This window comes from Phyllostomus hastatus, unplaced genomic scaffold (assembly GCF_019186645.2).
Source record: "Phyllostomus hastatus isolate PE091 unplaced genomic scaffold, TTU_PhHast_1.1 phas_contig_524, whole genome shotgun sequence".
NCBI lineage: Eukaryota > Metazoa > Chordata > Mammalia > Chiroptera > Phyllostomidae > Phyllostomus > Phyllostomus hastatus.
Genome location: NW_025333900.1, coordinates 7,873,135 through 7,945,223, shown reverse-complemented (window position 1 = coordinate 7,945,223; position 72,089 = coordinate 7,873,135). Strand labels below are relative to the sequence as shown.

Below are 72,089 nucleotides of genomic sequence, written 5' to 3'. Positions count from 1 at the left end.
TATATGTAGAAGAACTTTGCAAATCAACATTAAGTTGCTTCTGCCACATCCAAAATTTTGGGGCTATCACTGCTTTTCACCAGTCAAAAGGAAGCTCTTAAACACAGAAAATCCTCCTCAAACCATAATAACAACAAGGCAGGGAGAGAGAGCGTTAAGACTTGGCGTATCACCTTGGGAAGAGAGCCAGTTCTGGACTAGATCATCTTTGGAACCAGTGGGAACTGCTGTTTTATAGTTTGCTAAATTTAGAAATGCGAGACACATTGAATTAAAGGTTGAGTGTTCTTCAGACTTAGTGTTTGGAAACTATTTTAAAATCAGTTTTTCAAGATTTGAAGCAATTCTGAATGTTTAAACCTGACAATATATTTGTTACAAGATATAATGAGTACAAAAATTACAAACTCTAGGCTGTCTCACACATTAATGTTGTCTTAAATAACCTTTAGAAACAAGTTAAAAATAGACATGGATGGGAACCTAAGGAAAAGTCAGACACACCCGTGCCTGTCTTCAATAAAGTCTTCATATTAAAATTTCAGATGAACAGGCCTAAAAACCTTAAAGAATTCTGTCAAATGGAATATGAAAATATTTTCTAAATTTATTTATTTTATACTCAAAATAATCCAATCTTATTTCTGTTTTGTAAAATAGAGAGCTGACATCATTATATTCTCTATAAAAGAAGAATATTACTTTAAAGAATATTATTCTTTGTTACTTTGTGGGAGGACATCAGATGTGGTCAAGGGAATTGCTTATAGAAAATGTTAAGTAAATGAAAATGTCTGACCTTACCAAGCATAATTGGAGATCTCAAAATGCTGTATTTATACTAATTTAAAGAGTTTGCATTTATCTCGAATTTTTATGTTTCAAAGTTCTTTTGAATGTTGATTTTTAAAATATGCATTTGAAATGCATTCTAAACTAAAGTGGTGGTCTCAAGGTTTTGAAATTTGGGGGTGACAGTGGTTGTATTATAAATGCTTCATGAGGTACAGATGTGAATAATACCTTTTGCTCTGCTGCACTACTTCATAAATCAAAACCCTTCCTCATTATCACAGTGTATTGCTTCAGGCTGGCTAAGTCACAGATGAAAACTTTTGAAGAGCTTGTGTAATGTTTGGAACATGCTCCACTGGAGATATCTGGGTTTCTGGAAACCCTGTGCTCCATTCAAAATGGTCAAAGGGAGCTAGAGACTCATCAAGCTGACTGTGGTGCCTACAATTTTGAGGATATTTCAAATACTTATTTTTAACCTGTGCTTCAGCTAGTTCCCATGCTATTCATATCCTTTTAGCCATAAACCAGTTAAGCATGATTGATGAAAAAGAACTATACAAATGAGGAAGTCTATACTGGAAGATGTAATGTGCTGTCAGGAGCTAGCAAACTTTTTCTATAAAGGGCTAGATAAGAAATAAATTTGACTGTAAAGACCACATGACCTCTGCTGCAAGTGCTCCATTTGGCTGTTGTGCCGTGAGAGCAGGCTCAGGCAGCGCGTAAACAAATAAGCACATCTGCGTTCCAATAAAACTTTATGAAAAGAGGTAATAGGGTGGATTTGGACTATGGATTATAGTTTTCTCACACCTGTTCTAAGCAGTAGCTTTGTTATTACATAAAATGCTTTAACCTATTGTCTCTGTGGAGAGGAATGATTCAGATCAACACAGAAAAATTATTGAGACATTAATAACCATTAAAACTCAAGATAAGAAGGGCTCAGACATATTGCTGTAGCAGACATATATCTCTCTCTACTTTGGGAGAGAGAAATGATTTTCTTTCAAATCCTATAGGCTTTATTCAGAGCAAGTAAACAGCTGAGGTGAGAAATTGAACTCTCTCTTTCTTGGGTGAGTCTCAGACCTTGTCCTCTGAATGTAGTTACTGAAGAGTTGACTATATGTGGGTAGATTATGTATGATCCAAACAGAGACTAGAGTCTAAGTCCAGGAAAAAGCAGCCAGATTCTAGAACTGAGGCATCACAGTGCCAAGTAGCTGCTGACTCACACTGTTCGTCTCACCTCCTTTTCCTGTGGCTTAAATTGAACAATTTTCCTATTTGTTTCCACATCCAGAAAAGAAAAATAGGGGTTGGGTGGAGCTAAAACAAGCAGAGGCCTTGGAAGAATAGAGTGAAGTGGCAGGAAGGATACAAAGAAGTAAATAGACAATTTGAGAGAAATCTGGCTCTAAAATATTTTAAATGTTGATAAGTGGAGCTATCTTTGGCCCTGTCACTCTTGCCTCCTCTCACTTTACCCCACCGCTTCCAGGACCCGGGCATCAGTGCCACTTAATGGGCCGCAAACCTTCACCCTGCCTTCGATGGGGTTTACATCTCCAGGCTTCTCTTTCCCCTCTTTTCTTGCATCAAACTTTTCAGATAATTTTAGATAGCTTCTAAGAGGAAGGACAATTTTTATACTGATGGGGGAATAATCCATAGCCCCAAATTAATCTGTAATTTACAACATTCTGGAAGTATAGGGTGTTACTTTTAAGCAGAGAGAAATTCCATGATATCCCTTAAATGACACCAAGGAAGCCATAGTCTACTCAACTTTCTAATCAGGAACAAAACAGAAATTGTGAAACTAATGTATTCTGAGAGTATTCTCAAGATTTTAAAGGTCACCCTTCATTTTAGTACTCAGATACGGTGATGAGACTCTACCCCATATCAGTATGAAAAGAGCCCTATTTTTCTTATGGATTACAAGGGGATAGAGATCTCTTGGCTGGAAATTGCACAATCATTTCCTTCTTAGGCATCACTTGCAGTACATGGAGATTTCTCCCCTCTTGCTGGCCCACTCTTCCCCACGTGGACATCACCCCAGTTTTCTTATTCCCTCATGAATAACAATAGTGATGGTCTTGTGTATAGCAGCTATGTTCCAAAGGTTTGAAGTAATGTTGGGAAATTATATATATAGCACAATGTAGACATCGGTTTAAATTTAATATTAGTTATTACAGCCTCAAAAATTTGTGAGTCGTGTCTGAAAATAGGATGTTAGCTCCCTTTCTGCTTAGGGCCCCTACCTTGGTGCTAGGGCTTTCTCTTCCTACGTTCTTTCTCAGCTCATTCTCACATGTCCCATTATTTATTTGAACCCTGTGTCCTTTATCCTGTATTTATATAATATTTTTCACTATTCTCTATAGAAAAAAATGTTTCTAAAGCCTCTTCTAAAAGTGGAGAGGGGCTTTAACATTCACACTTACACACAAAAAGATCACCAAAGTAATTTCTTAGGCATAGAATCTTCTCTCAAATATGAATAATACTATAACCCTAGACTGAAGAACCAGATGCAGTTGGTTCTTGTATTATAATTATAACAATTTTCTTCTGCTGTATTTAATTATTGATTATCCAGTAGTCTCCTAATTACAAATGCAATCAATTTTTTCAGTTGTACTTCTTTAAATCTTTAGCACATTGTACATTGAACCGTTTCTACTTTCTCCTTCTTGAAGTTCTTTCATACTTTGGCCTCCATAACATTGTGCTTGCTTGGTTATTTTAACTCATTGACCATTTCTTTTTTATTTCATTCCTTGGTTCTTTTTTATAGTAACAAAGCCCAAGAATTGTAGGTTAAAACACCAGCTATGATCTGGAGGTGTCAGAGAAGTTCACAGTAACCATCAGAGGGGGTTCCAGAAGCCAACAGGCAAAATGATGACATTTATCCATTCATTTCTGACCATTCCCACACTTATTGAAAATACGCAACTAAGTGTATAGGCATACCTCGGAGATATTGTGGGCTCCATTCCACTACTGCAATAAAGTGAATATTGCAATAAAATGAGTCAAAATTTTTTTGTTTTCCTGATGCATATAAAAGTTATGTTTACACTGTGCTGTAGAACTTAAGTGTGCAAGAGCATTATGATTTTTAAAAGAAACACTGTACATACCTTAATTAAAAATACTTTATTGCTAAACACTGCTAACTATTATCTGAGCCATCAACAAATCATAATCTTTTGGCCAGTGGAAGGTCTTGCCTCAATGTTGATGAAAATCCAATATCTGTAAAGCATTAAAGTGAAGCACAATAAAACAAGTATGCCTGTATATTTGGCTATTTGCTTTACTTTAAAATAATAGGCTCTAGTAACCCCTTTCATGATTTATCTCCTCTTTGCTTGCTTCTTTGCCAGTGGTATACAACATTCAGTCTCTCAAGCTGGAAATATTGCATCATCATTTTAACATTTGTCTCTATTGAACCTGAGATTTAGATGACAACTAGGTCTTTATGACATTTTCATTCCGGGCACCTCTTGCTTCTGTCTTTTCTCTTGCATATTCTTTGTCAACACACTAGTCTGGTCCTAAATTACTTTCAAATTCTCCAGTTACGCATGGAGACACAAAATTTTTTTTTATTCCTCCACTAGTGAATAAATTCTTAAAACTCAGTGAGCATAGTATTTTTTTACTGCAAAATTATAATATTACATAAGTATTCTATTAAATTCAATACAATTAAATCTAATAAGTGTTTTTAATAGGATAAAGCAGAATTTACCTGAACTCCTCTCTCAGCTAATTGGCTAGCCTAGTTGTGTGCTGGCTGGACTTCTCACAACCCTAATGTAAAAGTGGACAGGGATGACTTGGCTGCCAGATATAGAACAATCAAAAAAACAATGCAGGGCTTTGGGTGAACACAAGCTATGAAACCTGTCTGGTGTGGGAGAAGGTCCAGCAGGAGCATGTGGCAGCAGGTGGCCTGCTGCTTAAAGTCACACACAGGCCCATGTGCATGATATGCTTTGGTAGCAAGGAACAGAGATGCAAGTCCCTTTATTTGTGTTTGTTTTTTGTTTGTTACACAGGTCACTTTGAAAATGTTTTTTGTTTTTTTGTTTTAGCAAGTCACTTAAAAAATGTTTTTACACATCTGATCTGGACCTGAAATCAGAAATTCCCCAGATATATGGCAGTTTTAAGGTCTCCTCTTGTTATTTCACTCACTGTTTATTATATTAATAATTTATAAGCACTTAAGCCATTCACTGTTCAGTCAATGAAAATTAAACAATAAATAAGATAGTCAAGGCCTTTTCTCTCATGGAATTGATATTCTGGTAGGAGAAAGTAGATTATAAAATAGGAAATAACCTGATGTCAGAGAAGGGGAGCACAATAAAGGAATAAAGCTGGCCAATGGGCCAGCGAATGACTAAAAGGATTTTAATATAGAGTGGATGGTTAGGGAAAAAGTACCATTTAAACTGAGTCCTGAATAATGAGAAGAATGAGCCAACCATGCAAGAAGTTTATTCCAGGTGGAAGTAATAGGAAGCACAACAGTCCAGGACAAGAGGAAGGACAACAATAACAAAAATGAGGTCAGAAAATGTCAATAGGCAGAGATGAGATATGAGAGATGTCCTGGAGCTTTTTGGCAGCACAGTGATGTGTGCATTGAACTTTCAGTGGGAAACCATCAGTGGGAAACCATCAGTGGGTTATAAGGAGAAAAGTGACATTCTAATTCTCTTACCTCCCTTTATGGTTCATACAGGTACTCTGATAGCAATTCTGCTCCTTGCTGCTTTCTTCTTTGTTTCTCTCTTCTTTGAGAATACCCATATTCTCCTCTCAAAATTCCAAAGAAAACCAATTGACGAGGTGATTAATTACTTTTAATCAGGCCACCTCATGAGTTGCTTGGTGAACCATGGATGGGCCATTCTTGGTTCAGCAATGAAATTTTGGTACAATCAATGTTCACACCTGCACAAAGGGATAGTTGCTTCTATGAGCTGGGAGCTCAGGACAGGCACATTTTATTTAAAGTAGGAGGAGGGTCAGGAACGGAAGACTGATTTGTCCAATTTGTGCCTTCTTCTGCATGCTTAAAAAACAGCAAACTAGTTAAAAGTATTTGAAGTAAAATGCATTCATAGTATTATGTATTATATAATTATATATTTATAGTATATAATTAATATAACATGGCATAATTATATATGAATTGTATATAATTATTATATACAATATAATTAGATAATATTAACTATGAAGGATTGAAAAATATGTTCACTTGGAAAATTGGGATGATGGGTTATGTTAAATCAGACCCAGTTTTCTTGGCCCTAGAGGCATGTCTGGCAATATGGCTAGAAGAGATTAGCACATGGTTTGTGATCCTAGATGGAGATGTCTTTGTGCATCTTCTTGGCAGCTTTGCAGATAATCTGCCCATATACATCTGGTGTATTGCTGTGAAATGTTGCACTCAGAGCATCTAAAACACCTGTTACTTGTTACTTTCCTTGCTGAGAAACAAATAGTTTAAATTTTATCTTTCCCACCTTTTTTTTTTTTTGAGTAGTCTTAGAGATCCTTAATCAATCTACTCTGTTACAAGTTACTCTGTAAGGAATAAGATCATGGCAAAGCCTAGGAATAGAACCTGGGTCTTCCACTTTCTAAATCAATGGTTTTTATAATTGTGTCTGGAGATGTGGGTGTGAGTGAGAAACATAAAATAATGAAACATATGGGAGAACTGAAATGTAGGGATTGATTTTGGTTGGGGAGAGACAGTGGTGGGAATAATTAAGGGAAAAACATCACATTGAGGAAAAGGGACAATGGGATGGGAAACAGAAGTGAGTATGACAATAGGGAAGTATCCAATATAGGAAAACAGACAGTGGAATTTCTGGATCACATGGCACTTGTAATTTAAATTTTTTGAAGAAAGTTTATACTGTTTTTCATCATGGCTGCACCAGTCTGCATTCCCACAAAAAGTGTACAAGGGTTCCCCTTTGACCACATCCTCTCCAACACTTGTCTGTTGATTTATTAATGATAGCCATTCTGACGGGTGTGAGGTGATATTTCATTTTGGTTTTAATTTGCCCTTTTCTGATGACTAAAGACATTGAGCATATTTTCATATGTCTATTGCCCATCTGTATGTCCTCTTTTAAATATCTATTCAGGCTCTCTGCTTTTTTTTTTTTAACCAGATAGTTTATTTTTTTAACCAGATAAGTTGTATGCATTCCTTATATATTTTGGATATTAACCCATTATCAGATGTATCATTGGAGAATACTATATGATTTTACTTATATATGGAATATAAGAAACAAAGTAAAGGAACAAACCAAACGGAAACAAACTTACAGATACACAGAAAAGAATTGTTGGTCTATTGAAGGAAGGAGAGTTGCAGGGATGGGTAAAAAAGGTGAAGGGATTAAGACATACAAATTGCAAGTTATAAAAACAGTCATGGAAATGTAAAGTTCAACATAGGGAATATAGTTAATAATATTGTAATAACTATATACTGTATCAGACAGGTACTAGACTTATTGGGCTGACCATACTGTAAGCTACATAAGTGTCTAATCACTATATTGTTCACCTGAAATGAATATAATATTGTAAATCAACTGTAACTGAAAAATTAAAAAATAAATTAAATTAAGAAAGAAAAGTAGACAATATGATTCATACACCATTTGAAGTCAATGAATTCCCTTCAGGTCTTAAGATCATTTTTCGTATGGGAAGTTTTAACTGGTTTGATTTCTTTGAAGAGCTTTTGTCATGGAACTAGAAAGTAATCAAGGATTTTCTGGACTGTGGCTCCATATCTGATTTAAGTGGCATGGCTTGACTCATCTGAAATTGCCTGATGGTTTCCCAGAGATGGCAGATGTAGGGTAAAATAGGCCTGTTGACCAGGAGAGCTGTGTACTCCTTGAGTCAGCAACTGTGTCAGCCCTGTGGGATGATCAGAGGTTAGCACAGGCCAGCAGGCTTCTTTTCCTTCTTTTCTGCTGTGATTTATGCATTTCTTCCTACAGGGCTTCTCTGTGGAAACAAAAGAATCAAAATCCTTAGTGTGCTTGTTCTCTGTAAAAAGTGATCTATTATTTTTAAGACAACATATGCAAGGCAAGGGCTGAAAAACTTTTTATGAAAGCATCCAGATAGTAAATATTTTCAACTTTGCAGACCATACCTGCAGAGGAAAAATAGTTATTGCTTTGGTAATACTGAACCCTAGTTTTCACTCATTTTCCCCAAATGCAGTGCTTGATACAGCCTGGTCCAGGGACAGGGTTCCGCCATCTGTCAGATTCTTCCTTTCCATAGAAAGGCACAGGCTTCATTCTCTAGGATGAAAGAGGCACAGGCTTTTGTTGTTGTCGTTGCGTGTACTGCCAGCTTCCCCAGAAAAGTTGTATCAATGTATGGGAGTGGCTACTTCCCAGAAAATATTCCCTCCATTCCTATCACACAATTAATCCAGACTAATTAATTTGAAACAATGAAGTCACACAATTGCTGCTCTATGATGCCCGTAAGCAGATGCACTGAAGCTTCCATGGCAGAAGCAGAGGGGCAATTTATGAAATGATGCTCCAGTGGCTTCAGTGTTCTTCTGCTCTAACAAATTGTCCTACTGAACCACAGGGGAAATTTATGATATATGCCCTTTTATGAAGAAAGCATCATGAGGAGGCTGAGTGGATAGAAAGCACAGCTTTAACAAAAAATCAATGAACACTGTTGCTTTCAAAAAATACCACAGAATTTATTTTATGATTAATTTAGACATCAGGCAATATCCACTGAACACCGCATTGCCAGGAACTATACTAGGAGCTTGGATTATAGGAAAGAGTTAAAAACTTACATCTGATTTAGGAGCTCAAAGTCTAAAGGGAGAACAGACATGGGAAGGGCAGTCAGTTGATGAGACTCAGGAACCTGGAAGCAAAATCCTCCCTCCATACATGAGGCGCTTTCCTCCACATAGATCCTGGTGGTGCTCTGTTCACTTGTGAGCACAGAAAGAAAGGGAATATCAAGTCCCTTATTGCTGCTTATCTCTGCCCTATGACCACCTATTGGGGTGACTAGATACAGTCAATTATTTAGCATTTTTTCCATTTAAAAATTGTATGTATCAACACATAATTCAATTTAAACTAAAATGCCAAATATTTTGACAAATCCATGAAACGTCACCAAATAGCAGAATGAGTGTAATCGCAATATCCCTAATAAGAGCAAAGGATGAGGACAATTTTGTCTTTACCCAAAAGGCCCATTTGCCTCTTGTTACTCACATCTTCAGTTTGAAAATCGGTGCCATAGTTTATAGGGGTTTTAATCCATGATTACTTGTTTTGGGCTGTCAATAAAAGCTAGATTTAAAGCCAAAGTAACAATTCTCCAATCCCATACTGATTGAGAATATATGGGCTTAAGCAGAAGATTTTCGTGTCACTGTCAGCTCTTTCAGGGGGTTCACTTCTATAGTGCCTTTCCCCTGAGCCCTGCTTGTAGGAATGGCACCCTAATTAGAATTTTTGCAATATGGTGCTAAAGTTATAAAAACGGAACTCAAAATTACAGTTATGCCATGATTACCTCTGTGTTAAAATATGTATGCATGTGAGCAAAGACTAGAAGGGAATATCCCAAAGGTGAAATTGTTTATTATGTCAGAAGCAGGAAATTGACACGATATATTTTTCACTTCTAAACCTTATATATTGCTATCAAGATCTATTTGATCACTTTGAAAAAAGGTTCACAATAATAATTGCATACAATAAGAGCAGAGCAAACTCTTGGGACAGTTTTGACAATCCAACATAGAGTCACTGTCAGCCATGACAGATATGCCAAGTGCTATGTCAAGGCTGAAATAATGAGGAGTAATGGGAACACCCTTAGAGGAGGACAGGAATGCCCAAAACTACAAGGCTGGACACTTGGATAAGGACTCCATCTGGACACCAATATGAGTGGTAACTCTACCCCTTCTTGGACTATAAGATCTCAGAGCTCCGACTGCCCAGCACTTGAGCTCATCTGTACCGTGGATCACACACACTGTGTCCTGCGGGACTTCCACTCACCAAATGCATGCTGTCATTGTAGCTGCCTGGCTTGAGACTGATGCCCGCCTCTCCACCTGTGGATCCTACCAATGACTGGGCCTTCATACCAGATGCTCTCTCTGCTCTCATGTATTGAGTAAGCTCCTCCTCTCTGTGTGTAACCTCTGTGTGACCCTATTGGCTTACTGGGGAGGTCTCAGCTAATATACCTGGCATTGTGAAAATACACAAATGCATGTGAGTGACTCCTTTTGGAGACACTCCCTTGCTCACAACAAGAATGTTGATAAGAAATATCTTGCTTTAGAGAAGATCAAAATATATACCACCACACCCTAAATGGTTGTGCCCTGACTGATATCAGTAGTCAGTAGAAATTATAAACAAAAATAGGGGCAGCTGACACTGGATGACTAACTTTGGTGTTTGCAAGTAAGAAAAGAAATGCATCCACCATCTACTATCATGATAATTGCCAAAGATATAGGCCATTTTAATCCCAAGCAATTATAATAATGAAGTATCAGAGGCAACCAGGGTGTTCGTGGGCACCTGGCTAATGGTGCTGTGGCTGCTAAACACCAGCACTCTGTCTATACTTGGAGGGCTGGTAGGTTCTACTAAGGTCCCCTGCTATAGCGCTGTCAGTTGAATAGCCAACACCTATATATCTTATTTTTTTCTTACTAATAGGAATCTTTTCTGGCTTTTAATATTTATTCATCCACCCTGTTTCCAGTTGTAGAATGGGATTCAAATTTAGTCTAAGTCAATTATCCTGTGGTATTCCTCTGCTAGCCTTTTTTCTTATAAGAGATAGGCATGTGACCTATTTGATGGAAGGGAAAAACTTACAGATCTAATACACAGGGTGACCAGTGACCACATGTTTAATTTTGTCTGAGACAGTCAAAGTTTGTACCTTTTGTTTTGGTGATTATTAATAGTATCCCCTTTCATTCTTAAAAGCTTCATGGTTTGGAAAATAACTTACATGTTTATCCTTATTATAAACCATTCTTGGGGGAGATATTTTTCTTTCTCCTTCCTGCTGAATGTAAATAAAAATTCCTATAGCTTTGTTTATAGTCATCTTGAAAATATGAGGAACACCCATCGTAGGATAACCCTGACTCTTAGGTCTGGGAAGTGAAGAGATTAAAAGAACCTCAATTCTTCTTCTTCTTTTTAAACCTTACCTGAGGATATGTTCATTGATTTCAGAGAGAGAGAGAGGAAGAGGGTGGGGGCGGGGAGAGAGAGAGAATATTAATGTGAGAAACATCAATTGGTTGCCTCCCATATGCACCTGGTCCTGCAACCTAGGTATGTGTTGGAACTGGGAATCAAACCTGCATACTTTTGGTGTACAGGACAATCCTCCAACCAACTTAGCCACCCAGCCAGGGCAAAGAATCTCAAGTCTTGATGACATAATTGAGTTGTTGATTGCATAATGCCTAAATCCTACCCTACCTCACCCTACTTCTACTTCTGTAACCAACAGATTTTATTCTTGTGTGTAAAGGATTGATCTGTTACTGTTACTTACCAACCAGATGATCCTAACTAATATATATCCCAATGAGTAATTCCACTCTCCTTCTGTAATGTCTCCCAAATCTGTGTATAATACATGCTTGTGAGACATGCTGATGCTTTTTCTTCTGAGAAATTAATGTCCTTGTGAAAACTTTGCCAACTCTATTGAAAGCATCATATTCCCCCTCAAAGGAACAACAATTTCTTATCATTAAAGATAAATGGGAACCTCTTGGAGCAATGTTTCTCACATTCCAATGTGCATAAGAATCATATAGAGATCTTGTCAAAAGTGCGGATGCCAGTACGGTAGATCTGGGGGGGACCTGAGAGAGAACATTTCTAACAGGCTCCCAGGTGATGTCCATGCTGCCTGTCATTGACCACACTAGGAATAACAAGATCCTAGAGGACTCACAAATTTAAAATATTAATATCATTTAATAATCTCCATATATTTTAGCCTCTTAAACCATGAATTATTTGGCCTCCCAGTTTCCTTCCAACTCACAAAATTTGTTTAGCTATTTTTCTAGTAGATAATTTCCCAAGGCTATTCAAAATAGACAGATGTTTGATAGCAAGGTTGGAAGATATATTGGGGATATTATTAAATGAAATAAAGGTTCCTGTTTGTTTATTTTGAATAGAAAAGAACTCCAGAATAAATTTAAAAGACTCCTCTTATGATTGTTTGCTTTGTGGACAGTAGAATATGGTGTAAAACTTGTGGGTTGATCCTCAATTTCAGTCCAGATTCTAGCTGATAATGAAGCTCCATTAAATCACTTCACCTGCCTTAGTCTTTTTCTCATCTTAAAAAATGTGAAGATCAGACCATTTGCAAATTTCCCTTCAGAACCAAAACTCTACCAACACAATAAGCACCATTCTGCTTGTGGTTTACAATCATCTGAGACTATGATGTTTGTGGCACACCAGCAGTTTGCCATTGACTGATCCCAGACTCTCCATCAAGTCCTCTGGCTTCCATGCCTGCGGCCCAAGCAGTGGAGAACTCCCAGCGACTGATACCTGAGGCCAGGAGATTTCTTGCATCAGCAAGCAAGATCTGTTCTAAACTTCATTATGCATCAGAATTTCTGTAAAGCTTTTGTTAAAACACAGATTACTGGGCCCCATGCTCAAAATATATGGTTCAATAAATCTAGGGTAGGACCTGAGCATTTGCATTTTGAAGTTCTTATGGGTAATGCTGATGCTCCTGGTTCAGGAACCACACTTCAAGAGCAACAGAGCAAAGCTGTGAACTTAATGGTTTAGGCTATTCTTACTTGTTGACTAATTCTGCTCTTCACAACTCTGCTACAAATCTGTGAGGTGCTCTATGAGGGGCCAGTGTATGTTGTGGAAGCCCCCCAGCTGTCCGTCTTTTGGGCTTGCATTGTGTGATAAATATTGAATTTGTCTATGCCCCTTATTCCATATATTTTCAAGTAATTTTCAAATATATAATTTTTAAAAACTGAAAACAATATAAAGAGAAGCAAGCAAATTACTTGCAATTTTCTCACAGTTAAAAAATATTACATATTTACATATTTTCTCTAGGGTTTTTCTTCTTTGGAATTAGGCCATGTATATAATTCAGCATCCTGATTCTTTTTTCTTTCCACCTCACACTATAGCATGAGAACTTTCTAGTTCATTAAAATAATATTATTAAATGGCCTCATAATACTGTAGACATGATTATTAATGTGGTTTAATTATTTCTCCATGATTAAATACTTTGATTTTTCATAATTTTAAATGGACAAATGACAGACATCCTTACCTACAACTCTGACATATTTCTTGAAATATATTCTTAGAACCAGTTACCAGACCAAATTATGAGCCTTTTTAAGGTCCTTAACTATTGCTGAATTGCCTTCCAAAAGGTCACACCAACATATACTTCATGAACAATAAAGGAGCCATCTCTTACCTCTTGGCCCCAGGGACTCTTCTCCTAAAATCTTCTCTAGTTTAAGAGTGAAAATGTGCATGCCATTAATGTTTTAAATTTATATATCTTTGATTATCCTAGTGAGTCTAAACCTTTTTACTTGTTTATTGGATTACAGTGATTGTCAGTTTCTATACATAGGTTTTATTTTTTTCTTTCAATTTTATTTTGTATTGGTTTCAGGTGTACAGCTAAGTGGTTAGACAGTTATATGCTTTGCATAGTATTCTGCACCTCAATCTTTTCAGTACCCCAACTGACACCATACATAGTTATTGCAGTATTATAGACTGTATTCCCATTGCTTTACTTACCTCACCATGGCTATTTTGTAATTGCTAATTTGTGCTTCTGAATCTCTTCATCTTTTTTACCCAGTTGCCCAAACATCTGCCCCTCTGACAACCAGTAGTTAACTCTCTGCATCTATGAGTCTGGTACAATTTTGTTTGTTTATTTATTTTCTTCTTTAGATTCCACATATAAGTGAAATCATATGGCAATGGTCTTCCTCTGAGTTACTTATTTCACTGAGCATAATACCCTCTAAGTCTATGTAGGCTATTGTGAATAATAACATTTCATTCTTTTTTATGGTCAAGTAATATTCTATGGTATAAATGTAACAAAGCTCTTTTATCCACTTGAACATTAATGGGAACTTGGGTTGCTTCTATATCTTGGCTATTGTAAATAACACTGCAATGAATATAGGGGTGCATTCATTCTTTTTAATTCGTGTTTTGGGTTTCCTTGGATAAATCTCCAGAAGTAGAATCACTGGGTCATAAGGCAGATCCAGTTTTAATTTTTGTGTATGTTTCTATACATAGTTTAAAATATATGTATTTTATCTTTTCAAGCTGCATATGCCTTCTGAGGAAAAATAGAATTATCATTAAAAAAAGAAAGAAAATACTTATAATTCAATAATATTGAATGACCACTGTTAACATTGTCAGGCAGGATCCAAGATGGCAGAGGAATAAGTGGAAGCTACACTAACCTCTTCTCAGGACCAATCTGGAATTACAAATAAATTGTAGAGAAATCATCCTGAATAACCAACTGAACACTAACTGGCGAGAAATCTTATAACCACAGACAGACAGAAGAAACCACATCACCACAGTGTGACTGGTATGGAGTGTGGAGGAGACATGAGAGGCCTGGCTGGGCTCCCATGGGTCACAGCTGAGGTGCCCAAGGGAAATTTCAGTGATGAGGAGGTTCCCCCTGAGAAGTGTGGGGTCTAAACCCCAAGCTGGGCTCCCCAGCCTACAGCACCTGAGGCAGAAAGGAAACCAGATAACATCCAGCTGTGAAAAGTGGTGGGGTCTCTGTCTGGTAGGGAGAAATGGCTGGAGACACCAAGAACCTTTTAAAGGGCCAATGCATAAAATTTCTTTTTTTTTTAAAGATTTTATTTATTCATTTTAGAAAGGGAAGGGAGGGAGGGAGAAAGAGAGAGAGAGAGAGAGAAACATCAATGTGTGGTTGCTGGGGGTTATGGCCTGCAACCCAGGAATGTACCCTGGCTGGGAATCGAACCTGGGACACTTTGGTTCCCAGCCCGTGCTCAATCCACTGAGCTACGCCAGCCAGGGCTATAAAATTTCATTCACACCCACTTTCTCTGGTCTCAGGCAAAGTGGGGGCAGAATGGTCTAGAGGCACTTGAAGAGAATCTGGGGATGGTGACTTTGAGGAGAGAACTGAGGAAATAGTCACCAGGATCTTTTCGCTGAGTCCCCATACTGTAGGAGCCATCTTCTTAGGCAGAACAGTCCTCTCTAAGTGGCATCAGCCTAAGGGGAAGCAATAAACTCACCTGCAGGAATTACTCTGCCCCAGTCTGTGATGCTTAAACCTGACTGCGGATTATAGATGGACTAGATTAACAATGGAAAGAGGCAGCCACATACTGTAGATTGATGTTTGTCTCCAACAGAATGCCTTGGTCCAGACTAAGATACCATCTGACATCACCAGGGGTAGATCCAGAAAGAGAAGACAGTGGTAAACACTAGATTCTACTGAGATGAATTCCACCATGGTCTTCTTCATAATTTGTGTTATTTTCTCTCCTTTGTAGCTTTTTAACATTTATTTCTTATCCTTCAAGTTTGTGCCTATTAGGTCACTAGTTTATATATTATAGTTTATTCCAAATCTCATGTTTTGCTCCCCCCTTCTCTTACTCCATTTTACCTTCTTCTTTCCCCGTCATATTTTCATTTTAAATTTTATTTTCTCTCTTGCTACAACTTATTTCCATTCCACACTCTTACTATTTCTACCCCTTCCAGCCTCTCAAAACCATTTTTCTTGTCAATAGTCATCTCACATTCTTTTTCCCATTCTTAAAATACCCTTATTCGCTCTCTACTTTCATTTATCTTTGCTTGCTCGTTGTGGATATGGTGGTTGTTGCATTTGTTCAATTTTGTTTCTAGATCTTCACCATTTTTGTATTTCAAATCTCAAATTTCATCATTCCCCTCTTATACTCCATTTTGCCTTCCTCCTGCCCTTTCCTTTTTCCATTTTAAATATTAATTTTTCCCTGTCTTAGCCTGGTTTTCACTCCTCACTCTTAGTATTCCTGCCCTTCTATCCTTTCAAAATCACTTCTCTTCCCTCCAGACATCTCTTAAGCTTTCTTTCTTTTCCCCCTTTATTCCAATCTCAACTATATTAATCTTTGCTAATTTGTTGTTGATAATGCCATGGGGGATGTTTTTCTCCAATTTGGTTCTTATTTTTCTCTCTCTCTTACTATATATTTTTAATCTCTGTTTAAACCTAATGCTATATGCTTACCATCTCTTACTCCAGTCTGCCTTCTTCCCTCCCTTTTTTATTTATGATGTAAATATTACTTACTTTCTCTCTTCTCCTTGTCTCTATTCCCTACTCTTATTATTGCTCCACTCTGTACCCTCTCAAAACCATTTTTCTTTTAGTTAGCCATTTCATATTTGTTTGTCCTTTCTTATAATATTCTTAATCTCTTTACACCTTCATTAATATTGTCTGATTTGCTTTTAATACTGTGGTTGTGGCTGGAGATTATTTTTGTGGATGTGGGTTTGTTTCCTGAGCTGTTTGGTTTCGTTCTGGCAGCACACAAAACGTGGTGGGTGAAGTGACTCTCAGTCAATGAGCCAGAGGGAAGGACCTACCAAAGAATGACCCAACAAGAACCAAAACCCAATGACAACCAGAAAGCCCACATAAATGGCATAAAGGGCATCCAAGAGCATCTAGCTCAGGAAGTCAAGGAAACTCACCACTGAGTCCCAAAGGTCTCCTACCACAGAAGTTCATACCACGAAGACAGGGAGTCAAAGCAGATCACATTTTTTTGCTGATATATCCTCTAGGGCAAGGGAATAAATAAAAAATTAAAAGATGGGACTACATCAAATTAAAAAGCTTCTGAATGGCTAAAGAAGAGATCATCAAAATGAAAAGGGTACCAACCTATATGGAAAAACATATTTGCTAATGATTACTTGGATATGGGTTTGATCTCCAAAATATATAAAAAGCTCTTATGACTCAAAACCAGGAAGACAAACAATCCAATTAAAAAATGGGCAAAGGACTTGAACAGACACTTCTCCAAGGAGGACATACAGAGGGCCCATAGACATATTGAAGGATGCTCAACATCACTAGCCATCAGAAAGATACAAATGTAAACCACGATGAGATAATATCTTACACTGGTCAGAATGGCCACCATTAACAAATGAATAAAAAATAAGTGCTGGTGAGGATGTGGAGAAAAGGGAACCTTAGTGTATTATTAATAGGAATGCAGACAGGTGGAGTCACTGTACAAAACATTATGGAATTTCCTCAAAAAACTGAAAATGGAACTGCCTTTTGACCTGACAATTCCACTGCTGGGATTATATCCTAAGAACCCTTAAACACCAATCCAAAATAACCTATGCACCCCTGTGTTCAAAGCAGCATTATTTACAATAGCCAAGTGCTGAAAGCAACCTATGTGCCCATCAATAGATGAATGGATCAAAAAACTATGGTACATTTAAAACAATGGAATACTACACAACAGAAAGAAAGAAGGAACTCCTTCCTATTACAACAAATAGATGGAACTGGAGAGATTATGCTAAGTGAAATAGTCAGTTGGTAAAAGACAAATACCATATGATCTCACTTATAAGAGAAACCTAATGAACAAAACAAACAAATGAGCAAATAGAATCGGATACATGGAAACAGGAAACAGACTGATAGTGACTAGAAGGGCACTGGAAGGGGATAAGGGTGGAAAGAAGGGGAAGGGTCTATTCAAGGAACAGATGTATGTGGCCCATGGACATGGACAACAGTGTGGGGACTGACTGTGAGAATGTAGGGTGTGGGGCAGGCGAGAGCAATGAGGGAAAATTGGGACAACTGTAACAGAACAACAATAAAAAAATATTACCAGAAATTTTTATTTGCATATGTGCATACATTAGTCTGTGTTCATTTCTATATTTTGCTTGCAAACATAAGGAACGTTTTTAGAAGTTGTTTGCCAAAGTGAGGTTGCACTGCATATAAAGTTTATAATTCACCTAAAGACATGACAATTTTTAATTCAAAAATATACCTTTAAAAGAACTCACACATCTCCACTCCAGGAAGACAAACAACCCAATTAAAAAATGAGCAAAAGACTTGGACAGACACTTCTCCAAGGAGAACATACAGAGGGTCCAGAGACATATGAAAAGATGCTCAGCAGCACTAGCCATCAGAAGGATGCAAATTAAAACCAGAATGAGATACCACTTCACATCGGTCAGAATGACCATCATAAACAAAGCAACAAACAACAAGTGTTGGAGAGGATGTGGAGAAAAGGGAACACTAGTGCACTGTTGGTAGGAATGCACACTGGTACAGCCGCTGTGGAAAACAGTATGGAATTTCCTCAGAAAACTGAAAATGGAACTGCCTTTTAACCCAGCAATTCCACTGCTGGTATTATATCCTAAGAGACCTGAAACACCAATTCAAAAGAAGCTATGCACCCTGATGTTCATAGTGGCACAATTTATAATAGCCAAGTGCTAGAAACAACCTAAGTGCCCATCAGTAAATGAATTTGATCACAAAACTGTGGTACATTTACACAACAGAATAAATACTACACAGCAGAAAGAAAGGAGCTCTAACCCTTTGAGACAGAATGGATGCAACTGGAGAGCATTATGCTAAGTGAAGTGAGCCAGGCAGTAAAAGACAAATACCATGTGATCTCACCTTAAAGTGGGACCTAATCAAAAAAACAAATAAGCAAGCAAAATATAACCAGAGACACTGAAATCAAGAACAAACTGACAGTAACCAGAGGAGAAGTGGAAGGGGATAATAGGGGGGAGGGGGAAAGGGGAAGGGTTTTCAGGAACAAGTATAAAAAACACATGGATGAAACCAAGGGTGGGTGGAAGCAGGGGAGGGTGGTGGGGATGGCTGGAGTGGAGTGGGATTGGTTAGGGATAAATGCAGACAACTGTGCATGAACAGTGATAAAATAATTAAAAAATAAATAAAATATATACCTTTAAACATTTTAACATACTGAATAAAATTTAATTGTGTATATGCATGCAATATTGAGCTCATTTCCTACTTAAATAATTGTTTTGAATGGGGCATATCATTTATTATCAGAAAACATTTATAGAAATGTAATTTCTGAGTGAAAAATGTACATATATACATGTATATGTATTTTCTCTTGATTATAAATAAAATATAATTTGCTAAAAGTTTGAAGACATGCTATTACATATTATTAGTATTAAATTTAAGAAATGGATTATATTTAGCATACTGTTATATAAATTTTCCACTTATATATTGGTTGATTTTCCCATCAATATCCTTATATGTATTTCATTTTTGTAATGAGATATTGCTATTCCATTCCATAGATCAACTATAGTTTAATACTTCCTTTAATAATGAATGTTGAGATTATTGTTATATTTCCCCATATGTATTTATGCACATTTGTGAGACTACTTCTTTTAGATAATCTTCTATAAGTGGAAATACTTAGTCAATAGCCATAAACATTTAAATACTAAAATTTATTTCTAAATTGTCCTTTTACAAGTTGTACTCCACTAATAGTATATTAGAACACTTATTTTCACATGAATTATAGACATTTGAAAGCTTTGGGTATATGTTGTTAAATAATTATTCAGAAAATTGCAACCAACTTAGGTTCCCTGTAGCAATTAAAAAAATAAAGGAATGAAGGAGAAACAAGAAAATAAAAAATTTTGCTTTCTGATTCAATAATTATGTCATGATTCTATTTGTAATCTTGATTAATGATAAAAATGACCTTAATTTTCTATATAACTTCCACATAGAAAAATAATATGGAAACTATATTGTAGTTTTTACACCTGAGAAACTGATCCATTAACAAATAACCTTTCCAATTTCCTACCAAAGTGCTAGTGTCATCCTTAGAGATTTATAGGAGCTTTCTGAAGCTCAAGGTCTTTAAATCACTAGCATTGATGCCCTTGGTAGACTCCTAACAAATAAAAAAAATTTATCACACATACATTAGAGTATACATTTACTCATAAATTATTTCTAAAATAGCTTCTAGTCAAGCATTTTGCTACATCTTTAATGTAAGCAATGTGTGCACAGTATATAGCAGCTTCTAAGGTCATCTGAAGCTTAGGGAAAGAGGGTGTTTAGAAATAGAATAATGCAGTTATCAAAGAACATGCTACAAATCCTTTTAAAAACTTAAAACACTGAGATGGTTCAGGGCAATGTGGGGTGTTAGTCAAATTAGTTTATTTTTGTTGCTTCATCTCTCTGATCCATTCTGTAAGCCACCATGTGTACATATGACTGCCTGTGATGTGGTGAGAACCATGGTAATCACTTATACACTGTGGAAGTGTGACGGCCCCAAACTCCTAGCCCTGGAGTAGCACTAGCCTAAATGATATAATGATCCCTAGTAAATAAAATGCTTCTTAGGCTTCTGATGAGCTGTGATAAGGCATATCTAACAAAGAGATGGTCCAGCTATTCAATACAAAGTCATCCTGTTTTGTTTTCAAGGAAGAGAAAAACACTTTATACATTCATGGCCTTTAGAGTTCTTCAGGACCATAGCAGTGTCATACAATTAAGCATAAATACTGAAAAGAATACTAAAACACATCTAGTTTTGGCATGATGGCTCTGGCCCTCCAAAGTTTGTGAACAGTGTGTGATCCCTGTGGTATGAGAGAATTTCATGTTTTAAAAATTCAGATGAAAATGATCCCATGTACTCTTTGGGACTCCCTGTGTTAACATTTTAGAGGTGAGAATTGGGTCTCACGTTCATTTGAAAATGAAATAAAAGACATATAGAAAAATGGCTAAATAAGATCAAACCTTCTGAATCATGAACTCTAATGTTTCCCTTTTGCTTTTAGTTTGAGTTTTGAGTTTATTTTTTATTTGCAGTTCTTTATTTTGCAAAATATATGTATTATTTGTCATCCTTTGAAATTTCAAAAAGCCAATCACACATTATAATCTGTCAGATGAAGTAACAAGGGGTTATTTGACAAAAATCAGCAGTTCTGATGACCTTTGATGAAGCCTGGAACTATGAGATAATATAGAAAAAATCTCTGGAAATAAGCCCAGTAGACTAGAGTTCAGACTAGAGCTCAACATTTAAGCAGAGATACTTTTTTTTTTAAAGGATGTCAACAGCATTGAGAGGTATTGTTTGCAAAAATAGATTCTTTTCAGGGTGAAATGATAAATTAAAGACTTTAGAAATTCATCATCGTACATTTTCTTTGGAACCAACAAACAGAAGTAGTCTATTTTCTTTCATTAAAAATGATTTGATTTTAATTTTGACAGTCATTGGAAGTTATCTATCATCTATACTTTTGACAGTGAAGCAAGAAAAGTGTTCTATGAATAGGATTTTTTTTATGATTTGGATAGTTGTCATTACTAGCAGGTTTTGTGTGAATAATAGATGCCAAACTTGGCTTGACTCCTCATTTCCAGTGCTTTTCACTTCTTTTGTATCAAATTGCTAATAACTAGCTTCATCTTTTGTTACCAAAAAAGAGTGGCTTTTTTGTTTGCCCACAGAACTGTATTACTCACAGCGCTGAGCAACGAGTTATCACAAGATGATAATCCACTCCTCTGGAAGCAGGTCTGTGAATCCACAGGCACTTCCACAAAAAACAGACTGCAGGCTTTTCAGCAGACACTTTTATACCCCTTTTGAAAGCTGTTTATTAAATCTGGAGAGAAACTGGCTAACTGAAAGAGAAAGCTATACCTAATATGCCTATTTCCCTGACTGTGGAAATGTTTTCTTTTGCCTCCTAGGGAATGGTCCATGAGAAACTTGAGTAACTTTAATGCATTTTAGACAAGCCGTCCATACCTGTATGTTTCACTCCTAAGGCTTATTTAGTATTAAGAAAAAGATTTAAAGAGCAACAGTTTAGGATGTTTTAAAAACAGAATTGATTAACTGTTCTAGTTCAGTGTCTCCATAGGAAAATCATTTACTAGAAAAATTGTATTTACTGGAGAATTATTTTTCATGTTTTCTTTGTCACTTGGCATGTCTATAGTATGCTTGTATTAGTTAGGAAAGCTGAAGTACTGTGAGTTGTGGGATAAGGGATTTAGTACAGGAGTTAGAGCTTCCACAGTGTGGGGGCTGGTGCCATTCCAGGGGAGTTGGAGGAGCAGGGGGAAGAGCCAGGTGTCACAAGACACCCAGGTGGATGGTGAAGGGGAAGGCCATGGAATGCTGGGGAGCTGTGCCTGTGTGTAGCTGAGGCCTCTATGGGTTTGCTGCCCAGCATTTATTGGTAGGCCTCAGGCTCCTATTGGTCAACAGGGTCAGTTTGGACAGACTCACCAGACTCGGAATGGAGGAGAATGAGGATAAACTGGAATCTGCTGGTATCTGCAACTTCCCTCATCAATCTGATCATGATGATTTTCATTCAGAGAGCAGTGGCTGCTGCTTCACTTCTGCTTCCAAATCTCATGTGAATTCCTCCTTTGCTAGCTTTATGCAGAACTACACAGGGAAGGGCGGTCTAGAAAATGAAGTTTGTGCTTATCCAACTTGACTCATTGCAAACCCCCATGGTTTTTAACAGAGAGGACAGAGACATCCTATAGGAAAATTATATTTCCACCCTATATTATCACCCCCTACAATAAAAAAATGTCTTGGTAAGATTTAATTTAGAAATAATGGTAATATTTTAGGATATTTTCAACAGCCTCACTGACACCCTCTATCTTTCAACTTTTATACAGTATTTTCATTATTGCCAGGTGGTACACCAAGTATCAAAAACTGTAGTGGAGTAATATTTCGAGGTCAAGTTTTCATGTGGGTGATTCTGAATATTTTGTATTGTATGCTTGAAGACATCTCTTTCTACCATGGCCTACTATACAAAGGAACACAATTTCTCATGGGTATAAATGTTTCTTTCATACCACCATTGTATAGAATCACCAGTTTTTTGGCAGATGAGTAAAGATAGTATTTAGGCAGTCTTTAAACTCTGAACTTTTTCTGCATTCTAACTCACTGAATAAGAAAAAAAGAAGAAGCACTCATGGAAGGTATTTCCTATCCACACTGAACTAGAAAGTAAATATTTTTTCAATGCATATATGCAACTCAGTAAATAAAAGTGTTCCATATTAAGGAAAATCAGCTTTTTCTAAAAGCATTACCTTATTTTGAAACCATTCTAAAGACTAGAGCTTGCTGTTTTTGTCTTTCTTCCACATGAGTACTAGCCATCATCAACTGGCCAGACCAGAGGTTTCCAAACTTACTCTGTTCACAGCACCTTAGTTTTGTAGTAGTTTTTTAAAAGTGCTCCTATGTCAAAAGAAATATCTAATAGTCCTATTTAGTTTATGTCTAAATTAATTCCTTTACTAAATTGACTAAGGTGCAAGTAGCTTTATAGTAATAGCTCATGTGGTGTTTGGTAAATGACACCATGTTTCCCTCAAAATGGAAAATATCCTACAGTGTCTATGTGAGTTCATTGCAGCACTGGGGTGCCTCAGCACATAGTTTGGGAACTGTAGGGCTAGACAGAGAACAAAGCCTAAGTCAAATTGTATCTTTCATCTCATTTCTCTACCTGGACTCTTTCCAGATTTTTCTGTGTGGTAGATATTCTTTAAAAAAATTTATTAGTGTAAATATTGAGTACTATTTCTGAATTCCAGTCTACTGAGTTTATTCCTGGGAATGAATACACACACACACACACACACACACACACACACACACACACACCATACTGCTGTACCTAGTATCATACAGTTATTTCCCCTATCCCCAGTTAGAGGAGAGTGGTGATATTAGGTACAGAGGTATGATTAAAATATACAATTTTTCTGAATCAGCTCTTCTAAGAACATTTTTCACCCTAGGGTCAAATTCATCGTGTGACTAGCTTTCTGTCATGTTCTGGGGCTTGAACAGCTTTTTCTGGGTCTCTTACTAACTGTAACAGAGAAAATGTACTCTTTTATCTTTTCCCACAGAAGCAATGGTACAAATCTCTATCATTAAGATTGCTAGCATCAAGTTGCAGTGATGTTCTGACTCACAATGGCCTTGAAGCATTTGAAGTCAGGTTCATCAGCTAGAGCCATGATAACTATCTAGCTTCTCCTCACCTACTCAAAAGTGATGACAGCCTCTTAGGCAGTGAGGAAAGAATCCCAAGTGCAGCCCAGCCCCCTTGGCAAAGACTTGAATCTTGAGGCAGCAGAGCCCTGACGTGGCCAACCACAGCTATACACAAAAGATGGGACTGACACATGATTCACGGGCTTCTGGGTGGTGCCTAGGAACAAATTAGGAAATATCTGTTAAAGTAATAAACTTCCTTAAGGAAAGGAAAGCTCAAGAGCACTGAGATTTGTGTATAAATTTACTCATGGGATGGTGAAGATTGAGATATGCAGGTACATATCCAGTCCTTTCACTCTTGTTGCAGAAGTCACTGAATACATCTTGCCTCTCTGCAGGGTTGTCCCTTCCCTTTGCTGTCCCAGTGGAGAAGGAATTCTCTCCCACTAGTAATTATAAGAGCATAGAAGTGAGCATATGCTGCCAGGGTGGGAAGACAGACACTTGCTTGAAGATGCCTCTTGTCAAGCTCAGAAGAAGTACCTTTTCAGGCTATGCATTGTTCATGATGCAAGTTTTCTATGTGAACAGAAGCTGTGGAATCTTTAGTTTCTCTTTATTCCTGCCAATTCCAGGACTCTGAGATAAAATGTTTAGCTCCAAAATCTTCGTTACTACTCCCAGGAGACTTTGGAGAGTTTCATGTGAAATGAATCTTGGCTGCTCAAACTGGTATTTGAGAATCCTCCTTAATTTAACTGCAACCTCTTTCTTCCCCCTAACATCAAAAGCTATATATCCAAATGACCCATAAGTCTCATTTTCTCCTTGAAATCTTCTGCTATGAAAAATGCTCAATTCCAGTGACTCCAATAATTTAATGAACCCTCTTATACTTTTGCTGTTCTGCCTTCTGAATTACTTATGAAGTGAGCCAACTTAAAGTGCCCATTGAGGCATTTTTTTAATGGAAACAGATGCAGGCTCAATTTTGCATGCGAACCCAGAAGAGCAGCATCCACACTTCTTAGGATTCAATTTGAAATTTTGGTTAATTAATTATAGCCTAAATAACTTTGACAATGTGGAAAACTCATTCAGGATATAATAGGAAGTCATACATGTGCTACTCCTTAGGAAAGTTTCTTAAATTTTTTTTTTGCTTTTAAGTATTTTAATTCTCAGAGTAAGCTTTTCACATCTTACACTAGGGCAGATTAGAGTCAAAATACTTATTTGAAACGGACATTTGAGAATTTTTATAAAAATATGTGTCATTTCCACTGGAGTTAACTTTTTCATAGTTTTCTATAAAATTAGAAAGAAATATGATTTAAAAGTGAAGGTGCTCCAAAAAGGTGGAAAGCCATGCCTGGATTTATGAACTATTTTCATTACAGTTGTTTTTAAATGAAATGTTATTTTATTTTACTTTATTTTGGGTGGGTGTGGATGTAAATTATGACATAGAGAGTATAGTCAATACTATTCTAAAAACCATGTATGGTGCCAGATGGATGCGAGATTTGTAAGGACAACTATTTAGCAGGTTACAGAATGTCTAATATGGGGGTATACACCTGAAACTAATATAATATTGTGTGTCAACTGTAATAAAGAAAAACAAAAAATGAAAAAATAAGTAAAAATAAAGTATAACCTTATTTTTTAAAAATTAAAGCTATTTTAAACAATTTCATAATATTTGTCTCTAGAGGAAATTTTGTAACAGACCCTTCTAAAACATGAAGAATTCTTGGGTACAGTCATCAGATACTCCCAAATATATGCACTTTGTAGTTGTATTTTTATATAATAGACTTTTTTTTAAAGCAGGAAATTCTTGAATCTGAAAGTTTCCTCATGCCCAATTGTCCTTCATTTTACAAGAAGTGGGCCAAATGCAGGAGGTGCACTCTGTTATTCGGAGGTATTAACTGTGTCTGTGTGTATGGAGGCCAGGTAAGGGTGGGCAGGAGAAAGAAAAACATAGTGAAAAGGTTAAGCCAGTGTCTCTATAATTGTGCAGAGAGTATTTCACTGACCAACAATGTCTCTTGGGCTTCCTCTTTTTGGACTCCAGACCTCAGAGCACACTGTGTTAACTAGCACATTTTTTAGTGTGACCTGAGTTTTAGTCAGGTCCTCTGGATTTAATGTTCATGCGTATGCTATATTCTCTTTCTCCACTTTTCTCATTCTCTTTCTCTTTCTCTTTCTATGTGTCTTTCTCCCTTTCTCATGTGTGTCTTTCTGTCTCTCTGTGTCTGTCACATACATACACACAAACACACACTTCATCAATGTCAGGGGCTTGATACAAAAGAAGGGGCCTATGGTGAGAAAGCAACAAAGGATAATTTAGGGTAGATATATAGATTTTTAAAGGAGAAACTCATGTCCTTCTATCAATTACAAATAATCATGCTAAGGAAAAAATCTTAAGAATGATGGTATATACACATTATTTCCCATATAACCTGCTGAAGAGAGAGGCTCTGGAAACATCAAAATAGTTCATTTATCTAACAGTTACTAGAATTTGTTTTTAAATAATTAAATCATGATAATAACACTCAGCTTTTTTAATGAAAAAGTGTCTTCAAAAGTATTCGAAAGTGATTTCCTAAGTGTGTGTTAGTTGTTTCTTTTCGATTAAAACCAGGATTTTTTGAAAGTAAAAATTGTGCTAATGATATTAGTACACATCCACACACATTCTAACTACCAAATTATATTCTTTGTTGCCACTGAATAAAGATTGCCACAGATATTGGTTTCAAATAGAAAAATTTACACAGTAAAGCTGAAAAATGGGCTTTTTAAACCTATAGTTCATGAGTATCCAGAATAAGTAAATTTGACCTCTATGGAGAAGAATTTGCCTTCTGATAACATTACAATCAATAATATTCTATGAGCTATGTTGTTTAAATATAATGGTCACACAGGGTGGTTTATAGCAATGCAATAGTCTAAGTGACCAATTCTTGTTCTATTCTGTATTTGTCTCTTCCTGTACCTACCTTCTTCCTCAACAGTTGTCTCTTTGGCCAGACACACACAGTCACTCTCAGGACTGGCCCTTGACTTGCAATGACAGAGGACAGATGGATGGCTGGGATATAAGACCAACAAATGAAAGGTTAGGAGCAATGGTGAATAAAGAACAAAGCAGATAAGCAACAGTGACAACAGGTGACAGTGACAAACACTTAGCTCTGCCTTGTATTGGGTGCAGAATGTGTCTGGCAGAATTCATTAAACTATCTCCCTACTGTAATCTCCTTAATGGAATTCCCACTTGCCTACTGTGCAGCTTCCTCCTTAAATTAATGCTGTTGGAATATGCAAGTGTGAATTCACTTCCCCTCCCATCTGCCTACTGCCACATTATGATTTTCATTATCTGCTCCTATCTGCCCTAAACTCACCTCTGAGATCAGAGTTTGTGTCCATGACCAAATATTCATAACCACAAATCTTATTCTCCATCCAAGCACCTCTGGTTCTGATCTTGATGCATCCCTGTTGTGCACACTTTTCTAATGTTCTTATGCCGTGCTGGCAGAAAAACCTGTAGTTACAAAAATATTATGATCAGGCTAAGAGGTGAATCAGCCCGCGCTCAGGGAGACAATGAGATGAATATCTGGGAGACAGAACAGGGGCATGTCAAGGCAATTAGATAGAGAGCTCCCTGCAGAAGTCAGGAGTCAGGGAATCTACAGGTTCTGAAGGTTAAGAACATGACAGGAGAACATAACCATTCTCTAGAAAACATTTATTAAACATTTACCATGTTCCAGGCACCTTGATTATGAAGTCTAATCAGTTAATGGATGTTTATACAGTTTTCACAAGGTCGGGAATTAATTCAGGGCATTAACAACCCAAAGTCCCAATATGTGGACAGGTAGACTCAGCATGCCTGGCTGAAGGAGAGATGCTTTGATTAATCTAGGAGTAGCCTGAGGACTGAAATTGACCGCTTCTGACCCAAAGCGTGACTGGCGGCCTTGACACAGTATGGATGAACCTGGCACTCTCTGTACCCTTAAAAAGCACCTTCCAAGTAATTCTGATTTGTCACTAAATATAGAATTATTCAATAGGCCAAAAATATTGATTTGTACAAAGACATTTGCTAAATATTTGCTACAAACATGTATGCAAAACTAAATTAGAAAGGAACTCCTATTCTCATGTAGTTTATATTCTAATAATATACAAATGTCTGTAACTCAAGCTGAAATTTAAACAACATAAAATTGACAGATAGAATTGAGAAGAAGAACTTGATGAAGTTTCGAGAAACACTTTGTGTGGTAAAGAGCATTTGCACTGCAGTTTGAAGTATGCTTTACACTAAAATCATTTTTTTGAACTTTTTTAAAAATATTTTATTTATTTATTTTTAGAGAGGGAAGGGAGGGAGAAAGAGAGAGAGAGAGAAACATCAATGTGTGGTTGCTGGGGATCATGGCCTGTAACTCAGGCATGTACCCTGACTGGGAATCGAACCTGCGACGCTTTGGTTCACAGCCCGTGCTCAATCCACTGAGCTATGCCAGCCAGGACACTAAAATCATTTTTAATACCAAAGCAATCTGTTCACTTTTGAAAGAGACACACAGAGGCACACAAAATAATTCTCTAACTCATAGATAACCCATGTGTATATGTATGTGTGTGTTCCTAGACTTTCAATATGAATATAAGTATAAATATACTTGTAAATTAATATATGCATTAGCTGCTTTTTTTTTTTTTGCAAAAACAGAACCATCTTGTATAGGTTGATTTTGTGACTTCATTTTCTCCACCAAACACTGCTATGAATATCATTCATGGAAATCAGTGTTAATCAATAGCATAGTTCTTTATTGCCCAAATACCATATACATTGCATATAGGTGTATTATGATTTACTAATCTGATAATGTTGGGAATTTGGGTTGTTGGTTTTTTTTCTATTACAAACATGCTGACAAGAAAATCCTTGGAACAAATTCCTTTTCTTAATGATGGATTCTGGAAGTGAGATTTCTAGGTCAACACCTATATGTATCTAAGAAATAGCCTAGACAGAGGAAGAGCTGGTCACTGGGGATAGTAATGGCTGTTACGCTTTGCCTGAAGGATAAGGTAAGAGAGATGTTTGCCTGGGCTGCTACAACAAAAATGCCACAAGCTGGGTGGCTTGTAAACAACAGAGCTTTATTTCCCACAGTTCTGGGGCCTGAGAAGTTTAAGATCAAGATGCCAGCAGATTCTGTGCTGTCTTCCTGGTTCATGGCTGGCCCCTTCTCACTGTGTCCTCACGTAGTGGAAGGGGCTAAGGAGCTCTGTGGGGTCTTTTTAATAAGGGCACTAATTTCATTCATGGGGCTCCAACCTCATCAGCTAATCATAGCCCAAAGGTCCCACTTGCTAATATCATCACAGTGTCGGCTAGGATTTCAACATATGAATCTTAAGGGAACACTAACATTCAGGCCATAGTGGCAAAGTAATAAAAGTCTTAAAGATATGGCTGAAAAGTTAAGGTAGGACCAGAATTTTCAGACTCTTTAATGGTGGATCAAAGAATTTAGAATATTAGCATTCAGTGTTTAATAGTTTTTAATTTGATGCAGTGGATAGACTCTGTAAGATTTCTTCCCTCAGAATCACTGGGAGTTGTTGGTGCTGTTGCTTTGGTGCTTGATACTATTGAATAGTTACATAAGTGCTTTTGATAAACAACAAAACTACCTAGTTTTCAGAAATCATCACTTGGCTAAATGGCCTCAAGTGATGCTCTCAGCGTGCGGGTCAGGGTGTTCTACATCCAGGAGACCACAACAGAAGGTAGCCGTCATTGTGGTAGTCATGCTGTATCCACTTCAACTACTACAAACACACTGGGGAACCACATGGTGGCTGACAGTGAGTTTTTCAGTGGAACAGAGGAACATTCCACTATGTTTTCTCCCTCGCGTGCCATGAACAAGGTCTTCGAAAGTGGCAGCACCAAAAAGCTTCTTAGGTGGAAGTAGGGGGGAGATGCAAAATCCACGGGGAGAGTCAGAGCCAGCTGTTGGGAAGAGGTTTCATTATCCTTCTTTGAATTTCTTCCCCTACTGGGAAATCATTATTATGTGACATTCCTTCTGATATTTGTATAACTTTGTTTATTTTAGTACCTAGTTCATTATTTGTTTAGGAACAGTGCTCAAAAAAATTCTTCCAAGTGCCACGTTAACTCAGCCAGTGAGATGTTTCATTGTCTCCCCTGGTGTCACTCCTTGCAACTTGGCTAAACTTGGATTTTGGGTGAGGGCATAAGCTCTGAGAGCTCTTCAGAACCATGACATTGATTGGCTCCTTCTGTAGATGGCTAAGCAAATTCAATAATTATTGATTTTCTTTAGAATGAAGAGATTTGTGTTGTGCCCCTTATTCTCAATATGGGGAAATATGGCTTTTGCCCCTGATCTTGAAAACAACAAACACTATTACATTTAATTAAATAATAATTCCAATTAAGCCGAAGCAGGCCACGAAAAGGCATTTGTTTCTTTCTGAATGCTTTCCTTCTCTGGCAGCATGAGGGCTTCTGTGCAGTTGGAGTCACATGTTTGATTGACTGGGCTCCCAGGCTGATGTTTACACGGCTGTATTCATCTTGCTCTGATGACTGTGACATGCCACCCGGATGCGGTGAGGCTGACAGGGAATGTGAGGGGAACAGACAGATGACAATGTCTCCATTCTTCAGAGCCAATACAGGATGATCTGTCACCTGATGATAGGCCACAGCCTGTCATTTATTTACTTACAGCTTTAATGTGGGTAAAATGAGCAGGAGAAAGGGAGGGGGAGTGACAAGAGGCAAAGAGAAAGTGAGTGGTTACAGGGAAGAAAAACCTGACAGACCCTTTTCGACATCAAAATATCACCAACAGCCATTTCATACATCTCAATGGGCATGCCAGCCCAGGAGCCGATTATTAGCAGCATTCTGGGCAAGAAATCAGATTTGCAAAACAGGGATTTTAGCCATTTAGTCTGTGGGAGTGGGGTCGGCAAACTATACTCCTACTTGAATATATTAAGTGCCTTGAATTTCTTGTACATTTAAATTTTGCAATATTCAGTGATCGTTTTGGCAAGCACATCTTCCTCTTAGTTTTTTAATTGCATTTCACAAAGTAAATTGTATATACCATGGAAATCATCATCCAAGTGTTGTTTTTTCTTTAAAAGTGCCATGAGAAATCATTTGTAGTCTTGAAGACAAAACCTTTGAAAACCATTGACCTGCTTGTTTTATGTGATGACATTTTGTTGCGGGAAAGAGCTGCCTGAAAATCCATAAAAACCAACAATAGACATTGTAACTAAGTTAATTCTGTAAAAATAAAACTGTGGCTATTTATATTTTAAGGGGATTTTGCAAGCCAAGAAATGATCTAAATAAATGAAATATTGCCGAGTTAAACAAATGTAAAGAACAAAATGCATTAAATATTTCATATACAAACACAGATTTGAACTATTAAAAAAGCTTTAAAAGGCATCTAAAATTTGGACACACTACTCTTGTTTTACACCACCAGGTCTGACTATGTCACACAGCATTCGCATTCGCTGACAGTCCTCAGAAACGCCCCACATACAGACCACCTGGCCCTGAGAGTGCGGTCTGTACAACGAGTGTGCTTGAAGGGGCACCTTATGTGGACAAAGACGGTAAAGCACACACTAACCCTCACCACAATGGGGTTGATGAGGCCCAGGTGTTAGGTCCAGCATTATGTCAATAATCTAGCATGCAAAAATATCAATGAAATGACATATTTCATAAGAAGCATTGCTCCTGGGAAATTATAACTCTAACTCGTAGTAGCCAGAATCCAACAACACCAAGACAGAGTGTTCTCGATGAAGCTCTGGTTCTTTGTGTGATTTCCAAATGCCTTTTTTTGGCATGTCTAGTTGTGTCATGCACGCTCTATAGACTAAAATAATTATCCCCTTTTTAAGCTTTTAGATTTGCAGCACCCAAGCAACCACTCAGCAGGCAGTCTGAGATACAATAGGTCTCGCTTTCACTCGGTGAAGGCAAAATCTCTAAGAAAGTTAGGTACATAAATGTAACTTTCTAGAACACTGTGAGGAATATTGTCTTTTAATAGAGGGTGTCTGCTTTGGGAGAAAAAAATAGTTCCAGTCAATGCTGCGAAAGATGTTGGAGCAGATCAGACACACTCCACCCTGTAGCTCCATTAACAAGTTTTTCCTGTATATCCACCAACCCCTTACTCTAAGATATTTATGTACATTCCTGCTTCAGGCTGCAAAGCCGTGTTCAGGAAAGAGGAGGTTTTGCCATGTCACCATATGGGGTCCTCTTACTGAAGCTAGAAATACAAGCTACACTTGACCTTCCACTTTTCCTATAGGTTTGTTGCCAAGGAAAGGAAGATGTTGCCATGAACCCTGATGATTAAGGGGTCCTGTGAGATAGAAACTACCAACCAGCAACTTACTATGCCCATTCCTGGAGCTGCGTCTCGGTTTCCGGTGTGTATAATTTATCATATTCTTAAATGAACTAAGTGATGAAGTAGAGTCACTGGAATTCTGAGAACAGTTTGATATTTTTAATGCACCTTCTAAAGTTTAATTTTGTATTAGCCAGGAGGCCCACTTCTTGCCTGAAGAATTTCAGGAGGGAAGCGAATTTCGTCCCCTTCTGTGTATTTGCCAGTGTGTCTTTTGTGCTTAAAAGGGCCACCTTACATGTCCTTGTTTCCTGCAGGGCAACGTGATGAATCCTATAACCTTGCTCACAACTTGGCTAGATATTGTTTGCCTTGGATTTATGTGGACACAGGTGGTGCCCTAAGGATCCAGGTCTTTATGGGGAACACCTGTTTCCATTTCTCTTGCTTGCATTATTGCAGGGAATGACATATGTGAGGTGGGGCCTTAGATTATATTTGCAAGATCAGCGAGGTGAAGAGTGTTAAATATTAGGGTTTTATAATAGTTAAACTTTATTGTTCTTCTCAACAGCCCCTCAAGGTTCTTTATCCCTTTTATATCTCTGGTTAGATGCTGTTTATACTGGTGACATGGGAGGAATTAGGAAGAAAAAGGAAGAAGGGAAGGATATGCCTAGACCCTGCAACACATTGGCACCTTCAACTCCCCTATATGTAATCAATGTTTTATAACTTACCGACTATTTCAGTTTCTAGGATAACCCACTCCAGTATAGCCTATAATAATTTTAATAAGATAATAGGTATTTAAAAATTATTTATTGTTTGTTCTTCCTTCAAATATTAATTAATTCCTCTCATGTATAGAGTCCTAGGCAGACCCTTTGAACCATGATCCTGATCCTGATCTATTTAACACGTAAACAGAAATTTTAATAAAAGCCCTCGCATCCTCTCTCCTTCCATAAACTGGAATATCTCACTTCCTGTTCTCACTTCCTGTTCTTCCCATTTGTTTTGTAGAAAAAATGAAAAGTAAAAGTAATCATCATGTACTGGGACCTTTGTTTCTGAGACCACAAACTTCATCCAAGTCTTTAATATGTAATTTTTATCATCTAACATTTTTATTTTTGACCCAGATGGGATGCTGGTTCCATCCAGCACCAGTCTATTCATATCAAACAGATTCATAGATAAGTAGCTAAAATGCGTAATAGATTTGCAACTGAATATTGCGTCCCCGTTATACCTGGGAGCAGGGGTGATATTTACGATACCTGTCCTACTTAGCAGCTGAGCCCTGATCGGTGGCAGTGGGGGTTTGGGTATAAACAACCGGTACAGCCTGACCAGTGGCACCTGCTGATACCCATCCATGCAGGTGAGGATCTGATGGTGAGAGTGGAAGATAGGTCATCTCCCTGGTGACATAAGACCATAAATGATGAAGTCATTTCCTTCTGTATTAGCTTCCTGGGGCTGCCATAACAAATAACCACAAACCGGGTGGCTTAAAACAATAGAAATTTGTTTTCTCACAGTGCTGGGGTTGAGAAGTCCAAACAAGATGTCAGCAGGGCCACGGTCACTATGAAGCCTATAGAGAAGAATTGTTCTTGCCTCTTCCAGATTCTGATGGCTTCCGTCATTCCCTGGCTGTGGCAGCAACACTCCATTCTGTCTCCATAATCCTGTGGCCTTCTTCTTTTATATCCCGGTGACTTCTTCTCTCTAAGGCAACCTCGCTCACTTTCACTGTTTCTTAGAATGGTGTAATTGGCAGGAGATCCTCGAATGGCAGGTGAAAATCTTTTTAGTGATTTCCTCTCTGAGTGGTGTGGTGGGGAAGTGTTCATTTTTTATTTTTGTATTGATTCATCCATCTATTTATTTATTTTTCCACTTAATGAAGAAGAATGCTGAGTTTTGAAACATTTCCCACTGGGGCTTAGAATTTAAGTGATAAATCTCTGAAAAATGTTTGGAAGTAGTTTCCTATTTATGTTTTCTTTTTTTTTAGCAAACATTTATTTTTTTTAATTTCTTAAAAAATCTGGGTGGAGGTGGGGATAAGGGGGAAAAGCAGGAACAACTATAACAGCATAAACAATAAGAAAAAAATTGTAAATATGATGGCTTAGAAGAGGGGTTTTATTAAACTTCCTTGGGCATAGATGTTCACCTGTGGATCTTGCCCCATTATAATATGAATTCTGGTTCCAAAGGTCTGGGATGAAGGCTTCAGAGTGAGCATTTTCTAATAAGCTGCCAGTTGATGTTGATGTGGTTGGTCCTTATAGTAACAATAGTAACACTTTCTGTACAAAGGGATTCAAAAGAGAGACGTGGGTGCCGCTAGTTCATCTCAGCAGCCCAGGGAAGGAGGTGCAGCAGAAGTGCCAGTCCTGGCCTTAGCAAGCTGGACAGGAGGCTTAGTGGGCCTGGGTTTTGCCAATGTTTCCTCTGTTAGTTACTGATGGAGTAGGGCTGGCGCTTTCATGTCTTAGAGTTCTGCTCATTATGTCAGGAAACAGCCTGATTGTCACAATTTTTTTCTTGTCACAGTCCTCAGGGAGACCAGTTCTTTATTTCCATTTCCACATTCAGATTTTCATTCATTTTGAGATATATGGATATGTTAACTTAGCCATCATGGCTTTGGGATCAGTCTGAGCTGTGTTCTTATCCAAATTTTGCCAGCTCTGTAGTGTTGGATGAATAGCGTGACCTTTTTGGGCCTTAGTATTCTTATCTAAATGGGCAAAATAATATCTGTGTTATAGGAAGACAACAAGGAAAATTAATTTAATACACTTAAAGTATCTGGCAAAGTGCCTTCAAAATAGCAGCCTGCTTCTATGGTCTTTATTTTATTATAGTCCAGATGAAAAGGGGGATGGTATAAAGAACAAGTGTTTTTTGAATCCGGTGGGTGGTTTTGGGTCTTGGACAAATCTGACATTCGAAGTTTCAGTTTCACCATTTGTAAAATGATGGGGATCTCTAAGTACATTTATATCCATGATTTACAGGCACAAGACTGAGAGAGAAGGCAAAAAAAAGAAGTATCCCATTTACCTAGTTAACTCAGAGTGATTTAAACTTCATGTGAGGAAAACTTAGGAAACTTCTAGATAAACAGGAGGAACAGAGAATCTCTGTCAGAGGTCTAGAAAATTCTTAGTGTTGTTTCAATGTGTCAGATAAAGAAGACGAATGAGGTATTTCTTGTATATTTAAGGTTGAGTAGAGGTTATTCTTTACAAAAAAATAACCTTTACTTTCCATTCTTTCAAAAGATAATTGCACAATATTCACATTCCTCAGAGCACTTTGAAGACCACATGGGAATTGAAAATTTTTGTGTTTCCAAAGGAATTTAGAAGCACAGAATAATGTCAGGCTCAGATCAAATAAAAATAACTTTTCAAGTCTCCATTTATTAAAAATGTATGTCTTGTTTTCAAGCATTTTCTTCCACAGCAGTAACACACCGGCAGAGCTCGGCTTGAAGCTTTTTAACTAGTGGTTTTTGACAACTCCAAAGCCTTTCCCTCCTGCCCAGATGTTGCTCCTTTATCAGGCCCCCCTAAGGAAGCAAACAAGCCAAAGGCAGATGGAGACAATAGGCCCTCCTTGTTCAAATGAACATGTTACGTTCATTTGTCAGAAAATATAGAGACGTTTGTGAGAAAGCTGACTTGGAAACAAAATCTACATGGGGTAGCCCTGTCTGACACCACAATCTTTTATGTGCATGGTGGATGAGGATCTGTTATGCCATTTGCACAAAAATTAATACCTAAAGCAACGTTTACAAGAAGTGGTTCCAAGTCCTAGTCCCATTGCAATCTCTTCTGAGTCTCTCATTGTTCTGGGATGTTTTGTATACTCTTTCGTTTTCTAACTTACTGTGTCTTTTCTTTCCTTTCTTTCTTTCTTTTTGTTGTTGTTGTTGTTGTTGTTGTTGTCATTGTCTTTCCCTTTAGAAATTAAAACCAGAGTGAGCTCAGCCATTTCCTTGAATTTGTTCTTTCTATCAAAAATGTGAACACGGTATCATCATTTTACTATAAAAGAAAACCCTTGTTTTCTTATGTAACCCAGAATAGAGAGGAAACAAAACATGAGCGTACTTGAATAGCTTGCTTTCACCTAAGAATTTGTACTATCTTAATATTTCCCTTTAGCTAAACAAGCATCTGTTGATTATGTGCCATGTGCCAGCTCTGTGCTAGCAACAGAACAATGAAAAGATATGATTTCTACTTTCAGCTAGGTTACAGTCTATCTGGGAGAAATGAAATTAAACATAAGCTATCTGAGCAGTGGCTTAGACAAAGCATCTTTGAGGATGTGGGAAGCTTAGTTCCAATTCACACTTTCACCCCAAAATTGATAAAACACAGTATGATAAAACTGATCTCTTTGTTTCCCTTGTTCATAAAATAAGTCCATGAAATTAGTCTGGAAGACAATTTTCTGCTTGGTTGTTCTATATTTGTTGAGTGATAAAGCCTAATTTTGGCTTCCTCACCATCTGCATGGATTTCCTGTGGCAGTGGCATTCAGTGGCCGTTAGAGCAATAGGGGAGGCGAGGGGCAGGGGGAAATGAAGCCTAAAGAAACATGTGAGCACAGTTGTCAGCGTTCCTGTATTTTCCCACTCTAGGGAGTGGAAAGAATGAACCAAATCTACATGTATGCACAGTTTCTCCAAGTAGGCTTTTTCCAAGCTTTGACTTTGAAAATTGAATGAAGAAAATCTCTTCTCACCCTCCCCATCTTCATTACGGTTAGATTCTGTAGCTGCATGATGGGCGAAAGGATGCTTTCTAATTCCAATCATGTGCCATGGAGCCGAGGCCTGACTCAACCCGGGAGAGCAGATGCTCTTTTCCAAATTCTTCCACCATTAATTTATACATTCATAAAGTAGAAATTACATCTCAAAGGCAGTGATACTCTTTTGATATTATACCTGCTCATTGTGAGGAAAGAAGCACACACACAGAGATGGCATTTCAGTTGCTCCATTCCCACATGATGTGGCCTAACTCGGCAGCCATTCTGCTGGGTGTCTCGAAAGCCCTAGTTACTTTACAAGTATAAATGTACTATTTTGTAATAATCTTTTGAAATATTAAGTTCTTTTTATATGTATGTAATTTTGTGAATCTTGAAAAATCTTTAATATTTCTTTGATCAATGTGTACTGTCTTCAGTAAGAAGAACTGGAAAAAATTAAAATAAAAAATTTGAAAATCTGCAAAACTGTTATCATAAAAGAAATGTAGCTATGAACAATGGCATTCTTTGTAAGTGTGTAGCTCTGTTGCTTTTGAATTTGTTCAAGCTTTAAACTGCACTAAGATTTTTGGGATTCCCTGAAGAAGGTGGTTATTTATTTTGGAACTTACATGCTCACCATTTTTTTTAAAAGATCAAAAATAAATAAATAAATGAACATGTAATATCAACATAAAAACTGAATAAACTTGGTATCAAAGACTACTGTGCCAGTTTGTAGAAACCAGTTGACTAATTCACATAGATGGCACAGCTGAGAAGTCGTTTCAACCAGTAATATATTTCCAAATTCACAGTGAGACTGCAGAAACTTTCCCGTTATGGAGGTCAGCTGGAGCCCCTCTTGGAGATGGGGGCAGGGAATCAGCAGTGCCCTGCTACTCCGTGAAACACACCTACCAAGGCAAATATGTAAGTCTTTTGTTGTAGCTTGTACTTAGAATGCTAAGTTTTCATCTGAGACAAAATGCATGTAAAATATTAGGTGATATGAAAGAAGTCTTAACACTTTCCTCTAGAAATGAAGGAGTTACATTCTCCTGTCCTGTCTAACATTTGGTTTCCAGAGTGCAGTGAACTGTTCAAGAGTCAGGCATTTGGCTAAGAGGCGGCACTGTGTATCTATAGAGCAGATTAAAGTGTATTCCTGTTCTGTTTGCTCTGAGAACAAATATTGTCCCTGAAGTTAAGTCTGTTTGGCTGGATGTGAGGGGTGGGCATGTGAAGTCAGGTGCCATGCCTGGTTTTGTGCATCGAAGCCCTACCCTCTAAGGACACCTGGAAGTGTGGAGAGCCACTCCTCGGCCCGTCCTGTGTCTTACCCCACATCTGACTCATCGCTCCAGTCCTCCCGTGCTCCTCACTGAGAGGGTTTTTAGTGGTAATTATGTACTTTACAGACCCACTGCATGCATTCTGCTGCCTTGCCCGATTCTGAATCTTGGTTCCATCAAGTATTAGGTATATATTTACCAACACAACTGATTAAGCTGTGCAATAAAGTGCAGTGACTTTGTGGCATGTAATGCCCTTGACTTACTGGTAAATTTTATTTAGGGTTATACACTATAATCCAGGTTTGCCATTGGATTTTACTATCCTTAACACAGTTGATAGAAACAGATTCAAACCTTGACACACCACTCATGAAACTAATTGCTCTGCCATTTGAATTACAAGTCACCTCCTATGTTTTACAGTGAAATAGTAGTTCCCTTCAATGATCGAGTGATACAGAATTTAGTACAACTCATTGTTGTAAAAGTAGTTACTTGAAATGACAACAACCTTGATTTTTGACTCCATATAAGGATGCCATTTCTAAAAAGTCAAGTGATTCAAAACTGGGATGGGCTGTTTGGTTAGGAGGTGAGAACCCCATTACTGGAAGTATTTAAGCCTATAATACACGGCCATTTGCCAGGAACGCATTGGACAGGATCCCTAAGTTGGATCAAATAGGATACTCTCTAAAGTCTCTTCTCTGTGAGCTTCTATGGCTGTAGCAAGTCTTAATGGTTTTTGTAAGATTGTAGTTTGTATCACGGATGCTCACTAGTTACTTCTCTTATACTAAGCTTTCTCACTTTCCACTATTTTAAAATGTGCATTTGCCCTAATAACAACATTCTTGGTGCTGCTTTCCCCTTTCCGTTTATAGCAAGAGTAACCAAGGAACATGTGAGGACTAGACCTGGGGCAAGCAGCAGTGCAGTGCTGAGGCTCGAATCCAGAGCCGCACTGCACAGCTCGGCAGCTGGCTGGCAGCGAGACATGAGCAGGGCTCATAAATGCACAACTTCAGGATTCTCATCTGCCACACTCAAAACATAACAGGTACCTACCTCATAGGGCTGTTGAAAGAACTAAATAAGAAAATAACTATCAAATATTTAGTGCAAGACATCGCATTTGTAGTGAACATAATGACAAATATACAGTACTTGTTCATTGAAGTGATTTTTGTTATTTACCTGGCTTGTCTCTTCTCAGTTCATCAGCAAGTCTGTTACTTGCCTGCCACAGATGGATGATGGGTTTAATCTTGAGAGCTTTGCTAATTGTTGGCATTTTTAAAAGGATGAGTAAGCATGATCATTATTGCTATTTACATCCTTGCACCTCTGTATCTTTAATTCTATAATCCTGTTGATGAAGTTATTTTTAAGAATGGCTTTCAATAAAGTTTGAATTATATTGTTTAAGAGTGTAGTCAATTATAGTTCTTTAAAAAGGCCATAATTAGACTCCTTCCCCTCAATTCCAACCCCAGTTTTAAAAGCCTGTAATACTGGTTGTCTTCTACTGCTACCATTGTCATCACGGAATCCTGTTATACTTATCTGACAGAGAATATTTGGACTTAAAAATTTTTCAGATTTTTGTTTTGTTTATAGAGCGCTGATTCATACAAAAGTGGTAGCTCCTGTTTAACGTATGAATTATGCTTGCATGTGCGGGCTTCCTTTCCTATTGAAGCAGAAATGATCCCAGTGAGTGAAAAGCAAAGATAAGCTGAGAATAGAGTTGCAATCTTAGTTTGTGCAGGTGCTGTTTTGTTAATGTCCTGGTGCATGTGCATTGTACTTTTTGCACACACAGTAATAGTCAATTTTTTTTAGAACATGCATTACAATGTTCAGCTCATTACAAGTCATGACAAAGTCCCATTGGAACCAAAGAGAGGACTTATGCTCTTTATTTACAGAGAAGTTGTTCTCATTGTAACTTAAAGAATTTTAGTTCAGGAAGTATCAACTAGCAGTCTGCTTTGTGGGTTGTTTAGAGACCAGGTACTTTTTGCTTTACATTTCTTGCATGCTGTATGGAGACAGTCTTGGGCTCTGTGGCCAGTCTTCTCAAATATGCGTTAGGATGATTAAAATCACACCAGGCCCAACTGGATCTTTATGCCAAAAAATGGTGCTTCCTTTTCCTCTCTCCCTTTCTTCTTTCATTCAGAGCTAACACAAACCAGTTCATAAGAACCTCATAAATTTTTCCCTCTGTGCACTTTAGTTAAAAGACCTCCTGTGCTGTACATTCACTCTGTGGGGACACTGTATCACAAACTCCTTGTTGGCGGATCAAAGTGGAGCATCCTTGGCTCACAGAATAGCTGATGTGTCCCTGTAATGCATCTCGTGGGCCATCTGAGTGCACTCACTCTCAAAAGGCTAAGGGAAAAGGGCGTTTTATCACAATACATAATACATTCAAATTTTGATACAGTTTATAGAATCAAAAGAAATTATACCTTCAACAGATAAATGGCTTAGTAGCTTTCTCTAGGGCTATTTTTTGTATTAGAAACTGTCGGGATTTTTTTTTTGTCATGGAATAATTCATTCTCTTCCAGTCAGAAAATTCCTAACTTGGTTTATATTGTGATCGAACGTTTGGGTCCTTTGGAACACAAGAGATGGGGAGGGGTGGTGTTTGCCACCCTGTGCTCCAGAGGAGCAGGTGAGAAAGTGTTTGCATTTGAAGAAATATGAAAACATGTCAGATATTGTATATGCAGTTTTATTCTGGACTTACCAGTTTTCTCCCTTTTTTGAAGCCTAATCTTGTCCTCACCTAGTCTGTTTCCTACCTATTAACTTTGACCAATAGCTTAGTTTCCTTGCAAGATCATTCATCAATGATATCTTGTACCCTTACCAAAAATCTTTGCTGAGTCTCCAGTATATGGTATAAGGGGTTTTGATGGTGGAAGAAACTTAAATAAATCATTTTAGTTAGGGGGTGGCTTCCACACTTTACAAAGAATCTAAAATTTGTCTAGTATCACACATTAGATTTTATCTGATTTCTGCACTGAGTAACAGAAAAAGAAACATTACCAATTCAAGTTATGAAATCACTTCATCAGTAAGACACATCCCAATTTCGGAGATTGTAAGATTACCCCCTTAATAAAAACATGATCATTCACGAAATATCTACCCTTGTGTTTCATAAATGTAGCAAATATTGTAAAAAAACAGGCACGTAACTTCTCGGAGGAAATCAGGATAGCTGCTTGGAGGCAGGCGTCCAGGGAGGGCACGCGGAAGATGAGAGCGCACCACGCCCGAAGATGTTCTTTGGCTGGAGGCCATCTTAGGGTTACAAACAGGCACACATTTCCAGCGTCCTATTCTTTCTGTTCCTTCCTTCTCTGCAGCTTGTGGTTCTTTTTTGCAGGGCACCATCTGAATGACAGTGATTGTCCAAAGTTCCTAACATTCAATAGGACCTCAGCTCTGCTCCTGGCCCCTCCCCAGCCTCCTCCTGCCCTCATGCACCTGGGATAGGTGTATCTGGAGGCTGCCTCTCCTGCCTGCTTGGGGATTTACTTCATTGTCTCTCTTGAACCAGAGCCATTTCTGGGCCTTGGGGGAGTGGTAGTACCTTCACAGGGAAAGGCTGAGTCCTTGGTCTAAGAACAACAGCTAGTTATTAGACATAAAGGAGGATGAGAACTTCAAAACCAATTATATGGCTTTTGTTTTGAAATGTCTACTAATGTGTGGTGAAGTCTATCACTGTGAAACAAGAACATTGTAATAATTTGCACTTGATACTTTCTTAATAGAATATGAGTTGTCTGTAGGGTCCAGCCTTTGGGGAGATCTCGTATTTGCCACCTGGATTTTCTTTGACTGCTAACTTACTTTGAGAGTTATTTTCCCTATATACAGGATTATTCTCTCTAAAGATGGAATGTAACACTTTAGTCTCCAATGAAAAAGAAAGACTCAGTATGTATATCAAAAAAGTCCCAGAAATCACCATCATTTAGTTAGTTACTATTTTGCTTTTGCTACTAAATATTTTTTATTTTATTCAAAATACTAAAAATTAAGGTAATAGCTTTACAAAACTGATTCAGAGATATTAATTACACCTTAGCTTGTTTCCAGGCTTATTACAATTCATTACTTTCTCCTGATGGGGTAAATATTCTTTCTCTGGAGCTGGTATACTATGCCATTATCAATTTTTATGTCTCCACTTATATGATTATATCACTTTGATTTTTAAAATATCTTCATTTATTTCCTGGATGTTACTGAGCTGACATAAAAAGATGTTCTCTAATGGGAGTAAATTTTCATAAGTTATTTCCATCAAACTCATCCTCAGACATTCCATTTGGCCCTGTGTCAGGCATTAGATTTCCTTTGTTGCACTGCCTTCCTTTTTCTAAGTATTTACAGGTAATTTGTGTGCCCACTAAGAGTCTAATAAAATGTGCAATATTTATATTGACTGTATATTAGTTTACAATATACTGTGCATATGATTGTTTTCATAAATATTTTGCAACCAAAATTTTAGTAAATAGAAGCAAGTATTCAAAGCTAAGTCTGTGAATCATGAAACAAAAAGAAGAAATAGATGATTTTCTTGTTATACTGTGTGGCAGACAATCACTATATAATTTCTGTAAAAAAAATTCCCTTTGATCTATTGAAACTACCACAGTATTCTCAGCTTCTTCTAACCTTTGAGTGAGGTTAGTCAGTTATGTTGCTTACTTGTCTTTTGGCTCTCAGGACTGTTCCATTCATCTGTGTTCTTCTCTTTTAAGCACGTTGGAAACTTGCAAACTTTAACAGCTCCCTTGATAAGTGGCTTCCTTGTATATTTCTAGAAGGAGGCCCTCCCAGGGAATTTCCAGGGGAGAATAAGAGAAAGTATGTTTTCTTTCCTTTGGCTTCGGGTAGCACTGCTGGCAGCAGTAGCAGAAGAATCAGGTTATTTCTACGGTCTTGCAAAGTAGTGTGGCTTCTCCAGCAAACAGGAGGGATTATTCAACCAGTACAGTTAACAGCAGAGATCATGGGTTCCTGGATAGCATTTTCCATTTTAGACCTTCTGCTAATGAGGTGGAAGTGACATCCTGTAGTTATTAATCAAACCCTGCCCTTTCACTCTTTTATTCCTCTCAATATTTAGTGATCAGTTTTCTCTGAGTTACTTCCATGAGAAATTCTTACAGCTGTTTTTGTTTTCGTGACTGATGCCCAACTGATTCATTTTGTAACATCAAATAGATTCTTCAAACACAGAAGGGAAAACCTAAATGAGGAATCATGTAACCTTGATGGTTCACACAAGTCTCATTTAATGAGCAAATATTAAACTTCCATAGGCAGCACATTGCACCAAGTTCTAATGCCAAACAAAGTACATAAAGATCACATATTATGGCTATGTAGGCTCCAGTTTATAATTCAAGAAGAATTTTGTTTGGACTTTAATCATTTATCTTTACTTAGTTCACACTAATTTGATGGTAAAAAACAAGCACCTCTAGCATTCTCATATTTCTCTCCCATTAGTATGGTACTCTGAGTTACTGCCTGATGCTGACCATTCCCGCTGTCTTATTCCATCAAATACATCAATACTCATGAACAGGATTGCAGTGAGGACATGAAGCCTCCTCTAGCTTCCAATATCTGCCAAATCTGGAACTCCTTCTCACCTATTCATTTTTGCTTTGTTAGAACCCCCAAAAGGTAAAGTATCCATCACCCCAATCTATTGAAGGAATTTTAGTATTGTCTATTTCAAGTTTCACTCTTCTTAAAATATGTTTTGTTGATTATGCTGTTACAGTTGTCACAATTTTCCCCCTTTCCCCCCTCCATCCAGTACCCCCCATTCCCTCTGGCAACCCCCCCTTAGTTCATGTCCATAGGTCATGCACATAAGTTCTTTGATTTCTACATTTCCTATACTATTCTTAACATCCCCCTGTCTATTTTGTACCTACCACTCTGTACTTCTTAATCCTTGCACCTTTGTCCTCCTTCTCCTCCTTCCACCTCTCAACTAATAACCCTCTAAATGTGATTCTGTATCTGTTCTGCTTTTTGCTTAGCTTGTTTTTTAGATTCAATTGATAGTTGTGAATTTATTGCCACTTTAATGTTCATAATTCTGATCTTCTTTTTCTTAAATAAGCATCTTTAACATTTCATATAATAATGGCTTGGTGATGATAAACTCCTTTAGCTTTCCTTTGTCTGGGAAGCACTTTATCTTCCCTTCCGCTCTAAATGATACTTTTGCTGGACAGAGTAATCTAGGGTGTACGCCCTTGCTTTTTATTACTTTGACTACTTCTTGCTAGTCCCTTCTTGCCTGTAAAGTTTCCTTTGAGAAATCAACTGACAGTCTTATGGGAACACCTTTGTAACTGTCTCCTTTTCTCTTGCTGCTTTTAAGATTATTTATCTTTAACCTTTGGCATTTTAATCGGTGTGGTTCTCTATGGGTCCATCTTGTTTGGGATTCTCTGTGCTTCCTGGGTTTGTGTGTCTATTTTCTTCACCAAATTAGGGAAGTGTTCTTTCATTATTTTTTCAAATAAGTTTCCAATTTCTTGCTCTTTTTCTTCTCCTTTTGGCACCCCTACGATTCGAATGTTGGTAAGTTATCCCAGAGACTCCTTAGCCTATCCTTTTTTTAAAATTCTTTTTTCCTCTTGCTGTTCTTATTGATTTTTTTCCTTATGTTCCAAATCATTGATTTGATTCTCAGCTTCATCCATTCCACTGTTGATTACCTGTAAATTTTTCTTTATTTCACTTAATTGTAAACTTCATTTCTGCCTGGGTCTTTTTTATATTGTTGAAGTACCCAGTGAGTTCCCTTAGTATCCTAATAACGAATATATTTTTTAAAGATTTTATTTATATATTTTTAGAGAGAGGGGAAGAGAGGGAGAAAGAGACAGAGAGAGCAATATTAATGTGTGGTTGCCTCTTACATGTCCCAACTGGGGACCTGGCCTATAACCCAGTCATGTGCCCTGACTGGGAATGGAACCAGCAACCCTTTGGTTCATAGCCCATGCTCAATCCACTGAGCTACATCCAGGCTACAGCCAGGGCATAACCAATATTTTTAACTGTGCATATAATAGATTGCTTATCTCCATTGTGTTTAGTTCTTTTTCTGGAGTTTTGTTCTGTTTTTTCATTTGGGCCATATTTCTTTGTCTCTCTATTTTGGCAGCCTCCCTATGTTTGTTTCTCTGTATTAGGTAGGGCTGCTTTGACTCCCTGTCTTAGTAGCATGGCCTATTGTAGAAAAGTGCACCCATAAGTTGTATGGGGTGGAGTCTCAGTTTCTAGGGTGGGGCAACCCATGTGAATCAGGTTGATGGAGTCTCAAATATGGTATCGCCACTCTGTGGCTCTGTGTGGGGAAGGGCTTAGAAATGGGACAATACTACTGCCTGGTCTCTGGAGTTTTTTCTGGGAGGAAGCTGTCCCTCCAAACTTGTCCTGATGCCAGGCACTTCAGTTTCTCCCTGCATGCCATTGGTGTCCTTTCAGCTGCTGCCCCTGTGCTGGAGCCCAGAGGGAGTGAGTCTGTGTTAATGCTAAGTCAGTTGTGGGCCCTTTAAGAGGAGACTCCTGAGAATCCCACGGTCTCTTCAGCTGCTTCAACCCCCACTGGTTTTTACAGCCAGAAGTTATGGTGGCTTACCTTCCTGGCACTGGAACCCTGGGCTGGATGGTCTGGTGTGAGCCTGGGATACCTCACTCCTGAGATACCCCTCCTGGTTTTTACCTACCACATATGGGTGTGGGGGTGCCCATTCTACCTCTCTGTGTCTCTGCACATCTCTGTGTCTCCACCCCTCCTATCTGTCTGGATGATTGTGGCTTCTCTAATTCCTTGGTTGTCAGACTTCCATACAGCTTGATTTTCTGGTGATTCTGGGTAATAGTTGTTTAGTTTAGTTGTAATTTTCTCTGTGGTTGTGCCAGGAGGCAGGCTGTGTTTACCTACATCTACATTTTGACTGGAAGTCCAATTTCTGGACAGTCAAGTTTCACTCTTTATTGCAACAGTTCCCTGAGGCGGAGAATGAGGATTATATGAGTAACAGGCACACAGTGTGTACTCAAAATGCTCTCTCCTCTTAGAACAGCTATTTGCTTGTTCTCCCTGAAGATGAATTCTTACCAAAAAGGCATCTTAAGTCTCCACCTCTCCCTCCCACATCGCCAATTACCAAATTGCCAGTATCCTATAGGCTCAAACTTAGGCTTAAACTGGAGGCCTGGCTACATACTAATATCTCCAATTCACGGAATAGTTCAAGTTTCCATAGTATTATCTGTGTATGTGTTGGACCCCATGGTCTGAGATTCAGACAAGTTGACTTCTCTGTACCTTAGTTTCCTCACATGTTTAAGCAGAACAAAAATAGGAGTGAGGAATATTGGAATGGTGTCAGTCCATCCTGACAGCAGTCGATATCAAAGTACTTTTTGTAAATATTTGCTGTGTAAATGTTCATTAATGATAATAAATTTTCTTTCACTATTTTGTTTAAAATGGGTCCAAAATCCCCTGAACCCATTTTCTAGTTTGTTTCTCCTCCATCACCTAATGACCCAGTTGCAGGGAATACAAGCTCCTCAGTGTTAATTTAGGGATACAAGTACTTGTGGTAAGCTTGTAAGCCACTAACTCTTTTAATTTGAAAACCAAGGTTACAGAGAATCTTACTGAAAGTCACATCGGTAATGTTTAAAACTAAAACACCCTAAGCTTTTTTAAAGTCACTATGAAGTTAACTATGAAAAGATTAATTATTAAGTAATTAACATGTACTGTCCACAGGCTGATACTTATTCTCTCCTGTGCTAATTGTTAGAAAATTATTGCTTTTAACTAAAGTGCACACACACGAGTAGTGCATTAAAGTCCCATTTCTCATGCCACTCACTTGGTGTGTGCCCGTAGGGACTTTTGAGGGATCACATCACAGGGAGCTGAGGAAGTGGAAGAGAAGCTCGTTTTTCAACCGCTTTATCGTTGCTTTTGTGCCTGCGACTGAAGCCTATATAGGAGCATAGGGCTTTAGGGCAAGCCTCCCTCAGTACCTTTCTCTTCTATTATAAGTCCATCTCAGAGTTAATAATTTTCTCCAAGGAGATGGTGCTGTAATAAAGATAATTAAATTGAGATTTAATATAGTGAGGCATTGTACTATAGCTTTATATCAGATGCGGGTTCTGAGAGAAACCATTACTGTGAGGGTGGAGTGTACGGTATGTAATTAACAATTATGTTTGTCAGATTTATGAAACAGAAAATTAATAACATGGAGACTGTAAAATAGTGAACAAAGCTGCCGATTCTGAATTAAGGTAACTGGGCTATCACTTACTCCTACAGCAATGGGTGTCTTTCACTTTTGGAAATAGAGTATTGGGTCACTGTGTTTTACTCACAGTTTTTTTTAACACCTCCCACTCCCTGCCTAGGGGTATTTTCTCCAAAAAGCAGTGATTCTCAATCTTGGCTGCATATAAGATCTGGGGAGAGCTTTTACAAATCGTGGAGCCCAGACCCATTCTGGACCAATTAGAACAAAACCTTTAGGCAAGGGGCCCAGGGAAGGATATTTCGAACAGCTCTCTAGGTAAAGTGATTCCAATGTACTTGAAGATCATGTTAGTAAGTGTTTAGTCCGGCTGATTTTTCTAGAGAAAGGTGTTAGATTAAAAGAAAAAGGGAAGGGGAGAATAACAGGAAAGAATAACTGTGTTATAATTAAGTATCCACAGACTGTTTTTATCTTGACATAAAAATGTGCAGAATCTGTTCACCATCAGGAGGTATTCTTAAGACCAAATGACCATTTCTAACATTTAGACATCTGTGTGTCCAGGAAAAGCAGCTCTGAGAACTCTTGGCCCCTCCATGGCCTCTCAGAGGCCATGAATGCTTTACGGTTTCTGCATGAAGCCACAGAATTCCCTGAATTATTGTGGGCAAATGCTGGCTCTGCCCTTGTCAATCAGGGCCTTGGCAAGCTCCGTGGCAGAAAGAGGAAAGCATGGTCAGAGTGATAATCCTCAGGCGGGAAACTGAAGCTTGGATGCTTGGTGAGTCCTTGTTCTCACTGTGCCTCACAGCATGCAGGCAGGGACAGGATCTCTGTGGGCACTGTGGGCACTGAGTGCTTCTGAAGGCAAATGCAGCAGTTTTTGCACTGAGGTGTAGGGTGAGAAGCTGATTTCATTGTATACAGATGTGTGTGCACATGCACACAATCTAAGAAGATGCCTGGATAAATAGTTTTCTTTACTGGTCTCTGAGTTTAAGAGGTCACCAAACTAGGGTAGATTCAGGGGTGAGTTTATTATTCATTTATTTGCTTAATTTATCTGCAGTAAAATGTGTATTTGAAGCTACTCCTCTGGTAAGTGCTTTCACTGAGAAACTCTGAATTTGACAACAGTAAACCATATGCTTTCAAAGCTACTCACTAAGTGATTGAATTTTGCCTGTTCTCTGGAGTTTGAGCATATGCTGTACCTAAGAAAATGGGGGGCGGGAATAGAGTTGTGTAGGAGTCAGCTTGCATCCTGGAGTTATATGCTGAAGAGCTCTGTTTTATTTTTTCTGTTTCAATTTTGACACAAACCTTCAACAACTAGATAAACATTCTCTTTCTCCATCATAACCGTACTTGGAGAAAACAGTGTATCTATTTATTCTAATGTGATCATTATGATTGTTAAGGTTTCTTTTCACATTTGGTCACATACAATGTAACCACAGGACTTGGATAGCATTTATACTCTCTCAGGTCAGTTTTTCCCACTGTGTATTTTTTCTACAAAGGTTATTCAGTTTTTCTGTTATTAAATCAAAAGAATGAGGAAAAGTAATTACGAATGTGATGAAGAACAAAAGAGAAAACCTACTAAAATATTAAAGCCTTGAAATTTAAAGTGGGTTAATTACATTTATCAATGCAACTCATTTTTAATTAGCTTTGTCTGTTATTAAATCCTACTGCTTAAATTACTGGACTATGGCTGCATCTGTGCAACCAAACCATGAGAGTGGAGCCTTGCAGTTCTGTGGCTCCTATAACCACTACTGAGACGTGGCAAGCAGCTGTCAGAAGATACCAGCTTCGAAATGCCTGATATGGTTTATCCTGCTCTTGTAGAAAATACACCTAAAGTTTTAGGTCTAATTTTAGACCTCTCACATTTTCAAACTCACCCTAAATTTCCTGTTCTTAGAATACTTAGATTTTTGGAGCACATAAAGAATGGAGACTATTTTTAACAAGTGGTTTCTGTGTATTAATGATTATTTGGAAAATTGTAAAAAATAAATTTCTGAAATTCTAATTCTAAGTGATCTAATTTTTACCTCACACAAAACATACATTTTTAAATGCTAAACTTAACATGTTGACTAAAGTCAAAGTAAAATTTCTACAAACAATATCTGGGTAAGATAAAATTTAGGCAAGAAATATGATTTATTGAGATATATTTTTCAGTTCTTCATAATTCAACAAATTAATCAAGATTGCAGCTTTTTTGTCAGCAAATATTTATATACAGAAAAGCATTTTTAACCATTAGAAACATATAAACCAAAAACTAATTTTCAGGCCTCTCGGTTACGCATCTGATGTTGATCAGGCTCTGTCTTTCTGTTTTCACAGCTGCCTTGTGCTCAGGGGAGGCAGGTGTAGATAAAAGCTCAGAAATGAGCAACTATGGCTTCCTTGGTTAGAGTGTAGGGATCGGGGTAAATTTGGGATGTAGCAACCTATAAGGAGCTGACTCCCTCTTCCACAGAAGAGTTCCTGGTTCCAGGGCTGCACAGAGAGCCCCTCCTTCACCGTCAGTGTTGGTTGCTCAGAGATTTTAGTAGCATGTCTGTTTTACAGGAACTTTCAGGTGGCTTCTAGACCCACTTTCTCTGAAGGTGAGAGGAAGTATTCCAAGACTGGTGTTTGCTTCTTGTGTTTGGGAGGCTGGGAAGTTTAGGGACTTCGATGAAGCCCTGTCCAGGTCTGGATATGCACTTGCACTCTCTTTCTTGTCTCCTTGGGCAATCCATGGAGCTGTTTAAAGGAGCACCTGAAGAGCCCTCAGCAAACAAGACTATGATCGACATGGTACCCTCACCCACTGCAATAGCTGAGTGTAGCCAAGGAGATGTTTAAGTACCAGCCATGTACACATCTGTAGCAGCTGCAGATGGTTCCCCATTACTAACCAGGGAACCACACATGGTCTCTTAGAATTAATGCATCAAGTGCCAAAGCACGTGGTACTTACCCCAAACTGATTCCTGTAGGTGGGGAATGGGGAATGGGCAGCAAGAGAAGAGCCACTGTTGGGTACATTCCTGAAGAGGCCCTGAATCCTCATCTTTATGTATTTTGTATACTTATGTTCATTTACTAAATGTGCCTTTTATTGGCGTAAAAGCTGACTGCAGAGTACTGCCCTAACAAATGTATGCGAGTTTTGCAAATTGGAACCTTATTATTACTGAAATGATTGCTATAGAGAAAGTTCACTTGGAATTGAAATCAAAACACATTTTTCAAGAAATTTCAATATATAGGGTCTGGCAGAAGTAAGTCCTGCTTGAGTGTGGTTGGTAAGGTAATAATATGGGAGTAATAATTTATAGTTTTAATTTGAACATTTCATCTAAAATGTCAGATGGTGTGCTTGAGTGTGATATTGTTGTTACAGAATTACATGCTTATGATTTCATAATAAAAAGGGGTGTTATTTGTTCCACACTCTGTAGTAGATAATTTAAGAAAAAAATCTATTAGATCCTACTAAAATCAACTATTATAAATGACTAAAATGTTTTAAAGATGTTTTTAAAAATATATTATTTACTCATATGAAAGTATTTTATAGATCATAAACACCATGAATCTGAAGAAATCATTATTGCAAAGCCTTGGCTAGGAATTACGCATAGCCCTTTCAAGCTCAAAACCTGGTATGAAAATAATATATTCATAGAAACTAGTTCAAGTTTCTATTTAAATATTTTGACACTTTATTAAAAGTTGTATTAAAATAATTGATATCTTTCCTAATACTTTCCATTCTATTTCTTTTACCACAATTTTACAATATGAATAAAATAAAAAGAGTATTTTTAACAAAACCCCAAATAGATTTTATTGAACTCCTTTCCATTTACCATAGGGTATTTTTTAAATGTTATCATTTTCTTTGTACTTCATGAAAAAAAGAGACTGTGACAGCTTATTTAGAAAACTCCAAATATCTGGTTCTTTGCTTAAAGCACATAATTAAATCTATCTTTCTATCATCCATCTTTCTATCAGCTATCTATCTATCTATCCATCTATCTATCTATCCATCCATCTACCTATTTACCTATCTAGATGGTAGGAATAAAATTACCTCTCTTCAGCGTAGTCTTTCTTCTTGCTCTTTTCCCTTATTCACTCACAATAGTGCATGAATATGCATTTTTCTCTTCAAAGGGTAGTACAGAATAGAATATTCATTATGATACAAGATATATTAATGCCAGTCTAATAAAAGAATGTCCCCTAAGCCCCCATGTGTGCATATGCAAACTCCCAGAGCTGTGGACGTTCTTCAAATAGAGGTTGTAGGCAAACATAAAACTAAAGGCAATTTAAAGACAAGTCCAGCATTTTAGGTTAATTTCTGTTTTTAGGTTAATTCCATGATGTCATAAAATCAACCAGAGCAAAAGGAAAATGGGGAGTACAAAAGATGATCAACCCCCTGTATCCAAAACCTCCTAAATCTATAATAAAAAATACATGTGTATACATGCATGTGGTTAGTCACCCATTTCCTTCTTTTCTTCACTAATTTACTTATTCAAGTACATTTCTCTGAAGTCATCTATCACTGGACAATTCACTGCTGTTATTTTAGATCTGAGACCCTTGAATACCTGTTAGTGCTGCTGGCACTCCATGTGACTGTGAGGTTGTAAGTGCCTCACAGTTAACAGCCTTTTTATTATTTTGAACTCTCTATGTCACTGCCTTTGTTTTCCACAAAAGACAAAATGACAAAGTCTTAAAAATGTATTTTTCTATTTTCTGCATATGTATTTTTAAATCACCCTGACAGTTTTATTCCACAGCACACCAGCAATTGCTCAGCTCTCTTGAACTATTCTACCCCAACAAAATCACTCAGGGAAGAAGAGGTTTAGAGAAAAGGATTTCAGCCTCATGCTTCAGAGGGATTGTAGTAAATCATGGTATGGGAGGAGGAAAACAATTATAAAAATGATGAAATGTACCTTGATAGGAGTGTGTTTTTAATTACTATTTTCATAAGCAGGTGGAATTTTCAAAACTTTTTCTTGGTGGGGCTTTCCTTTATTAAGTTCACATGCCAGCATTTGTATGGGATGAATGCCTACTCTCTTTCCCACTGGCGGTCATGCCTAGTGCACTTCTCAAGGGGCAGAATACCTGGGCTGGACTTTGCCAGGGGTTGCCTAACCTTCCCAGAATGTGGCTTCTCCCAGCCTTCCTGCTTTGTGAAGGATTTGTTTGTGAGTAGATGTCAACCTTGAAGCAATGGGACTGCTTCCTGAATTGCTTAGAGCTAACTACAATTTACCAGTCTCTGAAGTGGCATTAAAGCAATGTTCATTTTTTAATGAGTATTAAATTTACTTTTAGCCAAACCCTCTAGCTGACAATGAAGTGTTCATTGGGCTTGCTATTGGCTCTTTCTTTGCTAATTGCTCTGCTGCTGGTGATTACTCTATCTCTCTCTCTGGATGCAGAGCTTAATATGTTTGAGGCTTATACTTAATTTCAAAAGTAGGAACAGCAGTAAAACCCTCCAGATTTCAAGTCTCTGAGCAGGGTCTCTCCTCAATTATAATACAATCCCACATGGTGAGTGGGAAGAACCCACCGTCATAGAAGATCCAGGTCTGTCCCGAGCCTATCACTTCTCTAAGGAATTGGTAAACTACCACCTGTGGGCCACATCCAGCCCACCACATTTTGGGTCTTAACTGCATGTGGAGAATGGAGTTTATGTTTTTAAATAGTTGAGGGGAAAGTTAAAAGAAGAACCATATTTCATGACATAAAAATTATATAAAATTCAAATTCCAGGTCCATAAATAAAATGATCTGAAATATGGCCACACTCATTCCTTTGCGTGTTGTCTAAGGCAGCTTCCCTGCCACAGCAGCCGCATGGCCCACACGGCCTAAAATACTCACTTGCTGACCTTTTTAGAAAAAGTTTGCTGATCCCTAATTCACATAGTTGATTGATCACAGGCACATTAATTTACTCTGAGAGCCTCAATGGCTTCCTTTCAGACAGGGATCAATAATAGTGGCGACATCACAGATCTAGTATGGAAAACAAAAAGGTCATTAATCTCTCAGCATTTGAAAATCTCATTGTTAGAATAGTAAAAACAGAAGTACTGGTTATTAGTTGTTTCATTCTGATAATTGCACTTGTCCTTCTACCAATGTGACTGAATTTATTTTGAAATAGATGATGAATAGTTTCTTTAATAAACTAATTTATATTAGTATGATTTAGAAACAGGCATTTAAAAGAATTTATACAAGTACTTACTGAATATTTGCAATAAACCAGGTACTCATTTCTAAAAATAGATTACATAAAAATGAAACTCCTTCATTCTCTCAAAATATCTTTGGAAAAAAGTTCTCGAAAGCATACATACATGCATAATTTTTTCCTCTTCATTCTATTTATGATGCACCTGTGTTCTTTTTAAGTGTCCCTAGGTCACTAGAGGCAAGTAAATGCACAGTCTTCAAATATACTTGAGCTCTATCTATAAGTACATGTAAATAAAGGGAACTGTCAAGGTATTTATATTATTTGTTAAACTTAAATTATGTTTATCTTTATTACAAAGTTTAATAATTTAGAAGTTTGTTTTAAATTTTCCACCTCAAATTTTGTCTCCTAGACAGGTTTTTGAATAAAAGTCCAAAAAAGGTTTCTCTTCTGATGGGATGAAGACATTTGCCATGCTGCTAATGAAGGAAGAAATAGAGAGAAAATGCATTTGGTTCTCTCCTGATCCTTGTCCAAAAGCAATTGCCTCCTGCTGTGGACGGTTCTTAGTGTTCAAACAGAGCTGGGCCAGGTCCAAACCTTCAGTCTATTTTGATCTAGAAGAGCTAACGTCTTTGATGTGTATCACTGGCTCCTAAAGTGCTGTGCCAGGTTTAATCAAAGGTACATAGCTTCAGCAAAAATAAATGACGAGAAATGATCACAGTGCTGCATGCAGGGTTTTTCAGCAGCCTCCAGACTTTGCTGCGCTGGGCCCCCTCCTCAGAGGACAAATGCAGGAACCCTACAGGGTCTCTCTCAGATGAAATAATTGCAGACAAACACAACAAAGAGAAGCAGATTTCACTGTGCAACTGATAGTCCTCTTGCTGGGGAGGCTGAGGACCAACAGAGCACTGCAGGATGCCATCAATAAGTGTGTGAATAAAGGGTGGACTCTGAGCACCCGGATCGTTCAGGGCCTCTTGGAAGAGTGTGCTGGTTAAGTGTGTTCATGCTGACATGGCGGAGCTTACCCTCACTAGGGCCATGCAGTGGGTCCCTTAGTTGCCCTTTCACCCACACATCCAAACACAGGGATGGTGTTATGTCCCTTGATGATCTATGGCACAATTAAATAGCATAATGGCCTTTTCAGCTTTCTGCTGAGTCTATCACTACTGTACTGTATTTTCCAAGCATTTTAGATTATTTACCTTTAAAATTGTTTTCAACATACATACACATATAAGTGTATTAGTATCAATTCATGTGAAGCCCGAAATGTAATAATTATTAAATGGTAACTTATAAGATTGATGTCTATTACTTTCTTTCCATTCTTTTTTTTTTGTTTTTTAAGATTTTATTTATTTATTTTTTAGAGAGGGAAGGGAGGGAGAAAGAGAGAGAGAGAGAGAAACATCAATGTGTAGTTGCTGGGGGTCATGGCCTGCAACCCAGGCATGTACCCTGACTGGGAATCGAACCTGTGACACTTTGGTTGGCAGCCCACACTCAATCCACTGAGCTATGCCAGCCAGGCTTTCTTTCCATTCTTCAATGTGTTATTTAAGCCATGTCCAGAGATCTGCATACTATATTTGGAGACCAGTGCTATATTACCATATTTTGCCATGTATAATGTATACCATTTTCCCCAAATTTTTGAGAGAAAAATAAGGATGTACATTATACAAGGGTAGTTGCAAGGCTAGTTCTAATTTTGTGCCTATATAAATGTTTTTAATTCTCTTATTTATGCTTATGCATTAGAAGTATAACTCTAGAAAGCAATGTCAATACCCATATGCAAGATAATACCCTAGAACATAATAATCTGTTTTGTTTCTAAATATAAATAAATAAAAAATTGAATTAAAAATTAAAACAAAAGATTTTTTCCTGAAAGTTTAGGCCAAAAATGCGGGTGCACATTATACATGGGAGCACATTATATATGGTAAAATAAATATAGAAATGTTAGGGTTATTTTCTAAAACATCCCTCAAAATATTCAGAATCCAAAGTCAAAATATTTGTCATTCTTTTATACTATGATTGAATAAAATTTTATTCAACCACTCTATTGGATCTTACGTTGTTAATTGATCACTCTTTTCTCTCTGCCCAAGAGGAAACCACCATCCCTGATCTCATCCTATCATATGTCTTTAAATATCACAAATATTCTGACAATTACAAGAGATTTATCTCCAGGCTGAACCATTCCCCTCGATTGTAGATTCACATATCCCTTATAACTTAGTGTCTAAAACCAAAGTCCTCATTCCCCACTGACCTCACAAACATGCCCTCCCTTAGTCCTCCTCACATGCAATGCCCTTCTGCCAGATGCTCAGACTAAAGATGAATTCACCCTTAACTTTCTACTTTCTCTCATTCCCTCCATCAGCAAATCCAATTGTTTGCACCTTCAAAAGATAAGCAAACTCTTTATATCACCTTCACCACTAGCTCTCTAGTTTGAGACACCATCATTTCTTGAATAGACTATTGCAACAGCCTCCTACTGATCTTCTATACCTCATTGTAACTTTTCTTAACACAAGATTTCAGGACGGATTGTTAGACCATGAGCTGGATCAGGTCAGTTCTTTGCTCAGCTTTTTCTAATGACTTTCCATATTTCTCAGAGAAAACAAGAAGCAAATCTTACTCTTTGGATCTCCTTTTACTCCTTTTTTACCTTTTGGATCTCACCTGTATACTCTGGTTTCTCTGCTCCAGATTCTTGCGATTCCTAGAATTCACTAGGCAACCTGCTACTTCAGGACCTTTGCACTTGCTCTTCTGCCAGACATTCAATATTCTTCTTCCTTCTTCACTTCTTTCCTGTCTTGGCTCAAATATCTTAGTCTCAGTGAGTCTTTTTCTGATCACCACATTTAATATTGCAAATACACCCATTTATCCCATGTCCTTTTCCTACTTTCTTTCCCTCTCACCATCTGACGAACTGCATATTTTAATTATATATTTTCTGTTTCCCTCACTTAGAATGTAAGATTTATGATGGCACAGATTTTTGTTTCATTCACTGCAGTATTCCTAGAGCAAAGAGCAGAACTTGGAACATAATAGTGCCTCCAAAAACTTATCTGAATGAGCAGCCGTACTCCGTCAGATCCTCAGCCAGGCCAAGAAGCATCCAAGCTTGACCCCCCTCTTTATATTTATTGGAGCTGGAGGTACTGGAGCAGTGCTGTATGTCATACACCTGGCATTGTTCAACCCAGATGTCTGTTGGGACAGAAAGAATAACCCAGAACCCTGAAACAAGCTGGGTCCCAATGAGCAATATAAGTTCTACTTAGTGGATGTAGATAACAGCAAACTGAAGGAAGAAGGTCCAGAGTTCTAAATGAAATGTTTCAGTACAAAGCTGCTTAGAATGAAGGTCTTCTAGAAGCTATCTGCACAATTTTCCACTTAACCAGGAAATATTTTCCCCAAATGCAGGAAATCATGTTGGGGTTTACATTGATTAATAAATGCTTGAAACTTGAAAAAAAAAACTTACCTGAATGAATAAATAAATGGATGAATGAATGAATGAATAGATACATAGGCATACATGGACTACAAGTAAGAGGATTATACACCAAAATGTGGTTATCTATGTTGTCATAGAACCGATGGTGATTTTAATTTTTTATATTCCTGTCTATAGTTTTTTAAAAATAAGAAACATATTACCTTTATCATGAGAAAAATAAAAATGTCTTGTTAAGTGCATTTTAATGTTTAAAGAAAAAAGATATGAGAGAAACAAAAAGGAGAAACCAAAATTTTGTGTGCATATCGATGATTATGTCAAAACATGGATAAATATATGCACATAAAACAAAACAAAAAAGAAACAGGTCAACATGATTACAGTGTTTTCAAGTGCCAAAAATAGGAATCATATTTTTTTATTCTCCTTTATTTCCTCTTATCAGTGACTGTGTTCCTTTTTGCAATAAAAACAAATCAACTTTTAAAATAGAGGTTAAATGAATTGCTATTTATATACCCATATAAATGGAAGAATAAGTCAATAATCTAAGCTAACAGTTACTCATGAGCAGTTCTAATTAAGTTACTACAACTCTGTGCTACTTAAATTTTAAAAATTTTATTAAATCCTTCAGCTTTCTGTCTTCCTATTGAGAAATAAACTCTAACTGAAAGAAGTGACTTCAACTTTTTGCCCTAAAGTTATTTCTTATTTCTGTCAAGAATGTTTCACAAATGTGAGTTCCTGCATAGTTAATTAAAAATTTTCAATGGAATGTTCTGGGGTCACTTTATTTTTCAATTCTTTAATTAAGTTGTGACTTTAATCTGATAACCCTGTAGTTAAAAAAATATTTCCACTAATATTATAGTTTCAATATATTCTATAACATCTTAATAAAATACACTTAAATAATAGTCCTTTAATATATTCATTCCTCTGTTACCATCAGGATATTTGCTAACATGAAGGGCTCTTCTTTCATCCTTGACATTGATAGCAATTAATAAGTGCAACAACGTTCAGCCTTTCTGACTGGTCTCTTGCTTGGATTTGTAACATTTGTTGCTGGGTTTTGATTTAGTAAAATAAGCTTGGATGTTTATTCTGCAAAATGCATCTTATTGTCACAAAGAAGAACGATTTATATTTCCTTCACTATGTGAAATCAAACAATTGGCCTCCCCTTAGATCTAGTGCAGAAGGCTCATCTCCTCTCTCTCTTTTCCAAGCATGGGATTCCTCCTCTAAGGCCAAGCCCAATGACATCCAAGTGGATACTCAGAACAGACATTGCTCACAGTTGTCAGAAAGCCTCCCTGTCATCCTAGTGCCCACTGTTGTGAAAGGCAAAAAGCCACACTTCCAGGGCCTCAGCCTCCACATGGTCATCTGCAAGATCCTCAACTCCTATCACTTTCAAAGTGTCAATTACACTAAAGCCATTATTTGATACCGTTTAATACTAAGTCATTTGTATAAGACCTCCCATGGTAATAATAAAGCATCCCATTTCCTTAAACAGAAGACAGGAAGGAGAAAATAAATAAGATACCAGTAGTAGATATCCATGTCTTTCTTAATAAAGCAATCAGCATTTAGATAAAACATCATACTAAGTAACTTTTCTTTCAAATCAAATGTAACAGAACTTTAATGTTTGCTGTGGGTTTCCCGAGTGCTCCTCAGGTACGATTCTCACAGTGAAGTCCATCTTCGCAATAGCCACATTGTTATAAAGTTTGAATAAATCTCACTATCTTTTGCTCCTAGTACAATGTTGGTTTCTTTCTTAGGAAAAAAAGAGGTAAATATAAATTACATTTGGGGCAGGAAAGGGGAGAGGATATTGGTTATAAGAAATTGTCTTCTGCCAGCTTATTTTAAAAAACGGAGACATCTGCAATAGTGTCAATGATAAAAATAAAGAAAAAATGTCAAAAGGTTTAGTTTTGTTCTTTATACTTTTTTTAGTATTACAAAATGTGGCCTATGCAGTTGGTTATAGTAGAGAAGGTAGCAGAAAGAAAGGATATAATCAGTTTCCTATAATAAGAAAAGAAAAAAAGCCTGGAGCTCTGCAGCTCTTTCTACTGTGTGCTTCAGAACAGAAAAGACAAACTGCTTGCACAGTGGCACCCAGCCAATCTCTAACTAGAATCAATTGCTTTGCCAACAAGGAACACAAAAGATGTTCATTGTTTGCAAACCGAGTTCCTGCAAAGGCACCTTTTCTCCAGGCTAGCAAAATGCAGATCAAGACAATTCCTTCTGCTGCTTCTTGTTGCTAGTTTCTCTTCTCACGCAGTGTTCAGAAACGTTTCTGGAAGAAGGCAAATTTGGAATCTAATCCCAGAGGGTGAGGATACTTCACTTCACAGCTTGATCTCTTCATTACAGCTGTGTGACCACAGCATGCACTTGTTCTGGAAGATAGTGGCCAATATTATAATTATCTACATAAAACAATTCACTGGGTAGCCTTTGTTTTTGAAGATCCTTACTTGTTTACAATGTTTTATCTCACCATGATGTGGCCAGATTTAGAGAATGGGGCCAGTAGCTGAAAGGAGACAGTTCTGGGAGGGGAAGATACAAAGAGAAAGGGGGAAGGAAGCTCTCCTTCACCTCCAACTCCTCTCCTGCTCTTTCTTTCCTCCTTCACTAACAACCAGAGGATTAAAGTGAAAGTGAGATTGGAAACAGCATCAGGACTGATAGAGTTCTCCTTCTCTCTCTCCCTCTCTCTCCTTCTCTTTCTCTTCCTCACTATTCCAAGTGTTGACCTTTCTTACTGTCTCCAGCCTTTGTTCTTTTCCTATAACTCATTTAAATTCCCTCTTTCTCTTTAATTTGCAGCCTTTCATCTGGGTTTTCATTACCTTCATACCCAGGTCTCAGGCACTCAATAGCCTCCCAGTTCTGCAGTAGTAGCTCCATCCACAAGGCAAATGGGCATTTTTATATTGTCCCGCCAACTTCTGAAACATTCACAACATTGTTTCTATGGCAAAACAGTATTCTGGGTGCCAAACTGCCTATTCAAACTTTTAGAACTGCAATTTTGACCTTTTTTAAAAAAATCTTATTGCACACATAATAAACCAGTTACTAAAATTCTGACTGGAAATTGAACCCACAATATTTTGGAGTATGGGATGACACTCCAACCAACTGAGCCGCACCAGCTGTGGCAGAAATGTACACACTTTTGACAATATATTTATTAATAATTAATTTTTGTAACTAGAGCTTGTTCTGTAAAAGCCAAAACCTTTTTCTTTCATAGACGATTTATTGAGATGTTTCAGAGTTAATTGGAGAAGTTAGAGGATTTGGTTGGTTCAGTGAGAGCAAATGTGTATGGATCATGCAGAGCTCAAAATAAACAGGAAATCGTACTTCTAATGAACAGAGAGACAAGGTGGGTGAGTTTGCATAGGAATTAATTGCCTTTAATATTTTTATTGGTTACATACCAGACTAACATCAATAACATCAGTGTGATTTCCTAGTCAGATGACTAGTTAATGAAGATATTATATAAGAACACGCATAAAAATTTTAAGAAAGAATAAGAAAAGAATACATTTAGGACATATAGGTAAGAAAGCATTGCTCAAAACAAAAGCGGTGAATTTTGGAGAAGGAAGAGAAATGCAGGCTGAGTCTTGAAACTTCCACTCAGTTGTTTCTCTTGCAAATTTTCATACCTCTCTGGAGAGATTAGTTTTAGGACTGTAGCTACCAAATATAAAGTGAAAATAGCCTCTGAAAATGACTCAGGGCTCCACAACCTAAGAAAGAAATCATATGATTAAGCATATCATTAAGATGGATGAGTTTTTTGAAAGCAAAATCTGATTTTTTTCCCCGAGGTTCAGAGAAAAGAAAGAAAAGGAAAGCATGGGAAAGTTGGGTGGGAAATTCCTTGAAGAGATCATAAAGTGTCTCTTAAGTAAATGCCATCCAGCAGAGCAAGCCCCTTTTTTAGTATCACAATAGTGCCACCTTGGGAAGTCAAGACATCTCTAGATATTACACTATTTTCCTAACAATTTCCTTAAGGCCTGATGCTTGGTAGGAGAGCAATAATCCGATGTGTATAGAGAGAAGAAGATACTAGCATGAACAGGTCAATTGTGTGCTAAAGTTATTCTTCAGTGACTGCTTCCAAGCATCCTTACCCACAAATACATGCTCAGAAATATGTCAACAGCAGTGTCCCCTATATATAGAAGAAAATAAAAATAACAATTATTGAAAAGCCAGTTTGTACTGGGTATTATTCCAGGCAGTTTTCATATAACAAATCACTTGGTACCCATTATAATACTTTAAGTTAGATATTATTATCCCCATATTTTGGAATACTAAACTAACAGAAGACATTTGCGATAGTTTCTCAAGTCCCCAACCAGTATGGGACTGGGATAGAAGTTGAACCCAGGCCCATCTCTGCAAAGACTATTCAAAGCCTTTCATGAGCCATGAGTACTCTTACTTTTGGGGACCCCAGCCCATGTTTTCCAAATATGTATGTTAAAATAAGCAACCCACTTCAAATATAATTTATAAATCACCAGATTGGTTGAAGTGCTATAAAATAAGTTCAATTAACTTTGTAGCTTTAGAACTTAAACAGTTATAATTTTTTATTTTGTAAGGGTTTGTTTTTTTCTTTTTGCTTTTTGTCTTTCCCGAGGTGTAAATATTTTTGTAGGCTCTTAAAAAGTTCATGGTTCTCATGTTGTAGCTGTGGTACCCTACCAGACGTAGCAGCCTTAGAATGAATCTGGAGATTCTGCTCCTTCCATTGAGGCCAACTGGACAGGCCTTTCCAGCTTACCCTGAACTTCATCTTCAACAGCGTATTTACACCCTGACTAAAAATGCTAGAGATGAACAGGCCCAGTGACATTTTCTTTGACAGTGAGGAATGTGATGCAAGAGTGTGATTCCCCCTTATGCTATGACAATGCCTGGTAGATGGTGCTACCCTAAAAAAAGACATGTAACAAACATGCCTGCAATTTGTCTTTCCCTTTTGACCGGGCGCTATTTGAAGTCACTGACCATTTCTAAATAATTTTTGCAATTCAGAATTTAGTGTTTTTTTTGTTAGCACATAGTAATAAGCATTTTAAGAAATTCTTATTGAGTGAACACAAGAAAGAATGGATGAATTTGACTAAGTGACTATGACCAGAAGTCTCCTTATAAGTTACTGACTGCCCTCACCTTAGAACCTGGTTTCCTGGCACCTGGCTCAATCATTTTCACACTTCATCATATTGTTTTAACAGCTTTCATAAATTAGAGTCTACTTTGTTAAATGCAGGTGTCTTCAGACTATTAACTGCTAAGAATATTAGAAAAAATTAATACCATTTATCTGGTTGCCAGAACAAAAGTTACATACACTTAGATAATTTTCCTTCCATTCTTAAATTCTTTTCTCTTTTCTGGCTTGATAATTTAACAACTTCATATAAGCAGCTCATTCAGGATGACCCATTTGGTTATTTTTGGATTGTGTGTCTTTTCTCTGATTTCTTACAGTAATAAATCTTAGAATCTCTTTCTTTCACCTTTCTGATAATTTTTACCACTTACCTTTATGTTTCTCTTGCCTTGCATTACATAGCACACTGCAACATGCTGTGTGTATCTTTGGAGCATTATGTCAGTGACGGGAAGGGGACAGATCAATCACTCAGTTTATGGACAGAGAAATAAATAGATTTCAGAAAATAATAAATGATCAAGAATCTTTTACAAGTAAGTACCTTATATTATCAGAGTAACATGGTGTTTCTTTGTTTTGTTTCTTAAAATTTATTTATGTTTTGGGTTTGTTTATTGTTAGATGGCTAGGGATCTTAAAATATTGTATTATAATATCAATGATCATCTATTTATTTATACTAATTTAAAATGCATTACTTAAAACATTTCCCCCTTCCTTCAGAATAAATGGATAGTGAAAGCCAAACCAGGCTAGTCTTGTATAGAAACTCAAATTGTTTCATGCATTCATTTAAAACATTATTTCCAACATGTGGAGCTATTGTTCCTTTTAAAGTATATAATAAACATTACTTTATTAGTCCTCAGAGAACCCTCATACTTGAGATGAATGAATCTTGCTTTACATAGTGTATTTTTTAGTAGCATATGAGACATTTTTTCTCTGATTTCCTCTCCATTTCCAAGACTTGAGAGAGCACCATGGAAATCCTTCAGAGGATGCAAAAGAAAGAAAAACACATCTGGCAATTGCCAGTAATACCCATTGCAGTGGGTTTAAGCCAACAACCAATCCCAGCACCTTTCTGCAGGTTCTGTAAATGGGTCCCCTATTTTTTCCTCAGTGGGGGACTCCAAAATGGTATGACCAGGACTTGAGCAGATTAGGGTCAGATGAACTGTTCTTCTTTGTGGGAAGACACAGAGAAGAATGACCTACTGTCTTCAAGGAGATGAATCCAGCACATAGTGGGTTGAGTGAGGAGAAAGCTGGAAGTATATTGAAAAGAAGATTTTGGGTCTGTCCTTTTGTTTGGAAAAGGGAAGAAAATCCCTATCATGACTGTAGCTGCCTTTAAAAAGGGGAATATGTGTATAAAGAGATTTTGGGTTCTGCTGGTCTCTTAGGAGGTTTTAGAGCTCAATTTGGGGGTAGGTGCTAAAGAAGTCTAAATTGCATACATGAGAAGAGTTGTGAGCTTTGAGAAGAAGAAAAGAAAATCCAGGAGAGTGTTGTGGAAGAGAGGTGAAGGGAGAAAAAGAAGAAAGGGGAACCTGTATGAGTTGGAGGTGGTGAAAGTTTGCAGTTTCATAGGTATGTAGTAACTATGGTGAAGGGACTGAAATGATTTTTAGGAGCAGGATGCCTAATACTCACCTTGAGGTTGTTTGAGTTGTAAATATAAACAAGTTCTACTTCCAGTTTTTCAAATCTCCAGTTAATTTTTTAAACAATGTCTATAAGGTGTTTCAATATTTCACTTTATTTTTGTGAAATCAAGAAGAGTCTAAGTAAATTTTAGGTAGAAGAGAATAGCTTTCTTGGGAGTACATAATTTCAGTGGACTTGGGAACTAAGAACCAGAGATAAACTCCATTACTAAGAATTAGTAGAAATCTTGGAGAGAATTCCCAACTTTCACTGTACATGAAAGAGAAATTCAAGCAATCTCTTGAATATCTTAAGGGGCAAAGAGATACCAGATAACACTTATGCTAGATATTTATATTAATTTGGTATTTTTGTTGTTATATATGTAATACATTTCAGAAAATTTAAGAGTAAAAAAGCAAAATTATAAACATTTCTATACATGATTAAAAATTTTGATAACATAAAAATTACCATATTAATTTTTAAGTGTGCAGCTTGCTAGTATCAAGTATATTTACATTGTTGTGAAACCATCCATCTCCAGAACTTTTAAAATATATTTCCCTTTTTATTTCAGAATTCACGGACATGAGAAACACTGTAGTGACTGTGGGGGGTTGTATGAGGGGACTAAATGGTAATGGGAAGACTACAATTAAAGAAAGAAGCACAAAAAAATCAGTTTTACCAGATTTAAAGAAATAAATAAACAGATAAATAAATAAATAAATATTTTCCCAAACTCTATACATGCCAAATAATAACTTCACATTTTCCTCTCCCTTAGCCCATGACAACCATCATTATTTGTGTGTGTGCCTATTAATCTGACTACTCTAGGTACCTCATATAAGTGGAATCATACAGTATTTGTTTTTTGTATTTATTATCATGTTCTCAGTTTTATTTAACTTCCTATAATGTTCTCAAGATTCATTAATATTATAACATGGGTCAAATTTTCCTTCTTTTTAAAGTCTGACTAATATTCTATTTTATGTATATACTACATCTTCTTTATCCACCTGTCCCTTGATGAACACTAGGTTGTTACTACCTCTTGTCTATTGTGCATGATGCTGTTATAAACATGGGTGCACTGATATCTCTTTGACACCCTGCTTTTAATTATTTTGGGTATATACCCAGCAGTGGATTTGTTGAATAAATGGTAACTCATTTTGTGATTATTTGAGGACTCATATAATACTATTTTTCATAGCAGCTGTACCATTATTTTACCTTTGTTTATAGTTTCTCCACATCCTTGCACACACACACACACACACACATATGTGTGTGTATGTGTATAAATAAATGAATATGAGGTGGTATTTCATTGGTAAGGATAGAGTTATTAGTGGCACTAGTTCAGAACCTAGAGCCACAGAATTAAAAATGGATTTATAAATGTCTCCTCAAGAATCAGAATGAGACCTTCAATTGCAGCTATAATCAAGTATTTTTGGAGTTCTTAATTCTGAGAAAACTGTTTTTGCATAAGTGATTTGAATCATCTTTCTAAGATCAGTCAAGGGCCATCTGTTGCTCACAAAGAAGGAAATGCACTACACAGGACAGCCAAGGTGACTCATGGGGGCGTGTACTAAGTTCAAACTAACAGAGGATTTGGCGCAAGTCCCATTAAAACTGGGTTTTTATTTCCTCTTGAGTATGTGAACTTAAGTAATTATTGTATTCTGTTCCATATTTTTCTTTATAAAATGTTAACTTCTTGCTGTTAAGAGTCCTTCAGAATATTAACATAGAAAAAAAACTAGAAGTACAATATTTTAATTGAGAACCTATGTAAAGCTGCTTTTTAACCCCACAGGTTATGGTGAATTAAAGATAGGCACAAGTCCTTAAGGGTGTCCTCTTATTAAGAAGTGTAGTCTATAATTCCTCCCTTACATTTGGATGGCCTCTCTGATTTCTTAACCAATGAAATATAATAGAAACGATGGTCTGTCAGTTGCCAAATCCAGGCCTTCAGACCCTGTAGTAGGCAGAATTCTAAGATGTACTCCAAAATTCTCACCCCCTGGAGTGCATGTTCTATTCTGTATCCTTCTCTTGACTCTGGGTGAGATCTGTGACTATGATAAATGTCACTTCAGTAATTATGTTATCCTACGTGGCTAAGGTGAATGGATTTGCAGACATAATTAAGATCCCTAATAAGTTGTTTTGAGTTAATTGAAGGAAGGCTACTATGATTAGGTCAACCTTAATCATGTGAATCCTTTAAAAGAAGGCTCAGTTTTTCCAACCAGTGGTGTTGAGATAACTGGATATCTATACAAAAGAATGAAGCTGGACTCCCTTCCACATCACACATAAAAATTAACTCAAAATGTATAATAAGCTTAAATGTAAGCATTAAGTATAAAATTCAGAAAGGAGAAGAGTAAATCTTCATGGATTTGGGTCAGGAAAAAGTTTCTTAGATAAACTTCAAAAGAACAAATGCCAAAAGACAAAAGAGATAAATGGTACTTTTTCAAACTCAAAAACTTTTGTAATTCAAAGAACATAATCCATTAAGTGAAAAGCCAACAAATTGCATGGGAAAACTATTGGTAAATTGTATAGCTAGTAAAGGATTTGTGTTCATAGTACATAATTAACACAGCATAATAATAAATGCATCAATAATTCAACTAAAACAATCGACAAACTCTTTGAAAAAAATTTCTCAATGAATGTATAGACATAGCACATGAAAAGATGATCAACATCATTAGTCATTAGGGAAATAAAGTCAAAACTACAATTATGCATACAATCACATTGAGAGACTTATATACTCACTAGTATGGTTATAATAAAAAAGACAGACCATAAGAGGTGTTGATAAGGATAAGGAGAAATAGGGGTCTTTATATTATACATTACTACTGGGAATATAAAATGATACATCAACTTTGGAAAATGTTTGGCAGTTTCTCAAACTGTTCAACATAGAGCTCCATATGACCTAGTAATTTTAATCCTAGTTATAAAACCAAGAGAAATGCAAACATATATCGATACAAAAATGTCTACATTAATGTTTATAGCAGCATTATTCACAATATTTCCAAAGCAGAAGCACCCTAAATTTCCATATGTTGATGAATGGGTAAATAAAATGTGTTTTAGCCATAAAACAGAATAGTATTCAACTGTACAAAGGAATAAAATAATAATAAGATACAGTATGAATGAACCTTGAAAATTTTAAAGAAGCCAGTCACAAAACACACATATTGGGTAATTCCATAGTATGTCCAGAACAGAAAAATCTATGGAAAAAAATATTACACATTAGTGGTTGACTAGGGCTAGAAGTGGAGGTGGAGTGGAGAGTAATGCTAATGGGCACCGAGGTCTTTTGTGATGACAAAAACGTTCTAAAATAAGACTATTATGATAGTGGAACAACTCTATACTAAAAACCATAAAACTAAACACCTTAAATGAGTGAATTGTATGAGACATGAATTTTATCTAAATAAAGCTATTGTTTATGTATATTTAAAAGATCAGATCTTCCCTGAACTAAGATATACTCTCTGTTGGCCTTGAAGAAGCAAGTCTTCATTAATTCTACAAGTGAAAGCAAATGAATTTTACCTACAACCATTGAGCATGGAAAAGCACCTTGGGCCTCAGGGGAGACTGTAGTCCTGGCTGACACCTTGATTGCAGCCTTGAGAGATCCTGAGCAGAAGACCAAGCTAAGGTAAGTTGTGTCTAGACTTCTGACCTACAGAAACAGTGAGATAAAAAATGGGTGCTGTTTCATACCACCAGGTTTGTGGTAATTTGTTTACACTTCTTTTTTTTTGCCTCTTGGAACACTTCCTTTTGGAACCCAGCTGTCACGATAGGAGAATCTCAAGTCACAAGGAGAAGCCTTTCCTGTGCTCCCAGCAACAGCCAGCATCCAGTGCAAGTCATGCGAGTGAGCCATGTTGGCCATCCACCCCAGCTGAGTTTGCCTGCAATTGCCTCGGAGACCCCACACCAGAACCACTCAGTTGTCTCCATCAACTCACAGAAATGTGAGAGAGAATGATACATTTAAGTTTTAGGGAGATTTGTTACAGCTATAGATAACAGGGATTTTTAAAATGCCTATTGAACTCATTCAGACAGGTCTTTTATCCTTCGTGGTCTTATAAATAAATGTTACTTTCAGTTTTCTCCATTTTGCTCCTGGAATTCTCTGACTATAGTGAAAAGTGGCAAGTAACTTCTTTTGAGAAATGCTGAAAGACGTTGTTAGATATATCTCCAATTCCAAATGAAGCACTTATTTTCATGGAATGAACATGTGACTTCTACTATATTGAAAAAGAAACCATAATGAGGGCGATACTAGAAGTGCTACAATTAATTAAAGAAAGCATTCTCATTATCAGGATGTAGACAGATATTTGTGTTCAGAAAGGAAAAAATATACAGACACATTGAATATAAATTTTAAAAGTATAGTAAAAACCATAAAACACTTGTTATAGGAATATCATTAATATGAGGAAATGGCAATAAATGAATTCCTAACGTTTTATACTTCTGGTTGCTTCGTTTTCCATACGATATAAAAATATTGTGTAGTAACATTTTAGCTTCTTGTGCCCATATGTATTACTCATTGTGGCTAACGCCAACTTGTTCAGAAGTACGATAACTATCTAACCCTTCCTAGGAAACGTTTTCACTACTGAAATAAAGTTTTTCATTCCAGTAAAAGAAATTTTTAAATATTCTTGGGCAAAAAGTCAATGCATGAACTTCAAGTCTGCCTTTTATTTAAAATAAAATTCAACAGTTTCAGAGGTACAGCTTCATAAGGAAGTAACTGTATTAGTCACCTCACTGGCACTACATGGGTATTAATCTTCTCCTGTTATCAGCACCTCTCTTTCACAATTTTATAAGGTTTCCCACAAAGCCAGGTTAATAGCTTTTTCTTCCTTGAAAACTCATGAATATGCAATTAATAATCAATGATCTTGGGAGAATAAAAGAAACAACTGTAAAATTCCTGGATCATTTTGATGGAGGCAGCTATAGTTTGTGGGCTATTGGAAGAAATGGCCTCGTAACTGTTATACCTCAATATCTTTATTACAGACAAAGAAGATTGAATGTTTATTACCCAGATTAGGTGATTGTCTTATTATTAAGTTTTAGGAATATACTTGGGATTTCATGATTTTAAAAAATCATCTTGAATGTTTAATAATCTCCCCATTTGATGTTTAGTAAAGATTCATGCCAAATTGCAAGTCAAGGTAAGATCAATTGCAAAAAGGTGAAGAGATTTTTCACCCCTTTAAGCAATGTTCTTCAACTTTGATGCATATCTGAATCACCTGGGGTACTTGTTTTATTTGGGATGAGTTTTGGCTGGAGGTAATGGGGCAATAGCAAATTTATTGCCCTGGATAATCATCCAAATGTATCAGAAGCACCTGAAAAGATAGTGACACATGTTATAAAGCCTTTCCCTTTGATCTTGTCATGGCTGATTTCTCTCATAGAGACCTCAGCTGAAAAAGCATCTTATCAGACAGGCTATCTTTGACCATCCAACTGAAATTAATCACCTGCCCACATCCATTTACATCACCCATTTTAATCCTTGGATATTTTCTCTGTTATCTGTTTGTTTTACAATGAGTCACTCTTTCTTCTCATACCTCATGCTCACCAAAGCAATAACCTTGTTTGTCATGGTTGCTCCTGAATCCCCAGCACCTACAACAGTGCCTGGCCAGCAGCAGAGCTCAGTCACTGCTTCCTGAGTGAATAAATGTCTAGCTTACTCTTTATTAATAATAATAATGCACAATGATGATGATGAAGTATATGAGGTCTGTACAGAAAAAGCCCAGCTGTTGTTAATATAATGAGAATGATTTATGCAGCATTGCTGTAACTTGGCAGCCAAGGAGGGTGGACTGGAATGCACATGCGTGACAATGACGACTTCACTGTACTAGTCAGTGGAGGTGGTAGATGCTGTTGACTGACCATGTATAGTGTGTGGCTGTCACATTCACAATAACTGAGTAGAGCAACGAATCTGCATTAGATTGTTAGTGTTAAGCTTGAGCATTCCTCCCCAGAAACTATTTGGATGATTCAGAAGGTTGCAGCTATGGGCAACTGGTGATTGGCAGCTTCATCATGATGATGCACCTGCTCATGCCTCATGGAGAGTTTTTTAGCAAAACATCAAATTACCCAGGTGACTTGGCCCCTTAAAAGCCCAGATTTAGTGCCCTGCAACTACTGGGCTTTCCCAAAACTAAAATCACCTCTGAAAGGGAAAAGATTTCAGACCATCAAGGAGATTCGGGAAAATATGGTGGGGCAGCTCATAAAGATTAGGAGAACCGTGTGAGGTCCCAAGGTGCCTACTTTGAAGGGGACTGAGTTGTCATTGTCCCATGTACAATGTTTTCTGTATCTTGTATCTTTTGCAATAAATGTTTCTGTTTTTCATAGTACATGGCTGGATACCTTCTGAACAGACCTCGTATGCAGTTGGTCTTCATTAGTGATAATTTAATGTGGTTGATAATTTTATAAGCAAAGTCTAACTGGTAAATTTCTCTAGCTGAGGGAATGTGCTTATTTTGCTCCTCTGAAACACATTTGATTCACAGTTAGAATCACTGATTTCCCTTGCTGAAATTAACTGCCAGTAAAGTTGCAGCAAACCACAAATTAAATTTTCAACCCAACATACAAGGAGGGACCCCCTAAAAACAGAATTTATTCAGAAAAACTTTTGTATTTATTCTTACATGTTTAAACTTCAGTCACCTTCAAAGTACTCCACATTTGATGCAATACACCTAGCAAGATATTTTTTTCCACTGCTCAAAACAGTTTCTGAACTTGTTGATTTTGATGCCTATTAGTGCTTCAGCCATTTTTTGTTTCACCTCTTCCACATCAGCAAAATATTTCCCTTTGAGGACGTTTTTCCTTCAGAGAAACAAAAAAAAAGTCACTCAGGGTGAGATCAGGTGAAAAGAGAGGATAGGGCATGGGGGTCATGTCATTTTTTAACAAAATCTGCTGAACACTCAGATGTGGTGTGGGCAGGTGCATTCATAAATCACCCATCATGAAATAGGCAGACATGTTGAAAGAGTCTTCAAAAAAAAATTCACTGAAGCTGAACATAGCCTCTCACATCATGAGCTGATACACTGATACGGATGGGTTCCAGAACAGGCATTTAGCAGGAGAAGTCTGTACTACAAGGGGACTG

General features: G+C 37.3%; 1 pseudogene; it reads left to right on the top strand.

The window, feature by feature from the left end:
* The first annotated feature begins 29,967 nt into the window (after positions 1 to 29,967).
* Positions 29,968 to 57,768, top strand: LOC123823965 (annotated as a pseudogene).
* The last annotated feature ends 14,321 nt before the right edge of the window (positions 57,769 to 72,089 follow it).